Source organism: Corapipo altera, unplaced genomic scaffold (assembly GCF_003945725.1).
Source record: "Corapipo altera isolate COAL_440 unplaced genomic scaffold, ASM394572v1 101, whole genome shotgun sequence".
NCBI lineage: Eukaryota > Metazoa > Chordata > Aves > Passeriformes > Pipridae > Corapipo > Corapipo altera.
Window position 1 is genome coordinate 889,973 of NW_020884984.1, and position 72,089 is coordinate 962,061.

A 72,089-nucleotide genomic window follows, 5' to 3' on the forward strand; every position below is an offset into this window, starting at 1 on the left:
TTCTTCCATCCGTAGATTATTGGTAATGGTTTCTGGTTGGGAGCTGTGGTATAACTGAATGGTGTGTATGTTCTTGCTCAGGTGCACACACACATATAACACAATACTATATTGCATCTAGAGTTTTGGAATCATTTCCTTCTTTCTTCTGTTGTTGGGTCAGTCACTGACTCCTGATTCTTTTCTTACCAGTGAAGATGTGCTGCCTGGCCACTCTGATTTCACACCCATATCCTGCATATCAAAATGAAAAATTGGAAATTCAGAAATTGTTTTCCCTACAGTCATTTTCAGGCCTATGTAGTGCTAAGAGTGAAAGTACATTGCATATATTCACATATTGGACACATCCCTGTGCATCTGATTTTTAATCACTGTAGGAAATGCAGTTGGAATGGGATTTATGATGAGGCACATCATTTTCTCCAATGTTTGGATGAAAATCTGAAGCATTTGCCAAGTGTATGACTGACCCAGGGAGCATGGGGGGTTTCCCCAAATTTTTGTGTTCCTCCTTCTATTAATCTCTAGCTGCAGCTTGGTATAGCTTGTGTTTACAAAGTTGATGTTAGGTCCAGTTAAGGGAGAGATTATTACCTCTCATTTAACAGGAAGGAAATCCCTTTAAAACACATTCAACATCAAGAGAGAGTTTACAACTGCAAATCAAATCCGAAATCCGGATCCCCCAGGGCTTGCTGACCTGCACCCCCAGTGACTGGCCCCCAGAGTGGGTGTGCTGAAGGGAAGCTGGCCTGTGGCACCTCTGAGGTCTGTGACAGAAGTCATGACAGGAGTCACAAGGAATTCCATTTTCCAGGACTCCCGAGGGCCGTGTGTGTCAGGAACAAGTGATATTGGGAACACACGGCCCAACCACATCCTTCACGTGGGGCTGGAAGGTGATTAATGACCTGCATGGAAACTGCTGTGATTCAAGTGGTCTCAGCTGTCTCTGCTCTAAGGGTGGTGACACTGGAAATGATTTTATCTCTAAGTGTTCAGTCCAGGCTGCTCACAGCAATATCTACTGTACAACTGGTCACCAATGAACTTTGTCTGAAGAAGGTCATTTTCCGTGTTTAACGGGCACTTTTGAGCTTCTACAAGAAATGTTTTGCTGACTGGTTAATGCGTGTCCTGGTGAGGGAAATGGGCAGGGAGCTGCTGGATGTGTGCAGGACCACCAAATGACTTTCTCTGGACATGATTTACCTCTAGCATTTTTCTATTGGAAAAGCAGATGAGTGTAAGACACAAGACAGAGTAACAAGTCAGAAGCTGTAAAGCCTGTGGGAATGCTCCAGTACCCCACTCAGCACATCATCCCTGAAGATGTTATGATGGAGTGAACTAAGGAATGACAGTGCAACACAAGCAAACTGAAGTTCTTCAAAGGCAGGCACATACCAGCTGACTGCTTCTATTTTTGGGTTGTTAAATGTTTTTAGTAGCACTGAAGATCAAAACCCAAATTGTTCATTTATGGTGTAGCCCATTCTAATCAAAACTCCAGAGAGTGTTACAACCTACTTATGAACTCCCATTAGCAAGGTTTTGTTTTTAATAAATAAAGTCCCATAGAAACAGAAAGTATTTACAATTAGATCAAAATTCTGAATAGAATTCACAAGAGAAAATGCTATTTTTTGAGAAAATGTTTTCATATCCTCATAACAGTCATTTGTTCTAAATTAGTACACAGCAATTGTCCATTAAATGAACATTTTTCCCTTAAGACCTATTCTTGTAGAAAAGTATTTTAGGCAAAACTTGTTAACCATGATGTAACCATTTAGAATCAGAACATTTCAGTGATTAGTAATTCCCATAAAAAATTAACACTTTCCACGGCTTGAGGAAAACATGATGAATTACTATCAATATGTAAGAGAAGACAGAATGTAGGGAGAGCAATATATTTTATTAGAGCAGCTTATACAGTTGAAAGAAAAGTGTAGGTTTTGGGGCATTCAGTCCCTTCATCCTCACAAAGGATAACACCTGTTCCTGCAAAACTGTCTTCTCTTTCATCTTAGACTGTTGTGACTATGATTACATCACGAGCCTCCAAATATATGGGTTGTTGGACTGAATGGCTTAGACACTGTCACTGCTAAACTGCCACTTTCAAAAGTATTGCCCCTTGCAATAGCTGAATGAAGCTCTTTGGGTTAATGTGCTTCTGGGTTACACAGATTTGTTTCCTGTAACAAAGTGCTGAACTCAGTGTCACTGTCAGAGCACCTCTTCCACCCTCCTTTTCAAAGAATTTTTAATATAACTTATGAAAGACCATGCCCTAGAATTCTTTGTTTTTTCTTTGGAGCTGCTTCTGAACTTCCATATCTACTGAAGCCAGTGGGAAATTGGATTGTATGAGAAATGCAGGCTCAGAGTAACAGTTTTTGCTGTGTGTTACTATTACAGGAATTCAGTGTTGGAGCTGTGGTCCACCTCAGTGCCAGTTCCTCAGTGCCAGTTCCTCCTACAGGAGGGAATGACCTCTGCGATTTAATAGAGGTTCTCCCACCAAGTGAGAGATGGCAACTTTTCAAACGTCCAGTGGAAAATAACTTAAAGAAGAGAGAGAATAATTTCTTTTGAATTGTAACGGCCATAAATTAGTGGGCATGGAATTCCTGTCAGGATCCAGTGCTCAGCTGGCACAACTTGCTTGTCTTGAACTGTGCAGAGACCCTGCAATCCTGAGCATTAATGTGCAATGCTCCACCTGCTTCAGGGCAATCCTGTCTGAGTTACCTGAAAGGAGCTCTTTGCACACTCAGGAAGAACAAAGCTGTTCACTTTGGCCTCCCAGTGACTTCATGCCAGTGCAATGTCACCTGTGGGCTTCAAACCCTGAGGCTGAATGATCCAACTCCCCCATAACACTTAAAACTGACTATAGGCCCAGAGGTTACCTGAAATAAAGAGTAGGAAACTTTTCCAGGTGTAGAAGGCATGAGCTGAAGGGTTTATTTTAACATTTATCTCTCTCAGCTTCTTTATGGTATAATTTGCAGTGACTTATATTTTCAAGGTCTACATTGGGAGTAAAGCCAATTTATACTCCCTGAAGATCCTACTCACACAGACCCCTACATTACACCTTTGTCCACTTATGTATCCCCACTCAACTTGTCTCACTAAGTTTAAGGCACACTTTTTGCTACATAAATAAAATATGGACATGGGGAGGAAACCAAGGATATTCAATTGAAGACTGCTCCTTACTTTGATATGTAAGTCACAATTGGTGGCTTTTTTTCCCAAAATTCCCTCTTCTGGTTCGCCACTGTGGACCACCCCTGCTTGACTTTGGGGGTCACATTCTCAAACTATCAAATGTGGGCAAGCAAAATGTGAATCTAAGTGTAAGCAAATTTACCTACTGTTAAATTTATTCACTCTCCTGTGCTTTGCTCCAGTGGAATTCTCAGGTGATATTATAGGGCAACTTATATAAGAAAACTCACAATCTCAACAGCAGTGAACATCTCCCAGCATTCTTGTTGCAAGTGAAGTCAAACTCACGTTGCAGGGTTTCTGCTACAGCTGTATCTTTTCAAGAATTAATTCAAATCTTGCTTTTGTTCAGGAGGAGTCACGTTATTCCAACTTTCTATTATGTTTTTGACTATGTTGTTCAGTGATAGCAGATCAAATAATTTGGGAAGGTCTCAGGCCAAGAGTTTTTGTACCTACCTATTCCAAGTCGTAGTGCATATTCCTTAATTAATTCTTGAAATAGTATCTAGTTTTTGGGTTTGCCCACAAATGATGGGCCTAAGTCTTACTGCCACCAAGCCCTCTTTACAGCTCTGTTGGTGTCAAATAATGTCACGGAAGGCACAAACATTGTCACACCTGACACTTCTAACTTTTGCCTTTTAAACTCTCACAGGAAGTTGCACTAAGCTGTGACTCAATTTTACTTTGCTGCTGCCTTGGGAGCACAAAATCGACTGTAATATTAAAATGTTTCCCTAGAAATGTTCAAGGAGAAGGACTTTTATTTAGTTGAAAATTTAACTGCATGCTTAACCAACTTGAGTGAAGCATCAATCATACTGGACAAGCAATTTTAAGAAATAAGATAGTTAAAAAATTAATTCTGAAAATACTGCCAACAATTTCATGATATAGATATTTTTAATATTAAAACTAAATTGTAAATGTGTCTTTATAAACAATATGCATAAAATAGATCTACTATACTAAGCTCTCTCTTTTTAAATGCTGTTTCACAGTAATTTCTTAGGTATGCAAAGTTTTCTCTCAAAGAAATAGTGCAATCTGAAGAACATACATTATGTCAGCGGATTAGAACTACTCTGGTCGTTAATACAAGTCTTTATAGATTTCCTGTAGGAGTGGATGAAGGCTCATGTCTGTCTCAGTTTTCTTTATGATTTGCAAGAGCTGCACGTGTTCCGTTACAATCTGTCTGAGGTCCGTCATTTTCTGGAGCAATTTTGCAAAGAGCTGTGATGATTCTGGGTGGTTCAGCTTCAGCTGGAGCTCCAAAGCTTGCAACAGGTTGTCTTGGATGTCCTCAATGGGTTTCACATTCAACAACCCTGGGCGATCTGGGAAAAAAATCAGGAGTTTTGAGTTTGTGAAGAATATGGAAACATTGACCTCGTGTCTTAATTTCTTAATCATTTCTCAGTATATTAAGCCTTCACATATGGCACTTCCTGAGAACTGTTTGACAATCAGTTAATGTGTTCATTTGTCAGATTTTACTGGAATTTGCTCAAAGAAGTTTTAGGATTAGTCTCAGAAAGGATTCAAGCATTTTGCACAGCGCAGATACAGAGACAGGTTTATACTCCACTACAGTGCATTTTCCACAGTAAACTGGGAGTGTCTTTGGAAAGGAAGAGTGGGACACTGCTGGGGGATAAGCAGTCCCAGGATTCTGATACAGTATGTGTAATCAACATCCACTCTGATGGATTTGCATGCAGCTGCTTCCATTAAAGGTGTTTCCTGCTGAGGTGGGTGTGAACCCATACGTTTACAAGGGGCAGAAATTCCACTTCTGCAGTCGCAAGAACCTGGGATGCTCAAACACCACAGGTTCAGTTCTTCTCCACACCCCACTGCAGCTGCTATTAGGGAGTTTGGTTTTTGCATCAGCTCCTCGCTTAGGCACAGACTAGTAGATGTGGCTTGTGCAGAAAATGCCTTTTCTGGGCTCATGCCAACAGCCCAGTTGTGCTCCAGCTGGAGGAGCCTGGGCTGGATGTTTCCAGCCGCAGTCAGTACCTTGTGCTGCCACAGCCCAGAGGCCCAGGGCAGCCTTGGCACAGCTGCTACTTCAGCAAGAGGCAGAGTCTGTCTTTTTTAACCACTATTATCCTCATCATAATTAGCTGTTCTCTTATTTCTGTCTGTCCCCAAATACATTCTTAAGTGGCTGCAATTACTGTTTAACAGAATTTGTAACATTTGTTTTCTAACTTGAGGTAATAAATTATCTGATTCTACAGCAACGAAAGTTAACAAAATGTTCGATGTCTAAGCAATCAAAGTTGCTTCACATTGTTAAACCCTCACATATGACAATGACCACCATGAATTTGTTCCTGCTAAACTACTTTATACTGGTAACACATCCTGGTTGCAAGAATACTCCATGAAAAAGGAATCAATAATTTAAATAACATTTGCTGTGTAGCTATGAAACTAATTTGATGGGTTGATCAATAAATAGCAGTGCCTATATCTTGCCTTAAATTACCTCCCCAAAGCAATAATTTCATTTCAGAAAGGATAAGAGGTTGATCTCTATTAAAAACTTTAAAAATAGGGAGTTATTTCCTGTGTTTTTAGTAACCTTTCTGTGCATACAGTTCTACTAACTCAGCTTGACTCGTGCTGTACACTAGAAAAAAAGGCCAAGAGAAAACAAAGCTCTTTATAAATACATTGGGGTTTTACTTCACGGGGAAAAAACTGCAGTGTAAACTAAAAGGCAAAGTTGGCAGGAAAACAAATAAGTATACACAGCCATGAAAACAAAGGTCGCTGATTAGGAAGGGATCCTCAGTTCTCAAAGAGGTGGGCTCTGGTGATAGCTTTTCACAAACAGCAATGATGGTAACTTTGAATCTGGACCCCAGTATTTGTTTGCCAATGTGCTTGTCTTGCAGACATCACTTATTTATCCCACTCAACTGATAACACCATAAAATATGGTTCAGAAAGTCTTTAAGTAAGCATCTGCAAGCAGAAAGTTGTCTCCAAACAAATGGTTCCTTTTTATTAATTTCCTTTGGCAATATTTTCAAGCAATCTTTTTTTTTAGATGGAGAATTTTTGATCAGTGTTAGATATTTATTTTTGATTACCTGAATGCACTGCATGTGCTGCAGAATTTAGTTGCCTTCTTTATGTCTTTCCATAGCTCCCCAAATTTCAGAGCTTCAGAGCTGTTGATAATTTTGGGTTGTGATCGCTTTAAATTTGCCTCGTGTGTTGCAGCTGAACTCTGAACCAGCTGGGGCTGACTCCGTGTGCAGGGAGAGAAAAATCGGAAAGCACAAAGACTGTGGCCTTGATTTCCTCTGAGATTAATCTCCATTTGCCCTCTGCTTCTCTGTGGGAATTTTTAGGGTGTTTTTCAGAAGTGAATCCCCATTCGAACACTTCTCCCCAGTCAACTTTAGAGCCCAGGAGGCTGAGTCCAGAACTTACCAGGGAACCCCCAAATTTGAGTGCTCGAGGTCAACTGAAGTTCAGTGAGAGTGTACTCGCTAAAGTCCTTAAAATCCCTTGGAAAACCCAGTCTGGTGGTTTTATAATGACCCAGTGGAACCAGAGTCAGAAAAGATGACTATGGTAAAAGCCTACGAGATCATCAGATGTTATTTTTAAATAAGCCAATTCAAGAGGAAGGAAAATTCCCATTGAAGGAAAAGGGATTTTTCATGAATGAGAACTTCAGGATATGGACAGTATTTCTGGGGTGTTGACAGTTTGCAATACTTTCTCAGTAAAAATTTCTTGCAGAGGAAAATGCTATTTCTGTTCCAAGAAACATATCAGGAAAAAAGGAAAGAAGAGGCAAAAGCTTTAACATCCAGCTATTATGATATATTTCAAGCTGTTATGATGCATTTGGTTATGTACCAAAAGGTGTGTTTTGTGCTGTAGGGAGCTGCAGAAAGATGTGGCTTGTAGAAAAAAAATACAAAGGAAACGATTAACAGGAAACCTTGGGAAACATTCAGCCAGAGAATAGGAAGAAACAGAAATGGGAATGGGAAATTGGATGTGACACTGTGGTGGAGGCTTTTGAAGAGGCTGAATGAGATCAAAAACTGCTGTTTGAAAGCTCACAGAGAAAACTGCAAAGGGAACTGATGAGGGAAGGGAAAGACAAAAACAAGGAGTTTCTTATGATACAATGGAATTTGGTGACAGAAGCCCAAAGAGTTGAAATTATTCAGGTGAGAGATAACTAAAAGTGATTTGACACCTCTTTTAATCCTCCCTGATACACAAACTTCAGTGGTTTTTTGAAGTTTAGTGGTTTTTTATGAGCTGTTTGTTACCTGCCTTTTAACCATGTGCCAGGAGAGTACCATGTTTCCCTTTTTATTATTATGTTTCTTAATCCAGATTTTCTTTATGTTTTCATTCTTTGTCACACAGCTGCTTCATTTGGTTTGAAAATTCTGCAGGAAGCTGTTGTTCTGAGTAAGAAAATGTTCACAGGAACTGGGAAAGGCTGATTGCTCCAGAGTTCTGAGTACCACGGGTACCAGTTTGTGTAAATTACTGTTCTTTTCTATCTCAGGGGAAAATACTTTGTTTATTTACTCACAGATTTGGATGCTTCTTTCCTGTTTCCTAACAACAATTACATTATTTTTTCGTGCTCCTCACATATGAAATTACCATCTGCATGTCTTGACATTTTAATATCCTTGAACAAGTGCATTTTTCATTTAAATACACATACTAAAATCTTAATATGGTAAAACAGGCAAAGATATGACTGAGTGAACAACTGTGCTACTGCTTTTGCTGACGCAGACATGAGTCAGCAGTTTGAGACAGATATGAGCCAGCAGTTTGAGGTTTTTCTTCTGAGACTGTCACATCTTGTAGTCACCAGGATTTGGGTTCAATACCTACAGTGATTATCTGCAGTTCTTGGGCTGGTTATGAAGCATTTCATTGCTCTAACAAAGAGCAGGGTTTGTGTAGCAGTCAAATATGAACTATTTCTTGCTATTATTCAGTGATAAAACTGCAAATATTGCTAATCTCAGAATGCAGCTAAATTCTGGAATGCAGTGTTTGAACAAGCAGCAGGGATTTGAGGCTTAACATTTCCTGTAAAGAACACACTCAGAAACGAGAAAAGTGAATGCAGCAGCATCTCTGAATTCACATCCCAGCTTTATTGCACCCGGGTCTGTACAGGAATATCCTGCCACAAACACTGCTGTACCCAAACACTGTGGGATCCTAAACACTGCAGAATATAATACACCAAAGTTCATCATGACATGTAAACATGCTACAACATTCCCTTTGGAGCTTTTTCTGTATTTGACAACAACCTGTTTGAGTGAATTTGCTCTGTTTATAATTCTGGGTTATCCCAGTAAGGTTTGGAGTATTTTCTTTTCTGCCCAAACAGAGACATCCAACTTGTTCTCCTTAGGCCTTCTTCTTACGATATTCTTATTATTTTGACTCAGAGATACATACGTTTTTAAAGATGCCTCAGGTTCTTCAATATGTATAGCACAGCACTCACTGAGGATGTGTGGCACAGAGGAATCTCACGGGAAGGAAGAAGATGTCCTACAGCAAAGCTTTCCAGATCTCATTTAACTGAAGTGTATTTTGCAAAGTTACCACAACTAAAAGAATGTTGTAATAAGAGTTTGCCATTGCTATTAATGGCAGAAAGCATTTCTGTTGTACAAACAAGGTGCTCACAGAGTGTCTCTGCCTCATCAGCATTAAATTCAGAATACAAGAACTTGTTTGCCATTTTTGTTGTTTTATAGCACCAACAGCAAGAAGAACTCTTCAGCTTTGCAATAATGAGTTCAGAGTCACACTTGGAGTCATTGAGACAGTGATGCTGCACTGAGCAGCTCAGAGACAGTAAAATGAGCAACTGTGGAAGTACATTCATTCTGTTGCTATTGCAGTTTATTTGTCAGCCTCTTATTATTGTCATATGGGCTTTTTGCCTTTTTATGTCACAGGCAAATACAGCTGTTTTGATATCAAAAGGCTGAACTGTTTTATAGGGTGTGTGGCAAATTCCAAACACTTCACAATGAAAAGCTTTCTACATGTAATGTTCCAGCTGGAATTATCTTTGTCTTTCCCTTCTCTTCTTCTTTGTAGAGCTGCACAAGGGCCAGCACCCCTGAGCCAGCAGCACTTAAGAATGTCCCCAGGTAACAACAAATTCACTTACAATGACAGCACCTGCCTGGGTGTTTTCTGGTTTCACAAACTGGTTTTTTTTTAAATAAAGATATTTGCACACAGGATTTCTTGAAGGGACTTAAACATTGCAGTATTCCTGCAGCTAGTAAAGTCCTCAAGGTAATAAGAACTGGCTTTGAAATCCTGGTTTCAATTAAATCATCCTGATTCTATATTCATGTAGTTCTTACAGAAATATAGTTTTGCAAGGACAGAGCTCTTACAGAAACACAAGCATGTGAGACAGCTGAGAAATAGGACTTCAGTTCTATACTACATGAGATATTACAGTCCCACAGTTCAGATATATCTCATATCTGGCTGTAAAATTCATGATAAAAGCCATTCTATAATTGGCAACAAAGCTCAATTGTTTTCAAAATATAAGCTCAGTTTTTGCAAGTAGCCACCATGCTTTTTTGGAAAAAAACCCCCCAGTTCTAAATAAAGATAGTGAGATCTTTGTTATCCAGAAATTAAAGGATTTTCCTAGAAAGGACTGATTTTATATATGTATACAGATTTGCTTCAGAGACTTAAGAACTAGTGATCAAAAATCAGTAGTTCTTTACAGATCTCTGTTTACAAATGATTCTCAAAAAAAAAAAAAAAGACCGGTTGATAAATCCGGTTCCACACAGTCAATTACTTTATGTGGATCGTTGTCCTCCTGCATTCTAAATTGGAAGATTAGTCACATTATATCTGTTTCCCCTAATATAAACCAAGCACTGCTGAAGACATGGCTTTGCAGATTGCAAGTTCCCTTTTTTCAATTAGGAGTGAATTTTGAGAGGCCTTTTTCTCATCCATCAAATTTCAATATATTAAAAAATGCAAATTATTGGCATGTTTTGTGTAGTGCCCTAATGTGTTTGCGTAATTTCTCCTCCCCCATCAAAGTCAACAAAAAAATATACCAACAAGGTGTTTTGCCTTCCTGAATTAATGCAGAGTCCTCAGGGATCATCATGTTCAGAGGTTTGCACCAGGAAATGTCTTCTGGGAACTCTCCTTGTTTGAAGTGGAATTAGTCGAATAAACCATACTGTGATACCACATTTCTACTGAATGAAACACAATGCCAGGAGGAATTGTGTGATTTTAAATGAAGCTATACATAACAATGCACTCTCAGCAGCATGTTTGTTTTTAGAACAATAGCATGTGGTTGTGTTTGATTGCTTAAATGTAATTTAATAACAGAATCCTCTGCGTTGCTCTGCAGAGGAGCTGAATCCAGAACATTCAGCACATTCCTCCCGTTGATTTCTGCAGTTCCTTGTTAAGCCAAAATACACACAAATCAGTGGGGTAAAATTTTATTTATGCAACATCACTAACTTGATAGTGTTGGCCAAAGTAAGAGAGTTTGAAATGTAGGTCTGATATCTCAGATTCTCAGCAGAACGGTGTCTAAGCGAACTAAAGTCCCAAACCAGAATAGTGACATCAGCTCAGGAACAGAGAGAACACACTGACTGGCTGCAAAAAGCTGAAAATTCAGTGTCTTTTTCAGTGAAGTGTTGGAATGTGTGTAGTCTGATACCTGGGCTTTCAGATTCACAATTTGCTGAAAGCATAATATGTAAAGATAATACAAAAGGGGCAGCTGAGGAAACCTGAACAGAGCACATTAGGCAGACATACAATGCCAGTTTTCCTCAGGCATCAGGAGACCACCTTTTTCCTGAGAAATGCATTTTTTTCCCCCTCCCTTTTAAAGGAAAACATTATCTTGCATGAATGGAAAAAAAATAATAAAAAGCACCATAACAATCCTGCAAGCCCAATACCACACATATTTTGAAATTGTTCTGGAGTCAAAGCTATTTGTGTACAATTAGCCGGCCACACAATCTAATTGCAGGTTGGAAAAAAATCTCATGCAGAATTTTAGCTCTTGCCAGTGAAATTCCATTCTTCCTGTTTTCCCAAAGACAGGCCTGATTTTGTTTTCTACCTAAATGAACTGCTGATTCAGCAGGCACTTCTGGCTCCATCATTAATAGCAGGTCACTTACATTTTCACTTTCTGTCTGAAACTGAAAAAATGGCAAACAACTTTAAGAAAGTTGAAGATTACTAAAAAAACTATGTGTAAATAAACTCACTCCCACCCTGTAGTGCTGAGGACTTTCCTGTTTGGACAGGAATGAAAAGTGTCAATTATATCATATAAAATATCATATTAAAAAAGAGAGCACTTACCTCCACTTAGGATAATAACAGCTATAAATATTGCCAGGTCACTGTCATCTAATTCCAGTGCATTGAACTTCACAGCAAACTCAAACTTGGGCTCCATAAAGTCACAAAAAGGTTTTCTCAGGCTCTTCAGAAACTCCCGTGTCATGAATCCTTGTCCTTCAGATATAAGAACTCCATCTTTGTTCATCAGAGAAGCCAGGAGAGTGTATATGATCTCATGGACCCCATATTTCAGGAGAGTTACTTGATCATTCAGGTCGAGGTTGACAAAACCTGGAATGTTCTTGGCGAACTCGGTGATCTCCTGCACGGCCTCCACCGAGCGGAACTGGCAGCGCTGGAAGATGCGGATGGCGACCTCCTTGTTCTCCTCCTGCAGAGGGGACACGTGCTTGCACTTGATCTGGTCCTCTCCCATCATCAAAGAGTTCATGTCATAAATTACAAATGGCTAAAAACAGAAGGAAAAGGCAATTTACTTCACATGTCCTTTCTAGGAACACTTGGCTCCTGAGAAACAGGAGTGGCAAACAGGGGTTTAACTCATCAGCATCACTCAGGGATCTACAAGGGAGCTGCCAAGGCAAGTTGCCCCTAAATAGGGAAATTTTCCTAAATCTGTTAAAACACATTCCTCACAGTGTTAAAATGAAAGGCCTAATAGTTCCTAAAGACTTCTCACATGGTCTGTGAATCTATGTTAAAAAACCGCTTTGGACTTTGGCTGATATTTTTAAAAATAATTTTAAAAATTTGGAGGGGGGGGGTTTAAGGAACACTATTTTAAAATATTCATGATTTTTAGCTTTTTCTTTTTTTATTTGCTTTTTGTTTTACAAAATAATTCCAGAACTGGAAGTTTGGAATGCTTAACAAAACATAAAGTGATACTCCTTTTACCTGAATTATAATGGCTTCTATACAACAGAATTTGGTAAGTGCACAGGGATCTGTTTGATATACACTTCTGAGTATATAACTTCTTTTTTGTAAAAAGACAGATTTTGATTTTTTTTTTTTTTTTGATTACTTTTTTTAAATTATATTTTGATTCCTTCATATAGTACCATGTTGTTTTCAAGTTCTTCTAGGAAATACTACAAGTAATATCAACTTTCTGGTATTGACTATCTGATAAATGTAGTGTTTTGCTGTTAATTCCTTTAAAAACAACTAAGTTAGGATATATTTAAACTGACACAACTTGCCTATGGAAAAGAAAACACAAATAACATGATACAAACTACAGCAGCACAAATCAGAACACAAGCAGGAGTTTGACTGTGAAATAAATTCAACTGGAAAGAAGCGATTTTGAAAGTAGATTAGAAAAAGTAGTGCCAGAATATGTTCATTAGGATCTGGAAACAATCTGTTTTGGAATATGCCAAAGAAGCTCCTGGTTTTAAAGAATTGGTTAACTGAGGATTTCTCAAATTTATTTAAAGAATCTTTTCTTTACAGGATGAATGACCGACTAGTTCATTGCTGCACTGAACAAATATCCACTGATATAAGTAGGTTTGTTAACCTACTTGATTAGTTAATTAAAATACAAGGAATTAGAGACCAACAACTGGACTAGAGAAATGCTTTTTAAAATTTCTGATTACAGATTCTAATTCCTTATTCATATAGGTGTGCCTGTATGAATAAATCATGAATGAAAATCATTCCCATGGTTTTATATTCACTGTATATTGCAGAACAGATTCAAAAATAACCCAGCCCTTCCTATACATAGTCAGTGGTCCTTTCCCACAGAATTAGGTTCTAGAAACTCCTAAAATTTTATCCCTTTTTGACTAAACCAGTTTCGAAGTGCAGTCAGTGCACAGAGCTGTCTGTGAGCTGAAATTATTGTATCCCCAAGGGAGAATTTCAGCCTCCACAACTGCCAGTTAAATCTGTGTTCTGCTGCTCAGAGACAATGGAAGTGGCACTGCCCAGGGTTGCCACTGTCCCAAGGCTGCCACTGTCCCAGGGCTGCCACTGTCCCAGGGCACTCCGAGCTCAGTCCATGGCACTCACTTCAACTGGGGGAGCTGTGACATTATTTTTCCACTTGCACTAAGGATTTGAGTGTGAAACTGAGAAAATAAACACACCACACCAAGGAAAGCCAGGAGGACAAGGCATTTGTCAAGAGGTAATGACATTTTGGCAGCAGGAAAGTTTTACACATATAAAAATATACATATGTATATGCATGCATATATGACATAGGGGAATATCAAGACTGTAGAAGAGGCTTTTAAGATGCATGTTTTAGTAATAGTAGGGCGTTTCCTTCTGTCATTTCTAGGAGAGCACCAAGTAAAAGAAATCTAATCTGGCACAGTTTAAAAATTTTTCATAAAAAAGGAGAATGTAATTGATGGCATATTTATATTTTTTCACATGTATATATTTTCACATATATATAAACTCAAATATATATATCAAAATTCATATATATGTATAAAAATTCATGTAGAAAAATCATATAGAGGTATAAATTCACATATATATAAGTTTACATATATATAAACTCATATATATATACATTCATATATATATAAAAATTCACACACATATATGTAAATTCACATATATATAAAAATTCTCTCTCACACACACACACATATCTATATATCTATATCTATATCTATATCTATATCTATCTATCTATCTATGTAATTCACAGGCACAGATGTTTGTTAAGTACCCAGCACAGCAGAGCAGCAAAGCACACATTGATTGAGTTCTGTGACAACTTCACAGACCCTTACAGGACACAAGTAGGGTTTGTGGATGTGCTTGGGACCTCAGAAACAAACTTTCTGGAAATGTCTGGAAAATGGAAGATGAAAGCACTGTAGGTGCCCTGCCCAAACTTCTGTCACCTTCCACGGTGGGCAGCTGCAGAAAAAAGGATCAGGCCTGGTGATGTTTTTAGGATGAAGAGGAGGAAACAGGATATATAATTACACACCTCACTTCTATTCCTTTTCCCAATGCAGGTACATAGTTATTAAAAATTAAATTGCTGTATTAATTCTTTCCCAGTAATTGTGTTTCTGATACAGAGAGGGAACTGCAGAAAGCTATGGAAAAAGCAATGACCTCCAAGTGGGCTTAGCACAGCAGTTTCTGCAGAATAAATAAACCATGTAGTTCAAACTTTATGTATTCCATGTTGAAAGTTGTTTGAGACACACTCAAATTGTGTGTCTGCCATATCTAAAGTTTTTAAGGGAGGGGTGCAACCAATTTACAGGCAACATTGAAGTCAGTATTTTAACTGCTTTTAAAGAAAGGAAGAAAGCCTGAAATACCTCCAAATTCTTTCCTGTCTTTGAACTTGTTAAAGAAAATAAAATACAGTCTCTGTTGTAATCCTGACAATAAAATTTCTGACAATGATTCTAGAAAATATATCAAACTAGGAGTTATAAGTTTTGGAAAACTATTTTGCTCTTTCAGTATTAAAATAGTGACAAAATTTAAAACCTACCAAAATGATCAATTCTTATTTATCCTCCTTCTCACTGATACAGAAGAGTTTTATGCATTGCCATTGAAGTTTCCAAGGCAACCCACAAATACATATATCATTATTTCTTACTTTTCCAAGATTTTCTTGTACATTCTCCTAAAATTCAAATTGCACCAACACAGAACCACAATTTGACCTGAGACAACCCAGTTAAAAGCAGGAAGTCATCAGAGCATCATAAGAATGAACATCATAAGAATGAGCATCATAGCTCAGGCTGGTGATGGTGTTGGTGCTGGGAATCATTTGACACTTAGGAAAAGGAATATTCCTTTGGGTGCAGCTACTGCTGATAATACACTGTGATATGGATGTTTGAGTAGGACAGCAACCAATTCCTGACAGCTCGATGTCCACCTCAAACAGATAGTGTGGGAGATAACCTTTGGGGAAGGAGAAGGAAAGCGGGAAGAGAGGATCAGAGCATACAAAAAGGTTAAGATGACCTTCAAATTCTTGTACTGGTTTCAAGTATTTTATTAGGTGAACTTGGAGTTTTTTCAAATAATGTTTACTTATTCTATCTAAAAACATTTCCTGTGTTTCAGACACAGCTTGAAATATGTAACTGCCAACAGCGAAGTTGTTTTTTTTTATTTTTTTTTTAAAGACATGTGTTGTCAGCATGGTAAATCATTCACTCAAAAGAAAGGAAGACAAAAAAAGAGGGAACTAACTGATTTGTCTGTCGTCTTTCCTGTCAGGATCGCCCTCGCCTTGGCTTTGGTCAGGGGGAAGGACTTGATGTATGAGTCATACAGGTGCTTGGCCAGTGCTCGCAGATCGGCCGACTCGGGGTTTAACTGGTCGATGTCGCTGGAAATCTCTGCCAGGAGCTTCTCCTTCTCCGCCTGCGGCATCCGCCCGAACCTGATGGCTGAAGAACACAACAAGCGCTTACCGGGGTTGTGCCTGCCCCTCCAAAAGCACACCTGAGGAGCTTTTGCTGGCACCTTTTGTTGTGGGCTCTCGAAGCTTGTACTAAACCAGTGGTAGGGTAAGCGAGAAAGGAGGATCTTCTCCAGTAGTACAAGCAAACAAGCTGAAGAGCTTTAAAGAAATGTAAACAAACAAACCTCTAGGAGGAAATAATCTATGTGCCCAAACCTTGCTTGGAAATGCAAATCTATTGTCAGCTCACCTGACAGGGTTGGTGAAACCCCATGATTCTGCCTCCAATCTAAATAAAATCTAAAGAATATTTAAGATATTAAAATTCTGTTGGCTTAGGGTAGGAACCACTTTTCAGCTTTGTATTGTTCGGGGCAAATCACCATATGGATCTCAGATTCTTCATTTATTTAGAAACAAAGCCCTCACATGCTCACATGCCTTGCAGAAATAAATTCCTAAATAGTTCAGCAGAACCTAATGTAGCAAGTGCTAAAAAATGTTACCATAAGAATTATGGAATGAGAAAGTGGGTTGTGCAGGGAATAAAAAAAGCCAAAAAAGACTGAGTTCTTCATGGTACCTCTATGTATGTGAAGTGTTCAAAGAACACAAAATGGTTCTACCTCATCATGTGATCTCAAAATTGCTCAGTACTAACCCAGGGTAGACTCTAAATCTCCTGTTTTACACTCATGTACTCACTATCCAAGCCACTATTTATTCATATGGGGAATGAACTGGGTCATATTTCAGATGAGCCGTCAAGATCAAGACTGATTTATCACATGATATTTCGGTAAACAGAATTGATTTTATATTATGAAAACAAAATGGAACAAAAAAGTGTCAAAACAAACAAACAAACAAACAAACACACGGAAAGAAGAAATAAAAAGTTTGTATTTTGGCCTTAGGGGGAAATAGAAACATTATGAATATTTTTTCAGTGATTAGCGTCTTCCTTGAATAAAGCAAAAGTACTGTTAAGATCACACATATAAATGATTATATTAAGGGTGTTTATTTTGGAAAGGACTAACCACTTTTCTTCTATGAGTTTGCTTGCAATGTGCTCATGGGCAAAAATGACACCTTTGTTCAAGAATAAATAATTATGCCAGAAAACATACCCCCCTCTCCATTTTTCATACATTATGTTTATTGATCAGTTGTCTTATTTCATGGCTGTAGAAACAAGGTAGTTTATTTTTGTAACTGTACTACATTTCCCTTTCAGCAAACTCAGTCTCAAGATGTATGTGCTGCATATTTCAGATTTGCTTGGTTGTTCTTTATTGTTGGGTAATTGAACACCAGTAGTTAGGAGTCCTAAATCTCACTGGCATAGGACTCCTTTTCACCAAGGTTATCCCTACAAACAAGGGATAAAAAAAGGGGACACACGTTGTTTGAATATTAACTTAGCTCTAAAATAGCTTGTACATTCCCCAAGGCATTAAAATCATCAGGAATTAATTTTCATCTTTCCCCGCTTTTTTTTTTTCTTCTCCCTACTCCCCTTTTTAATCAGGTATCTCCTGGAACATTCTTAGTGATATGGCACAGTGTATATACCAGCTGTGCCCCTGATTACTGACACACAATTGTTCAATGTAGAGACTTTATTGAAAAGATCAGGGATTTCCAAAACAGAGATTGTTTTGTCATTAGAGAATAAATAAGCTCTACAACTGTATTCTTTTAAAGAACAGAAGCCAGACTGGTAACAAGCACTGTGCTACAAATTCAGACACTCAACTAGTGCCTGTTTTTTCAAGGAAGTTCACTGGAATTGAGGGAGATAACTCCTTTTTTAAAACTTATAGAAGTTTTCCACATTCATGTATCGATGTACTCTCACAAGCCAGCATCAAACAGTCTTAGTTCAAAGTGACAGCATAGTATGCACGCCATGTTTTCGAAATATGCCCCTTATCCTATAGCTGGATCCCTGTGCAGTCTCTTGTCTCCATGGAAATAATAAATAACAACCTACATTGAACCTATTTTTTAAATGCAAAATAGGATTGACTGAGGGTGTTCCAGAATCCCATTTCTGGTGCGCTTATCCCCAGCAAAGGGCATCAAATTACCTGTGCAAAGCAGCCAGGTGTTATAAGCCCCAGTGCTTCTAATATAAAATTATTTCTATTAATTTACAGATTGCATTGGAATTCATCATACTGCAAATACTTCATTTACTGTTAATAGTTTTAGAGTAGATACCTTCTTTCACTTGCCATTTATTTTTATTTCCTGATGGTGATACTTATTTTCCTGAAAAGTTCTTTGAGATGCCTGCTTGAAAAATATTATAAAACCTAAATATTGTTCATTAATGTGTTATTTTTCAGTACTCTTCCTTGTTGGAATCATGTCTCATTTTTGTTTCCATGTGTTTGAGACACTGTATAATTTTTATACATACAGTCAAAACCACATGAGAAATTAATGTTAAATCAGAGAATTGTCTTCACTGAGCTAAATTTTATGAATACAAACATATTTATGCATAATATACTAGGGATGTAAAGGCCAAAGAGGCAGAGAAAGACTATTTCAAATGACACATGATTAAAGCTGCATAGACATTTGGTATTTATTTCTGAGGAATACTTGGCATGGGGGTTCATGAGGCAAATTTTTCTACAAAGATAATATTCCTGGTTTATTTTTTAAAAAATTATGATTTTCAATTCCTTCTCTGTAAGTGGAAATGGAAAAATCAAGTGCCACAGTGGGGTTATCTCTTACTGCCCCAAACTTGGGGTGAAGTCTGTTACGCATCTTTATTTTTGGATGGATCTTATGTTTATTAGCAATCTGTCATTCCCACATGTCGTTGTTTCTTTCTAAATGAGTGGTTTTGGGGTGCATTAGTAGCAGTGGATCTTTTGTGACCCACTTTTAAACACTGTCCCTATTTCATGAACATGAGTGTTGGGAAGATTTCTGATCTAATTCATGAATGATGAGAGTAAAGGTTCCTAAAGAAAAGGTGATCAGGACTCAAAAGTATATTTTAAATATAACAATTCATTAACAACATGGAGAGTTGTAAATCAAGCATTCTTATCTTACAGTTTCATAGACATAGGACTTAAATTTTTTTAATGTTTAGAATATATTTTAAAATATTATATTAGTTGCAGCAGATTGTGTTCGATGTTTTATAGCATTGTGGGCAAAATGTGGGGCAAAATTCAGTTTTGTGAGACCAGCCTATAGGTTCCCTTTTGGAAAAATCATTGTCATTGCCATTTTCGAGGGACTGACACAAAAGTCAGGCACCAGGAGGTTTATGGAAGGAGTTTGGAAAGTGAGATTTTGGATGAGAAGAAAGAAGGAGGGACTGATGACAATGCTTACAAAGGTTAGGCTGGAAAAAGAGTTCAGAGGGTGGATAAGAACTCACAGCACTTCCGATGGTTGAGGAAAATTTCAAGGATGGGTGACATCCTTTCCTGCTTTGCCCTCCACCTCCCCTGTGTCCCTGGCCTCATCTTCTGTACCCTGGACCACTGATCCTCCTTTCTATTCATCTCCTCTCTCCTCCATCTGCCCTCAGCCACTGCCTTATTTCCCAGGAGCCTGGGAAGGGGATCAATCCGAAGCTGTAGGGATGGCAAGGGCAGGGACAAGCCCACGAGCTGCTGGAATCATGGCTTGCTGCTCCTGCTGCGAGGGTGGAAGGGCTTCAGGTGGCAGCTTCTTTCCCAGCAATACAAGATGCTGCAAGTTTGGGCATGTGCCTGCAGCTGGAACATGAGATCTCTGTCTTTCCTTGGGCAGTTATTTCTTTTACTTGCATTTGCAGTTCTCCAAATGTCAGTAATATAAAACCAATATGGTAAGACATTATATGCTACTTTACATCCTTCGGCTTTCTGTGGAAAAACTAGAATATTTATCCTTAATTACAGATTCTACTGCCTGGAGAAGTCACTGTGATTGCTTATAGACTACTCTGTAGGACACTCTATTCTTCTGATTGTCTAGATTGTTTTTGAGCATAAAGGAGTCCCCACACAGATCATAAATACAGTTTCTTACATTAGAAAACACAAGATAAAACCAAGGTGGGTACCTGTCTGAGCTTACTGGAGGCTTGTGCCCAGACTGAGCAATTCACTGCTCCCAGAACTGATGATAAAGACATATTGCCATGTGTTCTCTTTTTTCCATTACAGTACTTAGGTTTATAAAAATAAAGTCTTATAGTAGAAGAGAAAAAAAGTGAATGACATTCCTAAAACAAGAGAACCAAGCTTCTGCTTAGTGGTGCTTCAAAATACAATCTGAGCAACTCAGGGTTAAACACAGAGCAGCACTGTGGCTAGAGAAGGAAAGGAAAACAATATTCAAAGCATGAGAACACTACTGTCTGTTTTAACCTTTAGCCAAATTGTATGTAGCATTTATATGTGAAAAAATGTGGCTGTAGCTGCTCAGTGTCTCCTGGCATTCCCCATTTTTGCAAGTGCCCTGTTCATTTTGCAATAATATATCTACACAAAGACAGACATAGATTGGAACCTTCAGGCACAAATAATCCACATTCTGATTCCAAGCCTTTACAATTTCCATGTGATGTGATGAACTTTAATTTGTAGATATAACAGTAAGAAGTGTCTCAGTGTCATTGACAACATCCAATGTTGCATTTCTTTATGCTCCTCCATAAAGGCTTGTGTCTTCAAAGGTGAAATTCCACTCTTTGTTATAAATTTGTATATAAATTATGAAGGAATGAGGGCGTTTCATGCAATGTAATGTAACCAGAGTGGGCAAAAAACCCAAACAAGGCAAATGTAGAAGCCAATACTGGAATAGAAACACCAACGCCCTGTTAGGTGAACTCCCGGCTGGAGCAAAGAAAAATGTTCCTTTGAGCCCCGGGACAAGTGGCTTTGCCCTTTCCCGCTCCTCTCCATCCCTCCCTCCAGCTCCTGTAACCACAGGTCCCTTCAGTGCCACAGCTTCTGCCTTGGCAGTGGCTGAACAGGAAAGAATGGCAGGTGAAATGTTAATTTTAAAGCTATTCTTTATGTTACTAAGCCAGAGAGAATGGTCTTGGCCTTCCCCTTCTCAATGGAACTGCACATGGTTCCCATTGACACAACTGGAGCTGTGCTGCTGGGTTATGGGAGAATTTGGCATACACCTCGAAAACAATAATAATAAAACCTCCTGAATTACTATAAAAATACCCACAGTAGCATTTCAAAATTAGATTTATTTTTGAGTGTTACTGTTGCATCCCAGGAATTCGAAAACCATATTTTCTATTAGGAAAACATTTCCCATACCAATTTACATTCAGTGAATGTATTAACTTTGCAAACCACAGTTAAACTTTCCTCTTGGGGACAGTACACTCATTTTTTATATAGAAAGTAATGAAAGTTCTAAAAAAACCACAGAGAAATTATTTTCCCAGTCATGTTTGCAATTCTTTACCCTTAGAATTACATAAGTCTCTATGTTATGACAGTTAATTCCTGTTTTTACTCAGCTTTGCCAAAGCAAGGCAACAAAGAATCTTCATTGTATCTTTCTGTCCAAACATTCATAAGTATTTCCACATGAATTGCTCCGTTAATTTTAAAGTTCAGAAGGACTTTCTTACGAATTCTATGCAAGAGAGCAGTACCATGATATGCTTCATGTAATCTGCTTACCTATGGTAAAGGCAACCACAGAACCAGAGAGCACTGCAAACACCTTGCCTGTCTAAGACAAATTCTACTAGCAAATTCAAGTTGCTATTATTTCTGAAGTTTCAGCACATTCTGTAGTCCATTTTTTATTATTAAGTTTTCAGCTTACAGGAAAGACACATTGAGCTACAGCATGCAAAAAAATCTTGTGAGAAAACAAGACCATGAACTGAAAAATAACAATTACACTGGAAATATGATCAGAGAGAACTACCAATGGTGTAATGGAGCATAAAACCAATTAATATGTTACATTACATATTGCATCAAGAGAGGCGAATCTCCACCTCTCTGATTTTTATGTCGAAAGTCATCTCCAGTCACATGCAGTCTCCTAAACTCAGGGGCAATGTCTCTAACATATATTTCTGATCTGCCTGGTGTAAAGAAACTAAAGACTCCAGGTGCTAAAGCAGCACATTCAATAATCTTATTCATGTGCCATGTTATTTTTCAGATGAAACACCGTGATTTTAAAATATGCTTTGTGCACTTACCATTGTGTGACATTCCAACAGCGAGGCATTTCTGAAATCTGCAGTACTGACATTTATTTCTGCTTTTCTTATGGATACGGCAGTTAAGATCACATCTGTCATAAATTAGCTTTAATCTGATTGTCCTTCGAAAAAAGCCCTGCAGTAAACATAAAAACATGTTAAAGGATGCAAGGAACTGCCAGTGTCACCATCTCCCTTCTCTACACACACAGCGAACTGACCTTTGGGTCAGAGGGATTTCCAAAGGAAACAAAGCTCCTGTGACCATCCTGTCTGCTCCTGTGCTGATCTCATCCGGCATTTTCAACTGAGAGAGGGCTAAAATTCTCAGAAAGCTGATGAAGCTTATGGGAATCAATGGGGTTTAAAGGACACTGGGGATACAAGTTGGGAGCTGAGCAAGAAGAGTACAATGCCAAAGGAAGCAAAGCTCCATTTGCTCCACTGCTCATGGGACAATTTACTATGAAATAAACAGGACATTTTCAAAATTTAAAGTTCACTACCAATGTAGAAAATTTTTTATAAACCACAACAAACAAAAAATTCTGCCAACAGCAGTTTGATCTCTAGCAAATAAAAAAGGTTATGGGTTATTTCTCTTTTTACAGTCTAAAGGTGCTTTTTCAGATCACTCATAATCAATTAATAAAGTTTATCCAAAGTTATCATCATTTTTGTCTCACAGGGAATAATAAAAGCATAACGCCAACACTTACATAATTCACCGTAATTTAAGTAATCTACCTAATATTTTTGCTTTATGTGTGTTCCAAATTCAGTGTTACAAATTTTATTTAAGCTCTGGACTGGGTCTTTCCTATTAGTTATTTTCCTCAAGATACTGGAAATAGAGAACATGGGAGTTTCACATTAAACTCTAATGTTTTTCTTTGAACTTAATAAATTATCATGATTTCTTTCCCTGACATTTCTTTTCTCACTCTTGAGGACTGCAATTTTTACACCATCCACTTCTCCTTTGTGTGCTGTGAACGCTAAATATCATTGACATAAAAAAAAGTGGAGTTTTAAAGCAGAAAGCCACATTCTTTAATACCATTAGAATTCTCTAAATGTGTGAATTGGGTACAGAAACTCTAATCAATCAGAATAACAGAGCCTGAATTTTAAATTGCTCAGTGCTTTGGAGTCAGGCACAAGTTTGCTTTTGCTGCGTTCTGTGAATTCAGATTCTGCATGTGACCTCCAGGACAGCAGGAATGAAATATAATTGCATAATTGACAAAAGTGAAAGAAATGCACAAAAAAATTGAATAGATAGTAAGGTAGACAAGAAAAAGCAAGTTTCATTTAAAAAACACTTATGAAGTCATAAAGTATATGCAGAACAATTTCCTTAAAGACCTGAAACTTTGTTTTCTTAAAAGCACAGATCTGTGATTTTACTGAGTGATTATTCAGATGAAAAATAGTATCGAGTCTTCAGAAAAAGTGCCTTTGTGCCCCCCTTACCTTACAGCCCTCACAGGCATGAACCCCGTAGTGGAACCCCGAGGCCTTGTCCCCACACACACGGCACTCGATGGCCATGAGGGAGTTGGAAGACTCCTCGTGAGGTTTGTTGTACAGCTGAACCTTCTCTGCAAAATAGGGTGGGGAAGGAGGCTCCATTTTGATTGCACCTGTGCACAGAGAAGATTTACATGATAAACTCTAAGTATAATGAAATATGTGGAAGAAGCAGCAAGGAACAATCACCAGCAATCACAGTAGACACATCCAGATTCCCAGATCTCTCCATGACACAAAATGAGCAGCAGACAAAGGCTGCAAAGGGATGGAAGCTGCTGTTTCACTGGCAGTACATGGGCTGAAAAAGCTGGAAGGGGCAGATTCTGATGTAGAAAGTGTATTCCAGATCCAGTTTTCATCTCTGTAGTGTGGAGTGATTTGAAGACAGGGAAACTAAAAATTTATGTATGGAGAATACATATTTGAAAGGTTTTCCTCCTCTCAGTATCTAATCTGATTATATTCCTTTAAGGTGTTGAGAACTACTGCAGGGAGATGGGATGGAGTGTCGAACCTAGGCTAAAAAATATTTAAGCGTCTAATAGACCTATACATTGAATAATATATAATTGGATTATATATATATATAATCATATATATATATATATATATATATATGATAATATAATATTGGATATTTAAAGAAATTTAGCTCTCTCCTGGGGAACACTGTTTAATTTTAGAGATAATTTTAGAGATACATTTTCTCTTCTGAAAGTTTCTAATTAAGAGAACAATTTATAATATTGAACAAGCTCTTTAAATCAATCATTTCTGGCCACAGGAGAGAGCTGTGACATTTGACACCAGAACATTCCATCGGGCCTCGTCTCAGGAGTGATGTAACAGATACAGTATTACAACAAGGTAAATGTTTTTCTTTTTCCAGACTGGCTGCACTATATAAACTAGAAAGTTTTCTTTACTATGTAAACTGGGAAGAAAAAGAAAAGTGGAAAATTATCTATGTAAAGATCAGGGAGATTTATCCTACCTAAACTCTACTGCACCTTCTAGCTTGTTATTAAAGTGTTATGAATATTTCTAATTAAACAAAAGGAATACAAATTGTTACCTGAAAAAATGTACTCATAGATACATAGCACCTGCTTTGCTGTGCAACCAAAATGAAATACCACAATTTTCCCAGCAAGAATTCCCTGAAAGAGTTCCTGTACTGATTACTGCCAACAAAAGTAATGCCAGATCTAAGTAGGAGAAGTGGATCTTTAAAAATTTCCAGGCACAGCAACCTCACATTCCTACGTTGAACAGAAATGCAGTAACAACTTACTTAAGAATAGGTCCCTTCCTCTCTTTAAAGGAGAGTTCAGTGCCGGTTTTTCACCTTAACTGGAGGAAGAGCAGCGTGTTTCATAGTATGTTAATAATCCAGGAACACTGGTAACAGCTATACCAATGCTGTGACTCAGATGTAGCCAATATTTCTAGCCCATCAGTTTCTTAGGCCATTTGGAATTTAAAAGCTGCACACATTAATAATTAATATGCTGTGTATGCTGGGGCATTCCTTAACAGCCAGGAGATTTATTCTGCATCTTGTGCACAGAGCTTCAAAGGCCTGGTTACACACAAAGTACAGGAAAAGGACCGTATCAGAAACAAATGCAGGGGTTCATGCTTCTAATAAAATGTGTTTCATGTAATTTTGGATACTTGATACCTTGCCTAATCTCCAGGTGCTGCCCTGGAAGGGTGAAGGTCTGCCATAGGTATTCTGTCTTTTCTATCTGCCCTGCAAGGATATCTTGTGGACATCTCTGCTACCTTCCAGACAATGAAGCAGACTGACCATGAAGAAAATATTTTAAAAAAGTAAAAGCTTACTTTGGCAATCCTGGAGCTTGATATCATACTTATAATCAATGCTTGACTGCTCAGCTCTTGCCAGAGGAATATCTTCATAGTGTGGGGAAGAAATGCTTGAGAAGTCAACAGTGGTGAATGGCTTTATGTCAAAGGAATGGGTGTGATCATCCATGGCAGACAGATCCACAGGACTGATTCCAAAATTAATGGGCCAAAATGGCATTTCTGTGTCAACCATTGTAATCCCTGAAAACGAACAAACAAAGACATTTTAAAAGAAATTCATTATCTCTGTAATGTGTTCAGGCCCAACTGTCTCATGTCCAGAGGGTTGAGATGCAAACTCATATTCAGGTGTAGGTTTTAGGGGAGTGTTTAGGCCCCATCTACCCTTTGGCTTGTCATCAGATAACACCTTAGATGTATAATGACACTGCATGGCTGGCACTGGGCAGTTAATTCAGCTTTGAGGTTCTTAGGAAGGCTCTGACATCTCATGCCATAACAGCAAATGAGATAATTGGCAGCCAGGGCTCAGCCTTAGAACAGAAAGGCTGTCTTTGGTATAAAGAAATTAAAGCAGCATAAGTGGGGAAAAAAATCACTTTTTTTTTTTTTTTAATAGACAGATAACACCGACTTTAACTGCGTCTTTCAATAGCATGCACATGAATAGAATCCCAAGTCTTTCACAATTAATTTTTCAGTTTTGCAAATTCTAATCATCATTCTTCGCAAGTGCCTGAAAATCCTAGGGGTTTTTATATTAAGAAAAAAAAAGTATTTGGTGTTAAATAGTGGTGGTTTTCCTCCAAATAACAGAAATACTTGAAATCTTCGCTCATTCACATTTGTGAAAGGTTTTATCCCAATCTTAAACCCAGGGCTCAAGGAAATTTAATTCATGACTTTTCCAATTCCATATGTATTTATACAAATCTTGAAAGTAGTAAACAAATAAAAAGTTTCAATCTGCAAAAATCTTCTGCAAATGGAGTGAATTTAGATTGAGATATAAAATGTTTTACCAAGGCCTCTCTTCTGACAGATACCTGGACCGAAATCCTCGATTTAGACTTATTTTAAATATGAAAAAGTCTGTAAGTTACAGCAAGTGCAAAAGACTATTTTATGGCTCAGGTCTGTGTTTAATTTTCCATGATTTATAAAAAGAACATTCTAATCTAAAAATAGAATAGATGTTACAGAACTAAAATAGCTTGGTCAATTTGGTTGTTTAATTTGGACTTCAGACTCAATCAAGAAAGTAGCCTTTAACCTCCAGATAACAGAAACTTCGATTTGATCTGCTTTGAATCAAAGCTACTCTGTCCCACTGCCAAAACTGCTGTTGCAAAATGACTGCAGTGGAACAGACCTGCTCCATAATTTGGAGCTCATCCTTTGTTTTGACAGAGCTACTGGTGAGCAAAGGAGTGACTGTGCTCCCCCTCGGCTGTGCTGGAGTGCCAGGGAAGCAATGGCCAGCAGTGGCTACAGTTCCCTTAATATTTCCTCAGGAAGGTCACCATCGTTCTTCCACCTTTTGGGACTCCCAGCACATTTTAATTCTTCTACCTTGCACATTGACAAGAAAGGTTGCGAAAGATCTTTCTTATTCTTAAATTTCAGATGAGAAATTCTCACTGCAGTGGGGACAAAAGAGATGCTCCTGTATTCCCAGCCACTCCCCCTCCCAAAGGCTTCTGCATGGGATGTTATCTCGTGTTATCTTGTATGTTATTATCCTGTTCTGTATGTTCTCATGTTATCGTGGATGGGATATTATCTCATGTCATCCACAGTGAAAGCAAGATCTGTCTCCAAGTACACAACAGAATTTCTACCTATCACAAGTGACAATTATCTGGGGAAAGTACATGACAGGTTGTCAGAGTACCTCGGTATGTATTATCTTATTATATATTATCTTCCACACAGTCAATTTTTCTGTGAGCACGAAGTACAAGTCCCTGGCCATCAACTCTGGGAGCTGCCTTCCTTAAACAGATTTCCAAACAGAGCAACAACATAGAATAGATTCCTTAAGAGCCCATTTTTGTAATTACTAGACAAATCCTTAATACATATAAAAAGAAATATATAATCTAACATTTAAAGGGCTTATATTCCTTTAAGCAACTGACATCAAGGGTTATGTCCACTTTCTATCTGCTGCCTCAGGGGTGAAGAAGGATGGCTCCAGGCAGGTCCCCGTTACAGCCTGAGCACTTTGTCTCTTCAAGTTCAAAGGCTCCTTTGCCAAGCACTGTGAGCTGAACAAGTCAAGCCAGGCTGTGTTTCACCTCACACTCAGGGAATGACTGGGATGTTCTGAAGAAGGTGATGATGTTCAATGGGATTAATTCAATGAAAGTCCCGAATCATTCTAATACAGAAATTCCCTGTGAGCAGATACACTACAGCTCAGAAAGACTCAGCTAAGCAGGGAAGTCCAGAGATCTGGCTTGCTGGGCACAGGCCCCAAAAGCTAAGAGGTCACAGGAATTCCTTAGCAGGAATCCTCTGGCTTCATAGTCAGCACAGCTAAATTATTTCAGCAAAGTCTACCAATAACACCAGAGTGGCTTCACAGTAAAAGTATTTCTAGCCTGGAATCTGTGATGTTTTAGATTTGTATGAAGTTTTAGGAGCAACAAACTAAAGATAAAGAATTAAAAAGTAACTTGTCATTAACAATCCCTGAATAGGAGGGATTGTGTTTCATGCATGCTGGTTTTTCTCTATTAATTGTTGTTTTCTGTGTGTCTATCCACGTCAAACATGCATTGTACATACTGAGAGCAGAGGAAATGCAAATGCTGAGATTGCCCTGAAGAGAAACCCTGGCAATTGTGGCTGCATTGCTCAGCTTCACCAGGTCACAGAGTAATTCTGCTTTGTGCTCCTCCTACTTCTGCTCTAAGGTAATAAAATCTGGAGTCAACAGCCATTTACAAGTCTTTAGTCAAAAGCCTATAAACTCCATCCCTTCCAGAGGTTAATATCCCATGACTGGTAATATCAGTTCTTCTGAGCTTCAGGCAACTAAAAAGGCCTTGCTAAATCATTCTACTACAAAAAAAAAATCTACTTTTAGTTTTTAAAAATTCTTATGTTGCCTATATTATAATTTCATCTGAGATGTCCACAAAGGTACCTAGAGATGACACTAGACATACACCCAAGCGTATCTGAAGTCTTCTGTTAAAGTAAAATCAAATAAAGCAAATTAAAGAAATAAAATCTAATAAAGCAAATTCTGTGCTTTTCCAGCTGTTGGGATTCTATTTCTAGGACTTACTATGATGTCTGTTCAAGGAGGGGGTAAATGAATTTTTTCTTACCATATTTCATGACAACAAATGGACTAAATTTGACTTCCTCATCATGCACATATTTGCTTGGATAAAAAAAAAACAAAAAGAAATAAAACAACACTGGTGCACAGAAATACCAATTAATAGCAATCTTTTAAAGGTGCCAGTAAATTCAAGGTTGCTAAAGGCATCTCGAAGATGTCAGTGCAGTCGTTTCTGTACTATAAGAATATCAACGTACAAACTAATCACAAGAGAGATGTTTGGTGCTTCTTTCTCTATTTCTGGTTAACAAGTTGCACATTATAGCATTTCTTTAAACAACAAAACAGCTCGGCATCAATAATCCCAAATTGATATTGTTCATAAACATTTCTGAATTATGAGAATTTTCAGGTTTGCTCAGGTTTTGGGTACAAAACAGCAATCATTTCATTACAGTTTTTATGTTCAAATCTTCACTACGACTTAATCAAATTATGGATACCTTGCTCAGTTTAATAAAATTTGCTATTACAGTAGAAACAATGAATTTCACTTTCCAGATAGCAATACTAGAATAAAGAAAACCTTTTGTGCGCTATTCTTTCATTATTGAAAACCAGAAAGTGAAAAGTGTTCCTATGTTTAATAGTTAGTTTACAAATATTCCTATTTTGCATAAAGCTTTACTTGATTTTTGTCGTGTATTTTGTCTTTCTACCCAGCCCCCCCTTTCAAAACACCAACATTTCTCTCTGGGAAAAAATCAAAAACTAATTGTCTTCTCATGGCTTTAAAAAAAACCCCAAACCAACACCAAAAAACACAGTAAGTTTAATCAACAGACTACAGAATTCTTTCATAAAACTTGTATATGCTCCTGTGACATCTAAGTAAGAGACCAATAAGCTTCTCTCTGGTTTAAACGATTTTCATGTGCAAAGCTCATTCTCAGCCAGCAAAGGGCTGTGCAGAACAGCAGCAGGGACGTTACTCACAGGAAGTCAGATGGAGGAGCTTTACCATTTAATCCTCAAAAAAGACCAGAAGCAAAAGAGATAAAGCTGCTGAGATAACACTGAGATAGGAAACCAGCTGTCAGAACTCCTTTCACCTGCATGTAAACTCCTGCAGCCACTGCTGAGTGTTGTGTGCAAGGAAGGGAAAGAAGGCACATGGACTCCTCTGATGCAGGTCTGTTCTGACTGGCACTCACAATGACAGCTCACAGTTGATTATTCTGGTGCTGATTAGAGAAATATCATATCATTAAGTCACTTCATTCCCTAGCAATCTGAACTTGAATTGCTTTCCAGCTTCTAAGACAATTATTCACTGCATTTTTCATATTAGGAAAACATAAAATATAAGAGATTACCATGGCATGAAAAACATCTTGGATCACGAGCTCCTCTTTACCATAAACACTACCTGTGCTCAGTTAACCTGAAAGGCCTGTTACACTACATTCTAGACACGCTCTTTCCAGACAAAACTACCAAAATATGACCCTAGAGGTATTTAATGAAGCAATCAGAACACCCTAACCTCATAGGAGTTAGAGAAAATCAGAAGAAAAAATTGAATAGATAAAGCCTCTCAGTTGGGAACATTATTAAATTCAAGGCAATGATATAATTATATGACACGGATGGGTATAAATACAGACAAATATATATGTGATGTAAATACTGATTTTTTTTCTTTAACTAAAACATATTTAATGGAATAGTCTGAATTTCCTCTCATGTATAAATGTGTCAGTTTGTCAAGTAAACTCAAGGAAGTACTGTAGAACTTAATGGTATTTTTACTGATTAATTAAGGCCAGCTCAGACTTCTCTGATGCCCTACATAAGTTGGTTAAGATCACACAATCAGCCCTGGCTTTTAACAAAAATTTAGAAATAGTGAAGGGGCAGTGTGATATCCCTGTATATTCAATTCATCTATTAGGAGGAGCAATAAAATGCTTTATGTGTGCCTTGCAAAAACATCTACCCTAAGTGATGGCACCACACCCGCTGACTTAAAGACCTCCCTTGATATTCTAGATGAGAATGCTGCAGAAGGACTATGAGAATGGACAGTCTTGTGATAACACAGTTGCATTCCCCTTCCAAAAACAGTTCTTTCTTTACCTCTGACACAGAAATTCTGTGTGGCAACTGTCAAGTAGCTGAAGCCAACATTTTTGTCACTGCTGTTTTCAGGTCCTAAATGTGAGGCAGAGGGTCTGGTGATCCACTGCATTCACAGAGTGATTCACTGATGCCTCTGGGAGGTGGAGCTGGTCAGCAATTCCAGTAACACTTGGGAAAATGGTATCACCTGGTCCTACTCAGTGAACTTGGGACTATTTAGAAAAAATTGCACCATCTTACTGCATTTACTTTTTCCTGGTGAAAATTAAAAGGGAACTATTTAGACTTTTCTCTCAGTTCTCTACGTGTCCGAAGAAATAATAATATCTTCCCCCCTATCCCTTCCCATTCTCTGTGTTACCATTAAAATATCACTCTTCAGCAGGGGTTGTATTCATCTAAATATTTTTAATATTCCTGATTATGCCCGAGTACAAGGAACCTTTAGTCTTTAGGGGATACTTTCTTCAATAATGAAATATATCTTTTTCATTCACAGTATTTGTCATTATAATGGACTTCGTCTAATCGATAACATTTGCATGAAAAAAAGGTAATTTTGGTTTGGATAAACCGAAGTGTGTGAATCTTTTTTTGTATTTCAAACAATAACTCAAAGCTCTTGCCCATAGTCGTTTAATACATTCCTGGCCTGCAGGTTCCTAAATATTGCCCCACTCCCCACAGCAGGACGTGCACCTTTCTGTGTTCTGTTGCTGCAGAGTCAGCAGAGGGAGCACAGCATAACTAAGAAAACCCCTCTTTCCAAGAACTCCGCTGACACAATCAGTGATGCTCCTAAACAAACAAATAAGCAAAAAAAGTACATAAAAAGAGCCCTGTTGGCTGATACCCACAATTCTGTGTTTGACAAAATCAGAATGCTTCCAACCGCAGCAGCAAAAACAAAGTAAGGGCAAAAGACCTATAAAGACTTGCTCCAAAAATCCATTACAGAATTTTTATTGTTATAAAAGAAGCAGAGACATGAAGAATTTTTTTTCTTTCTATCCATGCATATATTCAAAACATTTTTACAATTCAGGGCAGAAATTGTTTCAATTATGTGACGATGAACAAACACACTGAACAGCAGTATATTCGTAGGACTTAAAATAGTTATGCAAATCAGTCATTTTCCAAGCAAATTACATAGTAGAAATCACTATTAAAGTGGGGAAAGGGCCCGGGATTACTTAGACAACTGATAGAGTAAGTATTGACAATTGTTTGTATTGTAAATTCAAATGGGTTTAAACCCTCAATGTTGCCTTTCAGTGCTCCCAGCCCAGGACTGTGTGTCGTGGCAGGAAGAAGAGCACTTCTCATTCGCTCTCCTGTGGGTACCACTGTCTCACTAGACCTTCTGGTTTGCTTTCCAAGCATGAATTTATAAAAAATATTTACAGGAATTAAAACTGAGCTCACCGCAGAACAAAAGAACCAAATTTCTCTGGATTTGTTTCAGAGAACTCTAAACTAAAGCTCTCTGCCTATAATTTACCTGTAAAAACAAAGAAAATACTCAGTGTCTCTAGTAAATGTTGAGGGTCAAAATCAGCTCCATAAGTGACTTAGTAAGTTCACAGATGACTGATAACATCACCTTTTAGCAGAGATGGTGTTAAAAGCACTGCTGACTTCAAGCACATCAAGATAATAGATGACATTTTCTCCTCTGTTCCTCAGGTCCAACTCTCAAGCCACCAAAAAGTGGCCCAAAAATCAACATTTCTGCTAGGAAAGACACCTGAAAATACCAAAAAATGCCACATAGAGAATATACTTTTGACAGAAAGGGAATAAACGTTCCATATGAAACCAGTTCAGTGGTTCTAGCCCAGGAGGGTTGGCCAGCTCTGTAAGCAGAGGAGGAGCAGGGCTGTGCCAGGGTGCAGCCAAGGGCACACCTCAGGGGTTAATCATTGAGTAGGAGGGGGATGAGCTTGAGAAAGTCTCCTTTTCCATCCACTGTACCAACCTGTAGAACCAGCACAGGGCCCAAATTCTGAGAGCAGAAAGAGAAGCAGCAAGTGCAATGTTCAAGGGGTCACAACAAACCAGGTACTCCCAGAAACAGCTTGAAACCTCCCCAGAGGATGCACATTTCTGTTCATCTCCACAGTCCCAGAGGAGCATTGAAGGCTGCATGGCTGAGAATCCAGGCAGTGCGCTGTGCAAGGACTGCAGAGACCAGTGACACCCACAGCCTTCAGGAAGCCAAATGAAAAATAAGGGAGGACTCAACCCATTCATCCTGTCAGCAAGGCTGCACAGTAAAACATCAGGAGAAACTGTATAAATCCAAATGCTTAAAAAGGCAAAACCCCCCCAACTCATAAATCAGTGGGAAAGATATTTTATCCCTATAACTGAATTATAACTACAGGCTGTGTTCATTAAAAACACAGGCCATAAAATTTACTACAATGTTTAAGAGGTAGTTGTTAATAGAAACAGGGGGGGAAAAGCCCATTCAGGGAATAATAGAGCTGTTTAATTTTAAATATATTTTCTATATTATGCCTAAGTAATTCACACAAAATAGTAAGTGGCCTGGGTTCTTATTTGAAATAGCAGCATTTTATACCCTTACAGCAACCTAAACCATTGCAAATATAAATGCAAATGAGAGACAAGCTCAAAAATGCCATGGGCTACTCAAATATACTACAAATTCTACCATCCCATTTCAAGTAGCTAATGTAGGGTTTGTTGCATTCTAATACTGGATAGATATTGATGAAACTTCAAGTTATTTCAGGATATAAAAGAACTGATTGCAAGGCTGTGCCCAGATAGCTTAAACAGGAATTGAGACTACTGGAGAATGGAAAATTTCTGTATAAGAAGCACTGATTTATATAACTGGAAAGTTCATAGAAAGATGGCTCAGATTTAAGAGGAACAGCCCTTCAAAATCATGGAAAGCATAACTACAAAATCCTGGAACTGACACCGTGTTGGGCTTCCTGTGGTAAAACCCTGACTACTATGGAATTAAAAGGGTTCTACTACTGGCACAGGACTGGCAGCACGTGGAGCTGAGGAGATCAGTTCTGCTCTGTTAAGTCAGATTCAAAGTTTGTGGGAAAGGATCCTCAAATTGTCCTTAGAAATACTTGAACAGAAAAACTGCACTTTCCTAGTTACAGGCAGCTGCAATCAGGCTTTGTGAGGCATCGTGGACTAAAACTGAAATTAATCCTGATTAAAGAGCTTCCAATGCTTTTTGCTCAAAAATGTCTTAAAAATACCTCCCACTCTTTGAAATAGAAATGATTGTCATTCCACTTCTTTGAAAAAAAAAAAAAAATCACCTCGAGAAGTATAAAAATCTGAAAAATAAGGTATCATCTGACTGGTAGCTTAAAATCAGAATAAATCTCTCCAGAATTCTAGTGGGCAAAGACTATCTATCGGCATTTACAACATGCCTACTTGCCTTAGCAGAACTTAAACCTGGCTCATGTTGGGCTTGAGGGATTTGAGGAAAGCAGAACCAAAGAGCACATTTCCAACTGGCGTTGGCAGTATTGTAAAACAAGCTCATTATATAAAATGTAGGCGTTGCTCTCTATGAATCATTGTGATTTAAAATAGGATCCTGATAGATAGGCAATGAATCACGGGGCATTTTGTAATCAGCAGAAGCTGGGTTCTTGGGAGAGCCCTTTGCCCCCTTTGGCAGAGCAGGACAGCTGAGGGGAAGGCTGCTCTTGGCGTGGAGGTGCCTCCGAACACTGAAGGAAGTAATTGATTTTAAAATAGATCAAAAATGCCGTGTGGGATACAAGATAGCAAAGCTTTATCAACTACAACAACACAACACAATTCAATTGACAAGAGTGTGCTTGACCCTAGGGCTCAACACACCTTTAATAACTGGCATTTACTATAGTGGGCAGATTTTGTATTGCTGGGGTCTAGCAGAAGTTGTACCCACTATAGGAAATTCATATCATTCAAAAGTGTTCAATTTGCCATCAAAAGTATTGTAAGAGCAAATTACCCATTCAGAAGTTTCATATGCAGACCTATGCATAACTTGTGACTGTGCTTTCAGAGGTCAAACTTGCTCTGAAGTCAACAGAAAGTTTTACAGCTTCAATAGAAGTTCAGTGGTTAGGCCACAGTTAAGCAAAACACTCATTTATATGCTTTATTTTGAATAGTGCATTAGTGCTAATGGTATTTAAACACTTGCTTGAAGCAAAGCATTTTTAAAAACTCAGTTCCTGGCTAAGGAAGATACGTAAGTGTGATTAAATTACACAGCGTACACATGCATACACACAAATAAATCAATGTATGTTGCAATAGAGATCCATAAGAAATTAGATTCTCATAAAATGCCATCTGCCCTGTTTAAAATCCCTGTTTCTCACTAAGCAGTGTGCCCAGAATTGCCACAGTAGAGCCCCAGCTGGGACGGAGCAGCAGTGGCACTGTGCAGCCAGGCCCTGCTGTGTGCTCCAGCAGGGACCAGCACTGGCTGAAGCTGTTCAGGATTCAGGGACAGCAGAAAGGCTGTTTAATAAGTTTATGCTGTGCTCACCCATGATGCATTATACCAACATTTGCCAGTTGTTCTGTGGCTTCATAAGCCTTTGTGAGATTATCAAAATTTCAGCAGTAACGTGGCAAAACATACACAAGAGATGTGTAAGTACTGCAACTATTTACCATACAGTCTTATGCTCCACTGCTTATCTGGTTTCATTAGGTCATTATCACCATGTCTCTTAAAGTATTTTAATACACTAATAATAGACTCCATTCTTTGAAAATGGTGCTTAGCCAATAATTATCAAGTAAGGTGCCAATTTAACAAGAAACTTTAGAACAGTTGTACTCCCTTATGAAATTCAGATCAGAACACCAAGTTCGTAATTCTTTTTGAAATGTTAATAACTTTAATAGCAAATGTATGTTATGTGCACAATATCCAGTTAATGTTTTTCTTCTAAAACATTGTAGGTGCAATAAATCTTACGCTAACACTGAAGAATTTTTATAACATTAATACTTAAATAACCACATTAAGCTTTCTCAATCCACTTTGCAGTAGTAAAGAATTTACGGATGCAGAATACTCTTGGTAAAAAGCTTGGGATTTTTTCCTCTCCTCAGACTCTGTCATGTCAGTGCTTTTTAATGTTCACAGGACAACTTCAGCATAGTTTCCAAGAGATGAGCTAATAAGACACACAACTGTAATAGGGTAAAATATATTCTTTAATATCCTAAAGGCAGTTCCCTGCCATGGCAGAATACTGAATACTCCCACAGGAAGAGGAGGAGGAGGAAAAAATGCCACATGAGTTTAAACTCATTCCTTGAATTAAATCCCACTTTTAAAGTTTTTCCTGGCAGTTGAACACATTGAAAAAAATTATCCATAAAATGCTTCTCTCATATCAGGATGAGTCGTTTTCAATCCCAAAGCTGTCGTCTTCAAAATACTAAAACTGTAAAATGCGTTTGGATGTGGTAAGACTATATGCAGGGCTCATATGATTTGAGTGAGTGCTATTTTTTGGCAAAATATTTTAATCTTTTGGACAATCACCAAGTTTTAAAAGCTAAAAAGCACCATGTTGCAAAACTCATTCATTAACATAAACATGCTTAGCACAATTTCTGCATTAAATACAGAGAATATCTCAGTTTAACAATAAATACACTTCCCTATATAGAACTAGATGTCATTTCTGATACATGCCAAGTACAAGACAATACTCTATCTGTGTGTACAGTCACTAAACTCTGTGACGTCAAGACAATTTGAACACATCAAAGCTCAAGAAAGCAGATAAATAGCACCAAAGAGGGTTTATCATTGAGCATTTTCCCCTTTTTAATGCCCCCTGAATTAATCAGAACAAAAATATGTTTGGATTTTGTGGGGAATGCAGTTTTTTAAAAATTAAAGTTTAATAAATTATTTGAATTTTTATTTATTGAAGGGTATTTTCATTAGCTGCTAAAATTCTTCTATCAGACCTTTCTAAGCTCAGAGGGTACCCCAGTGCTGCCCAATACAGAGCTGAAAGACATTACTCTTTACTCCACTGCAGTTGCTGCCATTGCTCTCGCAAGATAAACGGCAAGAGAAAAAGGAGTATCCCAATTTGATTCTATGTAACAGCAGCTTTCTGCCTGCCTACAGTAGGAGTACTCAGCTAAATCATTTAATAATAAAGACACGTGAACTTTTGTACACCTCTCATCTGTTGCACAAATGTATCTTTCATCTTTTAAGTGAGCAAAAAAAAAAATTAACCTTCTCAACTGTATGAGCTGCAAAGCACACAACCTGCTCAGCCACTTTGCAGCACCAGAGCAATCTCTTGTCATCTGACTGCTGCACTTTTGACCCTCCAAAAAATTCCCAGCTAAACCATGTTGACATGTTTTCACATGTGATTCGATAATTGTTGTTCTCAATAGTGCTGGATACTTATCACATGTTTAGATCAGTGTTCTTTGCATCTCATGTACTCCCATCTCTCGAAATATTAATTTTTCCACGTAGCTTTAAAACTCTCCTGTGGAGGTGACTTCAGGCTGCCTCCACAGGGAGTGTGGATTCAGGGCACAAGCAGGGTGAGCTTGCTTTTGTGACTGCAATTGCAACCCTGTGAGAAGTATTTAATGAACACCAGCACATTAATGTTGATTTGTGCTCTAAATTTAAGTACCTTGAACAGTTTCACTTCTGAATCTTCTACTGGGCTATAAGCATCAGGAGAATCTTCCCTGTTCTTGTTTTTTGGGGATCAGTATAAAACACAATCCAAAGTAACATTGTGCTCAGTGTTTCATTCCAGAAGGAAAACGAGTGGAAACTTTCTGATGAAAATCTCTGCAAGAGCTAGATATAAGATATTACTTTTAAAGCCTGTGCATGACTAAATAATAGCAACCTGAGAAAAAGAATACTAAAACATCAACTATAAAAGCTCAGCATTAAGTCAGCACAAACACACCTCCTTTCGTGTTATTGTATTTCTTACTTTCAACCAAAAATACGGGAATTTCGTCAGGATTTTTCTGGTTCACACACTTCAGAAAAACTTCTTGCAGGTTGGTGCTTAAAACTACAGGAAGTAGTGAACAAAAGGAAAAAAAAACCCAAAACAACCTCAGATACAGCACCCAGGATCTGAGTTACTGTGCAATAAGTGATACCAGACAGCCCTAGAACAGAACTGTATTGTCTTGTGTTCTAAACTAAATGAAATGGGTTAAAATAGCAAGTTTATGGGCTAACAGCTTCCCTAACCAGCTCTAACTAGGCCTGGATGTCAGTTTATACATCAGACAAATCTATTTTGAATTATGTCATTCCTACCATCTCATACTAATAAGCAAAACTCCCTCTACCACTGAGAAAGAAAATCCCCCAATACATGCACCCAATAAAGGATTATCAGCACAACATTATCTGATAATTAAGAAGGGCACATGCTCAGTTGTTACACAAGGTTATTGAACCCACCCTTAACAGTTTTCTGAGAAAAGGTCCCCCCCTATTTTACTGAGAATCTGACAAAAGTCTTTGGGAGCAGCACAGAATTTGATGGAGATAGTTCATTCTTTTCCAAATGTAATTTTCAAGGGAAAAAGAAACCAAACAAAAGATGCCATTTTCTTAAAAACACAGAAGTAACTTACTAAAAACACAATGGGAAAGTGCTGTCTGAACCTGAATGAGAAGATGAATATGCTACCTACAGCCTCTTTATGAGCAAAAATACACAAAATATTTTTGGGGAAAAAACCACAATTTCATCTTCTATTTAATTTCAAAATCATTAATGCCTTTCAAAAAGAACTTAAATATAACCTGTACAATGATATAGCAATGTAAATTACTCCAAAGTCCTGACCTTGTTACTGGGATACAAACCTACTGTATTTTCTAATAAATTATATGGCAAGGTTTGGATTTTACGATGTGCCTGAAAACTAAAAGGTAGAAATTTGTTTGATCTTACTTTCTAATGGGTTATTCTTCCTCTGTGTTATTAATATCCTATGAATACATCTGCTCTGACTTGGCCCTACTTTTGTCAACCTTTCTCTTTTGAAGTACAAGTTTTTCCAATTCATCAGTTGAAATTGTCTTGCTTTCCCCATGAAGAAATAATCATTTTGAGCTGCCAAGGTGTGGAAAATTATTTCCCACAGGTCACTTGTTCCTTCATGGAACTGTACAGCAGTCCTGTAAATGTCATTCCTCTCAAAAGCAGGGGATGTTTGTATTTAAGCAAAATTACCTGTCTGGCAATACACAGCACCCCTTTAGCATCCCATGGCTTTTGCTACTGTTCTTTGCCTCTGCAATAAACTAAACATTTCCAAAGTTGTGTTTGATGTTATTCTGCAGTTTGTAGTGTTGGTGACCTTTGGCCCAGAGTGCCCACGCACAGAATGTGTCACCCTTGTCAGACATGTGGGCAGCCCAAGGCAGCAGGGGTTTGATCTCCCAGTGATGTGTAACTGTCCAGAGCATTCTGGTAAAGGAAGATGGGAACTGGCATTGCTATTTTTGACAAGAAATGTTCGAGAGTTAAAATGACATTATTTTAGGACACAAGCAGAAAGTGGAGCATCCACAGCTAAGAACAATTTACTGTTAGGAGAAAGTTATTTACGTATAATTTCATAATTCTGCTACTTTTAACAGCTAGTCCTCAGCAGCCGTTTTTGTAAATGTGTTTCCAGCTGTAAAGAATCTACCAATGCTTTACTAAATCAGTAAAGACTCTGATTGCACTTTGTATTTAGCACACAAGTACTGTGGAGAGTATGAAGTGTCCATCAGATCTAAGCTAGAAAATCTTGGTGTGCCCCAGTCACCTCTGCTCCACTGGATTTGGGATTTGAGATCCCAGTTCATGTAAACTTGCCTGCTTTCTTTAAAAATCTGAACTGCCATTCCATTTCTGTCTTTGACAGAATTTTCTGCTTCCAAGTGAGGAGAAAAGGGTATAATCAAGTTCTAACACTGTTTCAGTAAGATTAATAATTATAGGGTTATGCAGCATTAATAATAGTGGGACAAGCAAAGCAGCTATGTTAAATTTTAACAGCCTTAAAAAGAAGGGAAGAAAGAGATTGAGAAAATTTCAGTTCCCTTCTCTATCACGTGTTCTTGTCATCGTCTTGGTTTTTTCTATATTAAAAATACTGTAAGAACTTCTGCAAGTAGAGGACAGCTAACAGCAAACCTTTCAGTTTCCTGTTGTAATAAATAGAGGAATATGCCACAATTCAAGACAAAAATGTACAGTTAAATACTTATATTTATAATACATTATTTATAATATAAAATATAATAGATAATATATAATATATATACTCTATAATATAATTATATATATACTCTATAATATAATTATGTAACTTCTTGTATTTTTTCTAGAACATTAATGGAATAAGATATTATACTGAAAACCATATTAATTAACTTTCTGAAAAATGTTATTTTGAATAACTATATGTAACTATGTTTCTTTGATCTAAATACGTGTCATCTTCACATACAAACCACAAATCACACACTGCAATACTCTGGGATACTTGATAACTTGATTGGTTTCTTTTTAAATCAGCTATTTATCTTCCACTGGAAGATAAATACCAACAGTTAACCTTGCAATAAATTATTGTTGTCATACCCCATTGTTCTTTTAAGGAGATTCCTTTTCTAGGCAAGCAAGTTTAGCGTGAGGAACTAAAAGTCATTGCTGTGACTTTTTGTAACCCCTCAAGCAGACGTGTGAACAACTGAACATGTCGCTCTGGTATGTACTGAGGACAAGCTACTGGCACTTTTTACTGTTCTAATTTTTTTTAACTTCTAAACAAGTTTCAACAGTTGCAAATTTCTATATGTTGATTTTGAAGCAAGATCACAACATGGTCAACCTCTTCAAAGATTCAGTTGTATTTAAAAAGACCCATATTAAAATACTATTGAGATTATGACAAAAAAAAACTCTAAAGGGACATCTGAATGTAGTGCTGAATGTCAGGATAAGACACTATTATGAGAAAACTGCCACTGAAACCTTTTGAATCATCTCTAATCCAAAAGATCAGGAGGGGTCTTCAGCAGCCGATGGTTTCCCACAGCCTGTGGTTCCTGTGCTTTGCAGAACAAAGGTGTGAACGTCTGTTTTAAGGCTTATCACTACACTCGGGACAAACTAACAAAGAAGTCTGCAGCAGTATATCACCACCAGTGATATACTAGGTGTAGAGGGATATGACAAGGATGAAACCAAGCACAACTATAATCTAATTCCATTTCACCCAGCAGAGACTGTGGATTTAGAGCCTGGTCTCACGGTCACTTTCTACTATCACTAGAGCTTCACAAAACAGGTTAAACACCAAACTATTTGCAAAAGCAGAATCTGGTATTCATTGGGCTCCGAGAAGACAGTGTTAATCTCATGCCATACCTTCCCAATGCAAAGGGTGGGCTGGTAAAACCTGTATGGAATGCTGTGTAAAACTAATACAATTCGACAGCGGTCTAAATCTAATTCCTAAACTGTTTCAGATGTAAATTGGTACTGGACTTAGTTTATTTTGGAAGTATGGAATATTTTTTACAGCTCCACATGTATATGGTCACTGAGTCAGACAAGATAATTTGGGGACAAATATTGTCTCCTTTAAAAATGACTGTAAAATTTGAATCAGTTTATTTAATTTACCTTTTGCAGGACAACAATGGCAGCATGTATTTTGAACAGGAATGCTGGACCTCTTGGTCAATATGAACTTAAACTCAAAATCTCTACCAAGACAAAAATACAGATCACACTAAGTAGGTATGTTCTGAGAAAATCACTGCTTTATAATCCTAGGTTAGGGGAAAAGTACAAACTATCGATACTGAGATCACAACAATACATAAACTGAGCAATAAATAGCTTCCTCCCAAGATTTCCATCTCAATGAAAGCAGAAAAGTTGCCCATTTCATGATGTTTGTCAGATACAAAGCCCATGGATTGTCAAGGGGTGCTGTGAATCACAGCGCTCAGCTGTGTCTTGATCTTACCAGTTGTATTTTTCTTTTACTATTTGCCCCCGCATGTTAAAACCACTGTTGTAAGCAGTTCAAAAATACATTGTTGGAAAATTGTTAATGCCCTAGTCATACAATATCATTTTGAAGCTCCCTGGGAATTTAGATTTGCACAGCTTATTAGGATATGACCTTTCCCTTGATTTTTTATTTTAAGATCAAGTTAAGATGAAATTTCCCCAGTGGGAGTTGCTGTGTTTCCTTCACAGATAAGGAAAAGAGAAATGGCAACTCTGTTTAGAGACAACTTTCATACATTTCTACAGTACGGACAACTTTGTGGTCTTGACAGACATCCAAGGCATTCCTAGAGATTGAGAAGAAAGGCACATGATATGATAACTAAAAAAACCTCAGGAACATAACCAAGGTATTTCCCTGAATCTTTCACCTTTTCTTTTTTCAACATCATCTGAGAGTCAGCTTTGGGGAATTTTAAGGTCTGTGGAGTCCCTGCATTCAGAGCATCAGGCTGTGAGACAAGGGCTTCTTTCTGGAATAGAGTCCTATTCCTTTGAGAGAGCAATCCCTACCTCTACAGCACTCCTTTTCTGCTCCACAACACAGACTTGCTCTCTCAAATTCACACACGTCCGCATTTCCATGCTTGTTATATTAGAGTAATTTTTCCTAGGATCTCAGGAAGCTGAGGAGGTTAAAAAATCGGTTCTCAGAATTCTCCTGTGTGGCAGGTATTGGAAATGGCTAACGAGGATAATATCTTGGGTTCCTTGGTGGGCAGTGAGAGGCTCCTCCTGAGGCTGATTCAGAGCAGCTTAAGAAGCTTCTTGCTCTAAACTATTCTCCATCTTCGTGATATGGGGTGATTACCACCTACCAATCACAGTGTTTAAATACTTAGGTATCATAAACACTTTTAATAGTTTAAGATGGGGATATTCCAACACTTCTTAGTCTTTATGACTAAGTCTATGTCAATGAAGCCCACAAAGATAATTAGTTAAATAAGTAGAAGCTGAATGATGTTGCTTATATTTTAAAATACTCAAATGGTCAAGATGGTAAAAACTAACAGCCGTTAATAAGTTTTTATTTAGGAGAGAATAATTTTCTCACTACAAGTAAAATCAGTAGGTCAATAAAGAGATCATCGAAAGGAATTAAATATTTTGGATATTCGGTGTAAAATTCTTACTCATAAGCCTTTGCAATGACATTTCTGCTCGACTAGAGATACCAAAAGAAGAAAAGGAATTGATGAAAATAAAACTAATTACTTTTTGTTAAACTTTTCCTATACGTAGTCTGCTGACTTGGTAGTTTGGGTAGGCATTATGCATTTAACATCTGTACAATGGTGCCATATGAAGAGTACAGTGTAGTGTAATTCAGCGTGATCATATTGGAAGGTCACAGCGATGACACGTCCAACAAAATTGTACAAAGATTCAAAGGACTCTTAAATAAGATTCTGCCACCTTTACGAGCTGCGTGGCTCTGCGGTTCCCGGGCTCTGTGGTTCCCGGAGCGATGCACCCCGTGTGCTGTGGCTCTGCGGTTCCCGGAGCGATGCACCCCGTGTGCTGTGGCTCTGCGGTTCCCGGAGCGATGCACACCGTGTGCTGTGGCTCTGCGGTTCCCGGAGCGATGCACACCGTGTGCTGTGGCTCTGCGGTTCCCGGAGCGATGCACACCCTGTGCTGTAACTCAGCCGTGCCAACAAAAGGGAGTTCTTTCAATTTTCCCCCAACAGCTGTTAACAGGGGGATCTCCCCGTGAGTTACATTTGCAGTTCCAGAAACAGCCCTTCCTCTTTCAGTGGCTGACAAGAGGCAGGGGTTTACTGCTCTACAGCAAGTGTTCGAGGCAGACCGCAGGAGTTAATTTGCCGTTGATCCGAGGCTAATCCATCTCTCCGGGGTAAGTACAAAGTCATTATCTACATCACCGGTCCAAGACCTCTATGACACTCATGTATCTACCACAGGAGTAAACAAATCCAAGCTGATACGATTTGCTGCCTATTGCTGCAGAGCACACTGATGTCATATACACTGAACCCTCCTGCAAACAAATATACCACGATTCTAGAAGAATCTTAATAATACAGAAAGGGAAAAATTACAAGCTGAAACAGTTTACAAACTTATGGGAGCACTACAAACTTAGGGGAAGAAATGTCTTGGCTGCCATCATTTCTAATAAAAGTGTATCAGCAGGTGTGTCTGACAAGTGATTCAACAGAAATTGTGTATCTTTTGCTCCGTGTGACACAGACTCTGCAGATGCAGAGTGTAGGCACTAAAAGTTTATTTACAGAGGGCAGGACTGAACATTTCATGCAAACACATTCTGACCATGATAAAGAGCTTTGTCTCCCATTAGTAATTTAAAGAATTGTGATTTGGTACTCCCAACACACCTATAATTGAATTCCTCAGTCATAAAATCACTGGTGCCAAACAAGTTCTGATATCTTTTATCGAGCCTCCTTTTTCTTGTCATTTGTTAACATATTTCTTATGGAGCTTTTCTTCTTTTTATAGATACATTTGCTTTAGTTATAAATTAACCCTGGAATTTACTCTCCCAGAGGCCACAAACTGCTTTTTTATTTTCTTGAAAAAGTTTCAGGCTATATGAACTTATGATTTTAAACCATTTTGAATAGCAGTTTGTGGTTTAGATACAGAGGAAGGAAATTTAAACGACTGACAAAGTAGTTAAAACTAAACTGGAAATGTTTAGATGCTTTTCTGGGCTTTCTGCTCTGGAAGCCATGATTAATTTACCAAAAAGGAACATATTTCCCTGTGGGATTTCTCGTGCTTCTGGTTCCCTGTAATAAAATATTAAGATACAGCCTCATTCTGAAAGGTCTTTCTAAGAAGTTCTATATTTCAGTGGCTCCTAAATTTGGCCAGCACATCCCAAAGGTATGTGGAATACTTGAAATTTGGAAAGATATTATAAAATATCAATATTTATTTAACAGATTGATTCAAATAATGCCCATTAAAAACCTAATTTTTCAGTTGATAATGTAATTCTAAAGAAACAAGGCTTATAATATTCACCGTTACCTCTTGTATCTTTGTTGGTCTCTTTCTCTTCATCCCAAGAGCTTTTGGAAACATTGGCTTTTTCCAGCCAGAACTGACTACAGTGTAGAGGAGTTTTAACACAATGTGCCAAAATTATTGTTGGTGTCACCACTGAGAGAGTTTGACCTCACCTTGTAAAACACATCAGCAAATCCAAACGAAAAATTCCAAAATTCCAAAAGGACATATCGATAAGCAACTAAGTTAATTGGATCTACTGTTCAAGGGACTGTTTGTATAAGGACAGAACAAGACTTTTTAACAAGCAGGATGATTCACACACTACTTCCTTTATTTGTCCTTCTGTGTTACTCCTACTTTGTTACAAACCATTTAAGTTTGTTTAAAAATTGGCTTTGATATTAACACACTGGATACCCATTTGTTAGGGCTAAATCCCTGTTTTAGCTAAGATTTTCCAAGGTGGAGCAATTTTGAAAAATATGCCTTCAAGATTCAGCAGACAGGAAATGCTCCTAGAGAACTTTGCATTTCTGGGTTACTCCTCAGTTGGGCCTGGCTGCGTCGTGTGCTGCCCACACCACGTGGAACAACGTGCTGCCTCCACAGGGCCATGGAGCTGTTTGAGCTGGAAGGGATCTCAAAGACTGTCTTGTTCCACCCCCTGCCACGGGCAGGGACACCTTTCACTGTCCCAGGTTGCTCCAAGCCCCGTCCAACCTGGCCTTGGACACTTCCAGGGCTGGGGCAGCCACAGCTTCTCTGGGTAACCTGTGCCAGGGCCTCTCCATCCTCACAGCCAACAATTTGTCCCTAATATCTAATCTAAACCTACCCACTTTTAGTTTAGCCAGTGTGAGGTAGGTTAAAAATGACACTGTTTTGTTTTAAAAAAATTCCTTTAAAAATTACTCTTTAATTAAGAATAACAGAAGGGATTGAGGAGCCTTGGGATATTTTTCCTATATAAATAAATGCCATGCAGTGCTTTCCCCCATCTCCAGTTTCCCATATTCAAGACAATGTCCTCCTCTCTATACTGTTTCTGAGGTTGCTGGTCAGTTATTTGAAATTAAAATATTAGAATTTTCATCTTCAATGGTGCTTTGGGTCTCTGAATTGTCATACTTTTATTAGGAAGTCTGTGTCTCATTCTCTTGAAAAATCTTATCACTTACTTTACATTTCTTCCCGAATGCTTCATCTGTTTAAATACCTATAAAGGTTCTTGATGTATCTTTTTTAAGCCTCAACAAAACATGGAATTTTCTGCTCCTTTAATTGAATCAATGATCACATGGCTGAAAGGATTTTAACAGTAAAAATATTTATCAACTTTTACAACAGAAATGGAGTTTAAAATAGTGGCTACACTGTCAAATATTTTAGATCTCAAATCTTCAAGTCTTAAAATCAGAGTCACAGAATATTCTGATTTGGAATGGACCCACAAGGATCATCGAGTTCATCTTTTGGGCCTTCTTTTTAATTAAAAGAACAATTAAAAATTTATGATTTATTTGTTGACACTATTTGGGGCAAATCAGTCAGTCTGACTTGGTCCTGATATTCATTTGTGATCCCACTCAAATCAGTGAGATGGTGAGCACAGGTCATACTGCACTGACGACCCTGAAGGCTCAGGACCATAAATTATACCCAAGTGTAACCATCTCCTCTCACACCTTGTGTACACATTTCATAACTTTGTTTGCCCTGCGCGCTTTCACTTGAGCCAAAAGGAATTTTCAGAGCAAACAAGTTGTAATGTATACTTTACAGGTGAGTTACAATGTTAGTTGTCTAAAGTTCTTGGAATGGACAGCAGGCCAGTAAAAATTTCAAAGTATTTTTCAGAGCAACAGTTTTATCGTATACAAGTATTTTACTAACATCTGCTCAGGACAGATGTATAAATAGAGAAAGATTTTTTCTACCACACTAACGCCTTCTTCCTTCACCAGCAGCTAGAAAAGAAATTAGGAGTATTTAAAAAGATTTTGGGCTTTTTGTTATTTGTCCTTTGATTTATTTACATGACAGCCAAATGACCAGAGAACATAGACTAAAATTACTGATATTTTTGTTTTCATAAAATTCCAACCTGTACTCTGCCAAATATACAACTTTCACTTCTTTCTTGTATGCCAGAAGTTCTCAAATTTAAAAAGATCTCCCCGTTATACATCATTAATCTTTTAGAGCTAAAAATTTATGAATGAAACATGAAGCACAGATCATCTTGCTCTGTAGGCAGGAAGAACCTTAAAAGAAAATAGTAACAAATCCGAGAGGCATTTAAGCCAATTCCGTTTCAGTTATATCAATGAACTGAGGAGCAGTAGGACTCTCACTCTGGCCATACCTGTTCCACTTATGATCAGACTCCTCCAGTTGTCAAAACTGGGTGGCAACATGTAAATGGCCTGTTGCAAATGGTCCATGGCCCATGCTGACCCCCAAAGTATTTCTGGGAAGTTATTGAATGGCTCTTAATTGGATAAGCTAAAACTGGACCAGGGACAATTCTAAGAACTTAACAATTTCCCCATCCACTTCCTGTGCCCAAGTTACAGCACTTTTTGATTTACTGGTTCAATTAGGCTTCTCTGAGACCAGGGAATATAATTACTCAGGGGTTTGTTCTGTTTTTCCTCGAATTCACACAGTTATTTAATTGTGAATAACCTTTCTTTCCTAAATATGGCCCCAGTTTCTGCCTGGCAAGACCTGTAGTGGGTACTCAGATTTTAGAAAGGGGAAGCATGGAGCTCTGACAGTGTTCAGCACTCATGTGCAAAAAACCCTGCAGAGATGGAAACCTCTAAGATACAAGTTCCATTCTTGACAAAGTCAGACGAAGCAAGTAAAATGATCAAATTCCTATAACTGATATCTAGCGGGGGCATTTACCCATCTATCTTTGTGTCTCATGAAAACAGAAGAAATACTTTGCTGCTTTGAGACTCCACAATATAAAGATGTCAATACTACAGCAAGCTGGACACTGCTAATTAATCTCATCTTCTGCTCTGAGAAAAATGAACAAGAGACTGGATACAATAAGCACCTCAAAATCACCCCTGGCTTCTAGGAGCTAAGATAATCCATATGCCCTAGGGATGTAGAGGAAAACTCACTGTTCAGCAGGTAGACTGCCCAGCACCAAAGGGCACATGGGAACATGTTCTCAATGAGGCTCCTGGAAGATGAAGGGAGGGAAATGTCCCCTGGGGGCTGTCAGGAACTCATCCCAGTGCAACACTCATCTCTGCAGGAGACTTTCCAATATTTTTTTCTCTGATTTAATTTCAGACATTCTTATTTAGAAGGTGTTTTCTTTGAGGAGCTATACAACAGTTTATATAGCCCTGGAATCAGAAAACAATGGCATTTAGTATTTAGCCTACACTGTCTTTCTTTAATTTCCATATTTGTGGCTGAATGGAGGCTCTATAACTCCTGCTTGTTTGAACTCCAGAGAATTCCTTTCCTCCACAGAGTGTCAGGTATAATTACTACATTAATTAGCCCTTCCTGGAGTAATTGTCAGCAAAGTGGCAACCATACCTGCATCGATTTCTTCTTCTTTCTTGCTTTTTTTGTGCTTTCCTTCAGGACAATTAGAGTGTCTCTCTGCTTTATCTCTCCTCTTACACTGTGTCTCTCACCTTATTCACCTCAAACCTTTTCCTCCCTTTATTCTTCCCTTCAAAATGCAAATTTGAGGAGGAAAGGAAGAAAGTCTTACTGTCTCACTGTTTTAATGTCTACTAATTTGTTGTGGTTTTGTTTTTTTAATTTAAGTGCATTTATTCTGACACTCTATGGAGACTTGCAGCATTTCATTAGTGCCAACAAAAGAATCACTCTCCTGTCTAAGGGTCAGCCTTCAGCAGAAATTGAAAATTGCCACATGCTGTCTAACATTGTGCTGTGCCTTCCTGTTGGTGTCTGGGGGAGGAGACAGGAATCTGCTGCCCAGCCTGCGTCAGAGAACGTGGTCACACTACAGTATATCAAATTTAGGGGATGCACAAGTTATTGTTATTCTAAACTTACCTCAGCTTCAGCAATATTCACTGCCTGTTCTCCTGTCCTCAGTGACAGGAAAGCTGTCACTTGTTGTTAGCATATCAGACAGTTCCTGTTCTCAAAGGAGTAATAAATAAGGCTAGATTTAAAAAACAGAGCAAACTTGGGCAGAAAAAGAACAATGAGTAGGAATGCCAAAATACAGTGAAAGACCACGTTATGGCATTGTCAGCATATCTTAAACCAAGAAAAGCTGAAAATCTCATAAGAGACCAGAGAGAAGAATTCAAAATCAAGAAGGTTCCAGCAGTAAACTTTAAACTTTGAAAAAGAAATTCAAACAGCTGTATTTTTAAAAGAATTTTCCTGGGTTTGAATACTTTCTTTGGCAAACATAAAAAGGGCTAAATTAATAAAGAGAAACAGCAGTTATAGCCAATCTTCCCACTGCCTTCTTTTGAAACTTCCGTTAATTAATTAATTTAATTAATTCATTTCCTTTCCTAATATTCACTCTGGACAGCTTTTTCCCTTTTTCCCAACTCACTTCTCTGCTGGGCCTCCAAAGTCCCACATTGGCCTTAGATCCCTGCCTTAATCCACCACTGCAATTAATCTAATCACGCTGCACACCAGTAGTCTCTATTAAGATTAAAGATAATCTCGCTATTTCACAAGATTAAAAAGCCAGAGCCAATCTTAACATTGCATATTACTCCACCTATTCTGCATAAATTTTGGGTTATTAATATTTTCATTTGTAAAGAAGCAGAACACTGTTGATAATATTGAAATCTTTGAAAAACAGAATTGATAAAATCTACAGAAAGCAGTTTTCTGGGTTTTTATTTGATCTCTCACCTACTTAGAATTGGCACCCTCATGACCCAGAAAAAGAATGGAAAGAAATGCACATGACTTCCACATCCTCAGTATTACATCATGAAGGATGAAGCAGCATATTATGTCCAGCTCAGAGCCGCTGTACTGCTTGCAACTCTTCCCTTGCATGAAAATGCCCTTAACAAAACTGTGACTCATTAAAAATTTGACAGATACGATCCCCCAGTGACCAGCACAATGAAAACAGTGATAGAGGCAGACTCATTCCATGAGGAGAGCTGCTCCTGTGAACTCTGGCATGAGCATGTGAACAGGTTTGTTACAGAAATTAAAACATGAAGGTACGTTTGTGGGAAAATATATCTTTAACATTCTATTTTTGGATTAAGATTTAAAATTTTCAAGAAGACACGTCTACAAGAAAGTATCTTTGTTGTAGGAAAAATGGGTTCTAGATACTGATGGGTTTTCCAGTACTTCAAGCACTGTCAAGAATTCCTGCCTACGCCAACTGTGCTGTAACGACTATTTCTTAATAAATCAGTAATCCTGATCTCAGAAAATAATTCCTCAAATGTCATTACCGGTGTCAAAATGTAGCTTGCATAACCTGATGTTTTATCCCATCTAACCAGGATAAAACCTAAGCCGGTGCAACGATTCCAAGTGTATATTTTATACAAGGGACTGGATTACTGCAAAAATCCCGACCCTAAACAAGATCTTGTGAACATAATAAATATCCGCCGCACCCAGTTTAATTGGTCAAGTTGTCCAGGCTGATCACGTGAGGCAGGCCCAGAGAACAAGGCTTTGGGCAGTGCCCAAAGGAAACTGTAAGAAACCCTCTTGGGTCTCCTATTCATGTGCCATAATGTTCTTCTCTGCATCACAAAAACAATTAACCAATTCAGGACGATTGGGAGCTCACAGCACAGCAAACACTCCAAGGGGTTTACAAAACACACCCGAGATCCATTGGCAAGGTAATCCTGGAGAGCAATGTGGAATTTGTTTCCAATAGCATTTCTTACACGCAAACATCTAAATAATTAAAAAAAAAAAAAAAGAAAAAGGCAAGATAGGAACTAATTAAGCTTCTAGGGGATTTTTGGAAATTATTTTGCATTACCTTAATAACGAAAAATACATTCAAGCCACTGCTAAAAACCTGAACCTTTCCAAGTAATTCTGGAATATTTGCTTTTTTCCTATTTTAAATTCAAGATGTGTCATAATAAACTTTTACAATACTGATTTTGAAACTTATTCTGTAGTTAATTATAACAACTCAGATGAGATCTTTACTAAATACTCTACTCCAGGCCAATTTAGCAATTCTGGCAATAGCTTTAGTGTAAATGTATAAAAAAAAAGCAGGAAAATAAACCTAGATGGTGCTTATTTCATTCAGAAAACTGCTTTAATGTGAAACCCTTTTGTTCCAAATAAAGCTCAACATTTCATCTTGTTTATCATCTCAAGCCATCTTCAGCAACAGCTGGAAAATTCTGAAAGTGAAAGCATATTTGCAGAATTTTTGTTTCCATGCTCTTTAATGATGTTCTAAGCAAAACTCAAAAAGTCTATACCTGTATATGGGTATCTTGCAATATGCACTCATCTATCAAACTCTATTTATGTAGACCATTACTACGGGATATTTAAAATAAATAAAACACCAGCCTACTTCTCTTAATATTTCTAATAATTTTAAAACTCAGATACACCAGCATGCCTTGGTGTACAAATCAGGCATCTCAGACATGCAGTTTAAGTGCAAATGATGGCATCTGGGAGTGACAATAGGGAAGAAATCCAGTAAAATGCAGTAAAATCCTGGTAGAACTTTAGGGTCTCAGTGAAGTAAATCCATCCACTCTCCTGGTTAACTTTAGCAGGGTCGGAGGAACGGCTGCATCGTTAGGGCAGTGCAAGAACCTTGTTTTAGACATGCTACAAGCTAGAAAGCAAATAGATAACATATATTTCCCTTACCCTGAAGGGAATGAGACTCTTGGAATGAGACTCTCAGAATGAGACCCTCAGCCAGTTGCCTCTTCAAAACTTCTCATGATTCCATTAAATATGGTCCCGAATAAGGTTAGAGAATACAGATAAACTCTGTGCAAATAACTTTTTGCCCTCATGTACTTCTGTACTTGCCTAACTATAGATTTCTCTGGGTGTGACTGAAAGTAAAATTTGGTTTCTTTTTTTTTTTTAACATTCATAGGTAGGATTAAAAATCAATTTAGCAATATACCACATAATAATATGCTTCTATTAAGCTTAAAAACTGAGATTCAGCACAAAATATTGTAGCTTAAATACCACTGTAGGGAACAGTAACTCCAAGGAAAACATATTCAAGATGAAAGGATAAAGTCTCAGTTTTATTTACTTTGTTTACTGTAGACATAAAAAGTCAGTACCTAAACCTATCATGAGGAAATATGTACATTATGAAAGGCAGTAAATAGACGTGGCTGCATTTTTCCACAAGCCCCCATATTAGATAGCACCACAAAGCACCAGGTTTAGGTAGTAAAACCTGTTTTTCTGACCACCCCTACTAGAAGATCTTGGTGTGAGTGTTAAAGCCTGTAATTAACATTTTTCTTTTCATAGTTCCTTTTTTTTTGGTGTAACAAAGTGACTCTTTTGGTAGCCTGACATATCTCTCAAGCCACCATGCCTGAGTACTTACTTCACAGCAATATTAAAATAATGCCCTAGCACAGACAGTGCAAATCTACATCAGCCTATTTGTATATAGATAGCAACCTAAGTTCAAAGCCTCTCAAACTTCAGAATTGCTGCTTCACAGCCACAAATAGTTACAGCAGTTACACAACATCTGTGTTCAATAAATCTAAACAAACACACAAGTACTATGGACTTATAATGCAATATTATAACATAAAATTCCACTTTATGCAATGCAGTGTAATCACATATTGTGTAAAAAGTTAAAGACGAGATCATAATTCTGGGCAGGACTACTTTGTGCAAATATGAAATCATCTGAAAAGAAAGGTTTTAACCCAGCAGAAAAACACAGGATACAATAAGAAAACCTCCATTGCTCTGACTTATCCTATATGAATATTCCATGACAGCTAAAAGTGTTTGGATGACAATAAACATATTTAGAATTTTATACATATGTATGGGTAAGTTAGAGGAATCGTAGATGGAAGTCTATAAAAAAGCACAGGATTCAGACAGAAGGGAATCTCAAATGTGCCTCAATCAGATCTGTGATAAAGAGGAAAGACTGGAGTCCCCATGGAGCTCATGAAATTCCAACAGTCCATAAAGCAGCACAAAGTACACTGTTTTCCTCCCATGACAGCTGTTGTAAGACCAAAACTAGAACCAGTGTCTAATTTGAAGGTCTGGAATTAACTAACACCAACTTCAGTGTCCATATCAAAATGGTAATATTTCATTTAAAGAAATGGATCACAAACACCAGTACTCCACACAAATATACTCCCCCTGTTACACTGGCATTTCTTATAAAATTTAAAGAAAAATAGGTAGGACTTTTGCTATAATATATATTCATGGCTATCTAATTTCAGGCCTTTAGTCTCACTGAGCAAACAGCAATTCCTTTCGAGTCAGACCCTGTATTTTCAGCATACTAAACACACACATGGGTAGTAATTCAGTAGCAATTGTGTGTAAGCAAACAGTGTATAGGACAAAATTTCTATCACTGAACGTAGATTGCAAACCTGACCCTACTGAAACAGCAGATCCACCACTGACCTCACAGAAGCTGGGATCTTTTTTCTATACTCTGTGCACCTTCCAATAAACTAACACTTTAGTGTGGAGTGTTCTGTATATTTTTCGACTGGGATATTAACCAATATTTATTATACTGTGTTATCAGAAGTTATATATAGCCTTTCAGTCCTGCTGAGATAAGTAGGAAGGCTTTCTATAACAGGTTAATACCCTCCCTACACACACACATGCCCTACAAGCGCGTCCATAACCACACACATACATTCACCTCAGCAGGCATGGCGCCCACTTGGGCCCGAACATACATTGACAAAGCTACGTAAGCTTTGTGTTTTTTAAATTGCTAATTATCAACCAGCAGAGTAGACTTTGGGATTCATAGACTTGAATTCCTAGACTTTGTCCTCAAAGTGCAGACTGCATGGCATGGAGGTGATCTGCTTAGTCATGAGGAAAGGGGGTGGCTGATGCAAGTCCACAAAGCATCCACCTGCTAGTCCATTCCAGAAATGCACTGCCCGGCTCCTGAGGTAGTGCCTTATCCTCCCCTTTCCAAGCAGGATATTTTCTCTATTTGCAGTGAAAGCCAGTGAAACTGCTAAGTAAGAAGAGCTCTATTTAAAGAATAGGATACTGCCTAGAAGTTGAGGAGTTTTTTGCTGTAAATGTGGAGATTTATTACACATATACATAAGTTAGTTTTCATAATTTTGTAAGAATCATTTACTGTTGTAAGCATAAATCACTGGAATTTTAAATTTAATTCTTTGCATCGATTGCATCCCGATATTGTGTGTCCATTGTAAATGTGTAACTATTTGCATTCTCATGTCATAGATCATATAGTATTAAGCATAAGGGCAATTATTACATTTGAGTGAGTAACAAGATGGCCCCAATCTTGACTAGGTTGTTGGGTACTACTGCAACACAGGTAATTAAAAATATCTATATAGTTCACATATCATGAATTTTAATTGGAGAATGATGTCATTGTTTAGTTCAATTCTATAGACTGGTTTATGAGAGGGCAAACAGGCCAAATAATGTAATGGAAGGTGTGGGTGGAGTGGGAGAAAAATGTGAACCTCATCAAATTGACTTAAGTTCTGCAAAAGTTTTCAGATATGAAGACTGAAAACCAGGCCTTGGTTTTTTTTTTTCTCCCACTCTAAATTTAAAGAACAAGAGTCTACGATAGATTTAATTCTACTTTTGCCTTGTGAGAAGAGCTGACAACTTTCAAGTGACAGGCAGAAGAGAATTCCTCGTTGCGGTAGAAGACCTGATGCTGAAGCAGAAACTCAGTCTTCCCTAGGGTTGCCACATGTATTTTCTCCTTATATATCTCCTTATACCTGCAAGATGTGGAGTACCCCAAGCCCCACTCACCACAGGTTCTAGTACTGGGGTGACAATTTGCTCATCACCAGCATTTTCTACATTGTCACTGGAACCTGAAAGCAGGTACAACTGAGAAAAGATGGACTAGTCTACATTTAAAAAAAAGCACAACTGAAAAAAAGTCCCAGACTTTCCTTTGTATAAAATAAAAAGGGGTGGGGGAAAAAGACAAAAGAAACGTAAAAGCTTTACCATTTAATGTAGGAATCAACTTACATTTCATATTCCTGAGAATCAAAATATCTGAAGACAAATCTTATGGCTCTTTCATTTTTCATTCTGCCTTGGAAAAATCTCCATAGGGAAAAAGATGGGGGCAAGGAGGAGATTTTTTCCCCAAGTACTCTGTACTAGTTAAATTAAATCCTGGAGAACAGACCTCTTAATGGGAAACCCCAACCTCTGTTTGTGTCATGGGTGTGTAGGACTTGAGTACAACCATGTTCTCTTACTTTGGACTGGTTCTAACTTCTTCTTTTGTTAGTTCAAAAAAGTTATCTGACACATAAAGAACATTTGGCATAAAGTACCTGAAAAATAGATCCCTGTTGCTAAAAAAAATACATCATTATGGAAACGATTGGAACGATGAGGACTCATCATCTAATAGCCTACATTTAATAAGCCTATCAGTGATTAAAAAAATAAACCAGTAGCAATAACTAATGGGAAGTATTGTATCCATGACTCCAAAAGAACCCAGCATGGAGACTTCATAATTGTATTATAATTTCTCATGAGAAATAAACTGCACTGGAAATTGTTTTACTGCATGACTTTGTTGGCCATGGGAATAAACCTTGTGACAAAGGATTGTAAAAGAAATGCAGATTCTGAATATCAAATACAGGCAACTAGAGATCCACAACTAGGCTACAAAAATGCCCAGTAAATATATCCAGTTCTATTCTGAACAGATTATATGTAAAAAAAAGGGCCTCAGAAATCCAGGTGAAACAACCAAGCGCCCTTTTCATTGTTTAGTCCGGCTTTGTACAAGACAGAGTTTTTATTCTACTTTTAAACTTTCCCTTGTTTTTACAATACATCTTTTCTCAAAATTCATTAGCCATTGCTATAAGCAGAAAATTTTACAGTAATTGAAGCTGCGCCTAAATTTATTTTATTGACTTAGAAATGGAGTTATGGTTGTGAAAAGAAGTTCACGAAAGAGTCAGATTTAGAAGCAGTGTTGATAGTGGGTGTTTTTATCGGTACCATAAGGAAGGTTAAAAGGCATAGCTTCAGTATTTTTCAATTAAGTTCTAATGTTTTGCCACCTTCTTTTGGTGAGAATTTTCTGAGAATTCATTATATGAAATATAAATGAGGAAAACAAGAATTATTTATATATTCTATGTTGTAATGGAAGTTGCATGGAATGCTGATGTTTAATATATTGTATTATCCAAGAATTTGACATTGAAGCATTTCTAAGAAACACACATTATCTTAAGGCTAATTACAAGTGTATAGTCTCTGAACCACTACCAGTTAGTGGGGTATTTTACAAAACTGATGTCTAAGAACATCAAAATTCAAAACTTGCCTGTGTAAAATACCATTAAATTATATTTCTGATTAGTTATCAAAGTCCATGCCAACTGTTTTTTCAACTCTCTCTCCCCCTGACAAGTCCATGCTTATATTGTGCCACGTCTTAACGCACTGCTAACAGCAATTCCTTACAATCTCGTAATTAAATCTCTAAGCAATTTCTGCAGCAATTTTTTTTGTGACAGCCAAAGAGAATAATGATGTCAAACACATGACTTCATGCAACTAATTCTGATATTAATGAGAGTACAACATTTGCAACTTCTTTTCAAAGGAGAGGGCTGAGTATCGTATGTCATAGTCACTTGGTGTACACTGGGAATTTTTAGTTAACTAGTAACAACTCATAGTAATCTTTTGAAAAGTAAATTACTTATTAAATTATAGACTAATTGGTACCAGAAAAAGAAAATTTTAATAGACATTTTTAAATGGAATCATGTGCCACATCAAAAGCTTATTCAGAGATGGGGCAGTGAGCCACAAATACAAGGCTATGTCAAAACCTAGTTATTTCCAGAAGAATTATAGTTGATCCATCTGATTTAAAGGAACTTAGACTCCACAGTACATGAAGAAATTGATAATTTCCTGAGCTTTCAATCAGAATAAATACCAGCCTTACATCACTAATATTAATAAATGCATCCCTGTTAAGTCAGCATTGTATTCTCGTGTGTACACAGTGCCTCAAAGTTACAACACCACAGGAACTTGCACTCTAGCTGCAGAATACCCTGGAGAGAAATGACACCAGGAAGATTACAAAATGCTCCTGTGAACCTGAGGCATGCCATCAAGACACAATACATTTCAACATAGCATCTTAGTTGTTGCAGGCTCAGAAAGGCTCCCCGACTTTCTGCGATTGAGAAATTTAAAATAAATAAATAAGTAAAAGGCTGTTCATTCATTAAGAGCAGGAGCCAGGTGAGCCCAGCACTGCCCTGTGGGTGCCTGTCCCCGAGGCCGCGGAGCCGCATCAGCTCCCCCTGCCCGGGGGAATCCCCCCTGCAGCCCCCGAGCATCCTCCCCGGGAGCGCCCGCGCCGGCCCCGGTACAGCACCATGGACACAGCGCCCACGCTCCCGCGGGCAGGAGGCTCCGGCAGAGGCACCTGGAGGCGGCCAGGGGTGCTCCGGGCCCCGCATCGCGCTCCCCTCCCGCACCGCCCCGCGGGCTCCGCAGCGGCCCCGCCGGCCCGCTCCCCCCGGGCCGGGCCGAGCGCCCCGTTGTCCTCCCGCTCCAGGAACAGCCTCGAACCCCGTCCCGCTCCCGCGGAGCCGCCGTCCAGCCCCGGCACCCCGAGCATCCCCGGCGGGCCGGGGCTCCGCGCTCTGCCCGCCTCGAGCCCGGCAGCCCCCCCGCCCCTCGGCGCCTCACGCCGCCCCCGCCCGCGGCTCCCTCAGCCCGGCGCTCTCCTCGGGCCCCCGCCGGCCCCTCACCTCGGGGGACGGTCCCCGCAGCCCGCACTGACCTGGCGCTGTCAAGTCTCAGCGGGAGAAACTGTTCCCTTCTAGTGGGATAAACTCCCCGGCTCGGCCCGTCCTCCCGGGCAGGGACCGCCTCCCCCCGCCGGCACCGCCTCCCGCCGGCCCCCGGCGGGCGCTGGGGGGAGCGGAGCGGGCCGAGGGGCCGAGGGAGCGGCGGGCGGCGGGGACGGGCCGGGGGCCGGGGAGATGGGAACGGGGGCGACCGCGACCACAGGGACGGGGACAAGCCGGGCAGCGGGTCCGTGAGGAGGAGAACGAGGGGGAGGAGGCGCCGCGGCTCCGTCCTTTCCCCTTCAGACCGTCCCTCCAGCCCAGCCGGTTCCCTCCGGGTCCGCGCCCGCCGAGCGGAATCACCCGCCTGTACCTGAGGGCAGAGCGCGGGCCCCGGAGTAGATCTGGAATTTGATCTCTGCTCCCTGTAATCTCCTGTAACTGAAAATTCAGTTTTTCCGCCTGCTGACTGCTTTCTCTTTTGCCTTCCCATTCTCCAGCCTCCTCCTCTCTGCGCTGTGTAGTTGGCTTGGTCACCTCACGTCAGGTTGTGTCCTGCTGTGACAGGGGTAAAGGCTTTTCCGAAAAGGTTTTTAGCAGTAACAGAGGTAAATCAAATTCCTCTTTTCCCCTCACTTTTTTTTTTGAAAGCTAGAGATTATCTCTTCCCCCTTCTCCCCCCTCCAGGAATGCAGAGACAAGAGGTATAGGCTGTGTTCGGTACCTCTACAGAAGCGGCAAGTCCCAACAAGCATGTCACCTCCTCTATCTCCGATTCTTTTAAAAAGAAGTTAGATGAGGAAAAAAAAGCATAAAATCAACAGGTTTTAGAGCGTCATCCCGTAACTCAAGATGCCCCAGGATACAACAGTTTGTCTTTTAAACCTCTTGATCCCTTGGACATCACTGGAAGATTGAAGGATTCTAAATTTGCCTCATTATGGTTCTTAGTCATCAAGCATTTTGAAAGAGAGTCTACATTTGCTTTATTATTTGTATACTGAAGGCAATTTATAGATTACAGTTGAACACGTCAAAATACCTGGACTACCTACAGATACTAACTTTGCCTACAGCCTTTTGTTTATGAGAACAACCTTTTTGTCTGTAGAGGCTTGAAGCCTTGTGTTAATTTTTGAGAATTATCTGTCTATTTGTATAGGCTTGAGGTGTTACCTCTGCTTTAACAGATCAAGGAATTTTTTTCTCAATTCATGCTTTTCCCCCCATCTGATTTTTTAGCCCTAGAAATGTGGAAATATTTTTTCGTAAGTGACTATTTTTTATTTGGTTGGGGTTTTTTTAAGTTGTTATTTTTAGTAATACCCTCATGCAGAATTAGAAGCCAGGTACTGAAAATAGTAGAACAAAACCTCAGAATTAACTCAAAATGTCATGGATGAACAAACAGGCAAATGTGGGTAAAATAATCTGAACATTAACAGAGGTTTTAAATACATAAATTATTAATATTTCTAGCCACATTAAAGCAATATCTGTAAAGTTTCAATAGGAAGTTAAAAGGAGAAGGATCTTAGCTGGACGCTCCACAGAGTTCTGATTTACTCTGATGAGAACACAATAATACTGATCTCTGTGTGAACTGCTGGACAATGTACCAACTGAGTTTAAATGTCTGGATAATAGAGGATCCCTCCCAAAAATCAAGGTTTTAACATGCAAATTTTTTAAAACTCCATGAAACTGGAACCATTCCAAAAATTGTCAGGTATTGATGAACATCCAACTGTGACTGTGCACTCAGACTTTGAGTAGAGACTTTTAATCAGTGCAGAAGTGAAGCAGAAATACAAAGTTTCGATTTTAATTAAATTGCATGGATGAGACAGGCATATCTAACTCAGCCCAGGGAAATCAGCCAAACACAACTTTCAGGAAAGTATTACAAATACCGTATCATTTTAACTCTGTTCTTAGCATTACATTCTTCTTAGCAAGTCCATCCTTTGAACAGAACTCATGAAATATAAAGCAGAAACAGTAATGTTGACTTATGTACAAGTTACTTAGATTTTGTAAACATACGTTTTAACAGAGTGAGACAGGAAAGGAAAAAAGTTACTTAGTCTGATTTCCTGCTTAACGTAGATTTTTAGGTAGGATTTGGTACCTCATTAAATGTTTCTTTTAGACAGACAGATAATCTTATTTTGAAGAATCAAGAGATGAAGAACCCATAAATTTTCTTCGGTAGTTAAAAGTATACCTTATTTATAATTTGAATTAATCAGTTTTTCCTTAACAAAGAGTGGTTTTTTTCCACACATGAAACACAGAAAACCAATAATTTCTCTATTGGGAAAGAAATAGAATAGGCTACGAATAAATTATCTATTCTATAATTAATTTTGGTGTCTTTATACTGTAATGAAATGGTCATAATAAAGAAATTACCAGTTTCTCATAAGCTTTTGTTTGCATTATTTGACTGCACAGTTCTTGATGATGCGAACTTTCTCCCTGACTTATCTGAGAGAATTCCTAGGTTTGGCTGGGACCTCTAAGTGTTATGAAACTAGGTTGAAATATCAGGCTCAGGCCTTCCTGAACCATGGACAATTCTTCCTGACATTCAAAGGGAAGCAGAAAAGAGCCTCTCAGCATCAGTTCTAGTTTTGAAATTAGGTCATAATTTGTCTTCACAGAAGATCAATTATACTTTGTTTTTCTTATTGGATATAAAAGCATTAGTTAGTTCTTTTCATGTGAAAGAACTGTATTTTATATTAATTTTAATAATTCAGTTTTTAATAGTAAGTCTCTTTGAAGCATTTATTGCATGTGAAAAAATATTATTTCTGCATACACTTATTACTGACTGACTGTACATTATTAATTTCAATTATTCAGAAAATTTGAAGCAGATTAAACTGAATCATATGGCAAAAATAATCTCACTGCAATGAGAAAGAGGGAAATCTTGTGGAATCTCAAGATGGATAAAGGTATTAGTAATGACCAAATAACCTCCCTTAAACAGTTTAATTTCGCTTTCCCATCTTAATGAATGAATTTCTGTGCAACAGTTTCTAAGGAATGCCAGGGAGGGTTTATGTTTAGAACAATGAATATATCAGAGACTCTCTGTGATGCTGTGATTTGTATGATTGGCACAAAAAGGGTAGAAATCTTATAAGGATATAGAGGTGAAAGATTTATACCTCTTCCCCTCTCTGCAAATGTACAAGTTCCAACTTCTACTTACTTTTGATATTTCCATTGTGTCTGTGCTTTCAGGCTCTGGGTGCATTATACGAGCTTAAAATCCCAAATCACACAGTGCATCCTGTCCCAGAATTTTGGATAGAAGGAAGAAGTAGCCAAACTTTTATCATCTAAAGGATAATCTCCTACACTAACAGAGTGACCATAAATCTACTGGTCAGAAGAACAAGTTCTGCTTGTGGAAATTGCCTTGGTTTAAAGTAATGGAGTTTAGGAAAGCTAAAAAACTACTGTATTGCTGCCTTTTCTAAAGTTACCCTGTGTACTTTCTCTTTTGTTATGTCATATTTTAATTCATATATCTGGTGTTCTTTTATTGATAAAAAGCATATCTTATTTGTCTTAGCATATCTTACCTCTGTCTTATTGACAGTTTTTGGTCTGGGAAGGCGTGTTTTTAAGAAGTAAGTCATAATATTGCACCACACTCCTATCTATCCTCGGCTTTCACATTCTGGATATAACATACTTCTACTTGAAGGAAGTCAGAAGTTTCAACTGCTAAGAGTAGCATTTTCTACAGATCTATGGCAAAACCTAGAGAATAAACTGCATTTCTTTAACTGATGGTAGAGGACTCCCCCTTGGTATGATTCCAAGCTTTTTGGAGATCTCACTCCAGTATTTTATGCCGCATTTCACACGCTGTGCCTCGGCTCCAGCAGCAGTGAGAGGACAAGGCATAATGCAGATTTTTCATAGATAACTGTAGAACGGGTCAAAACAAGAACCCGTTACAAACAAGCTTCCTTTGCCTGAACTTTGAGGCTTAGATAAAAAGAGAACAAAATCCAAATCATACCTGTTTTAAATTCGGTAAAGCCAAGATCACACCAGGCTGCCTACATCTAATTATAATGGTTTTTTCATGATCCTTATTCTCTCCCCAGTTCTTGACTTTTCTGATTTCATCCTCTCTTGAAGAGAATAACTTCCTCTCTAGGATGGTCTGGTTCTTCTCTAATTGCATATTATATTCGTATTCTGGTCCCATTCTGATCAAATGGGCCCAAATTGCATATCACACACAGTTAGCAGGCAAAATAATATATAGGAATAAAGAGCTCAAGCATATACTGCTGTCTGTCAGATTTGTTAATCCATCAGAAATTTATTTTGGAAGGAATCCTTTAAAGAAACCTAAAGTTTAGGGTAATTTTGAGTCTCATTTAAAAACAGTTTATCCTAATTTCTTGGGAGATTGTGTTAAAACAGATTTATGAATGTAACTTGCTCAACCCCAGAAATTCAGATTTCTGCAATTACACATGCTTAGACGTCTGAAATTAGTATCTGATGCAACCAAGACTTGGCGTTGTGCTAATCTAAGATGGGAAGGAGGTGGCTGGTCTTGTGGTTAAAGCATGGGACAGGCTGCTGAGAGGTCTCGCTTCTATTCCTGGTTGTGTCACTGACTTCCTGTGGGTCACTAAGTCACTTAACTCTGTCTCATTTTACTCATACAAAAAAATAGGAATAATAGTTACATTGCTAAAGCACTATGAGACTGAAGTCATCGGTGTCTATACAATTATTTTATGCTCATAAAAGGATTTTGTGTATAATTGTATCAGCAAATCACAACCCAAATCCCTAATTTATTTCCTTTCGTGTAATTTGCTTATTTTCTCACATAAGAATTCACCGATTCCAGTAAAGACTAAAAACTCAGAAATGCAAATTTTAACTTCCAGCATTTAGAGAACTTTGCTTCCAGGTTCTAATTAAACATTTGTTCATGAAGAGAATTAAGTTTTCTTTGTAAGAGTGTGAGAAAGGTAGTTTTGCGCTATTCACTCCCTCATAATTGTTAAAAAATAATTAATACTCCCCCTCCCATTGTTTCTTTTGGAGGACTGCGTGAAGATCTCTTGGTACTTCCATTTCCTATAACCTTTGTCCCGCTTTATAGTTTTTATACATTGTTGTGATGGAATTAATTTGAGCACTATTTTTAAAATCCCTGGTTTTTACATATTTTACCCGAATCTCCAGGGTGCTCCGATAGATGTAGGAAATACTGCTGGTCTGTTAAAGGATGATTCTGTAGAAAAACTGTTTACACTGCAGCTACTACATCCCAGCAACTCCTGGTATATTCCTTGCCTTAAGGACTAGTTCTCAGGATTTCTGTCACAGTGGCACGGATCTCATGGTCATGGTACCACAACTTTTATTTCTATTGCAGAGAATTTTTAAATCAATGTGGCTCTTTCAAATGTCTGGCAAATTAGGTTTATGTACTTAGATGCTTACACACATTTTAAATACTTTGTAATTATTTAGGACAGATGTAGATAGTAAAGACTGAGAGAGAATTAGATGACATTCAGACTATCCTATGGATTTAATTATAATGGTTTAAATACATTCATTAATCTTTAGAACCAATAGATTGAATGGCTTTCGATAACAAGATCAAAAACTGAAAAAGCAGTTCTTTGATTGTCTTCGTAATTAGTATATATTATTATAAAGCTAACTATTCTAAAATCATGTCATTTTTAGTCATGTTAGTTTTGAAAGAATCACCAGGAGTGCCATAACAATAAGGTGGGAGCATCCTTTTCTTACATCTCACAAGTTGTACTGCAGAGGCTTCTTTTCCCATGGATGTTGATACCACTGGGATAGGTCCAACCAAATACACACCAAACTGTCTTCTGACTTCCACACAGGCAGTGCTGGGAGACTCCCGACAGCAGCACAGTGAAAATGTGCATCAAGAGTTGTGCTATCAGGGCATAATATTTTCCAGTGCTGCTTTGTGTAAATGTACACAGATGCTAAACTCAGATGAGAGTTTCTACTGCGTAAGCAATACCTGCTTACTCTGAGATTAAATCTTCATCATAAAACGTGCTGCCAACACACAGGGAATTTTGCTGGGCAGAGAAGCAGTGACTTTAATCCTTGCTGATCCTCGAATTTTGTTTTGCGGAAGTGCAAGAAAGTAAAATATGCCAGGCAATGCAGCTTGAAATAGCTATTATATTAAAGTCATCACATTTTGTTCATGCAAATAGTTCCATTTCTTAGTCTGCTGCTCTTCTGAACTGACTCTTGTTAGTCTTTCAAATAAATCATTATTTTCATTTAAGATCTTAAGACACTTAAAAAATAAAGTTAATAACTGGTTGTTAGTCTGTGCTAACCATTAGAAGATGCCAGGTAACTTTAGCAGTGAATCAGGGGCTATTTTGGGAGAAAAATATTACAATAATTTGCAGGAAATAACCTTTTTGTTCCAAAACAGCTGTCATTGAACACTATTATATCTACAACAATTAAAATTATCTTTGGTAACTTTTAGTATTTGGCACTGCTCCATTATTGTTCAGTTAAATATTTTTCAAGTATGTTAGGACTTCTGCCCACTGTGTGCTTGAAACCCTTCGTTATCAATTAGAGAAGCTCTCGTTTTTGTCACATTGGAGTCTCTCAGGGCAGGATGTGTGATATCTTCTGCCAAGGTGCTTTGCCAGTCTGTAGAATGGAAACAGGACTTCTCCTGAGCACTGAGGGCTCAGTATTAGCATGATAAAATTTACCTTTTCATACGAAGTATTGAATGCCAGAAAAAAAAATAATAAAAAAGTCTGCTAGCTAACATATAAAGTGAATTAGGAAACGTGTAAACATCCTGGTGAATTTAAATAGCTGGTTGGATCAGAAATGGAGGAAAAATAACACTGGGTCAGGAACAAAACACAAAGTAACCAGAAACTTTGTATTTCTAATTTAGGTTATAAATACTCACTGCTAAAAAATTTGTTGTTACAAAATGTAGTTGATTAATAAAGGGCAGGTTTGGGGGGGGGGGGGGTTTAGTTGATGGCTTTAATATGCTTCAAATACTAATTAAAAATATTTCCACATTGCTGAGGTTTTTTATTTCCTCAGATTGTAACTAGATGACATACAACTAATATTTTTTGTGCTTTTCAAAATGAAATCTCTATTATTTATATTGTAATAGCACTCGTGATTCCTGTCTATGGCTTTGAGTGCTCAGCATTAGCAGAGCAGAACTGAAAGAACTCTTCAAAGATTCTATTTTACATATGCTACTTATGGTAATATTTTATTAATAGGCTATTTGCATACAAAAGAATGTTTACTTGTATTTCCATCAGTGTGAGTTAATATAGAAGCACCTTCAATGTGACATGTATCAGATGTCATCAAACTTATTTTTCTACATAAGATTTTACTCTGTGAACTTCATTATTAGTATTTTCTTACCCTCTGTATTGTTGTGGTAGCAAAATAATGCAATCTTGGGAATATACAGAAGACATCGTGTTGATTTGTGGTATTTGAGTTTTATATATAGTCATAAATAATAAAACATAGCAGTTTAGTACATTGTGGACTAGAACCTGGCAACCCACTGTTGTTTCAGTGAACTAAAGTAAATTTAATATAAACTCTCCTACTTTTATTTGAAAATTTCAGAGAGTTGAGTCTGATCACTCCTTTATGTGTTTGTTGGTCTCTGTGGACCTTTCATTGTTCTGTGTATAGTTCTTTGGTCCAGCAGTTGAACCTGAAGCCAAAGCTGTTGAACTGAAGCATAAAAATTAGGGGTAGAATGGTAGAACAGAAAATGTGATTAAATTGTGAAATTATAATTGAAATTTTTATTTCATTTATTCCTTCTCAAATAGGTATAGTTACAAAGTATCCACATATAAAAAACTCTTTGTGTTGAGTGCAACCCATTGCTGATTTTTTTTGCTCTAAATAGGAATTATAGGTAATTCAACTTATACATTACTGAAAAGCTAGATTTTTTTTAAGGATAACGTACAGATAAAAAAGTGTATCAGAAAGGAGGATTTTCTTATTGCAGCCCCTCTTCTTAGAGCGTAGCAGTTCAAACTAGGCCACAATGGAAGTCACTTTTTCAGTAGCAGCTGGTTTTCCATAATTTGTTGGTTTTCGATAATAATTTACACCCCTTCAAATGAGCACAGAGTGAGCAAAACATTACTTTAAATAGGAGTGAAAAAATTTTGTAGCTATTTCATCCAGGTAGATCACAAAAGTTACAACTCACTGGGGGGTAGCTCTGCTCTTTTGCTGCTAGAAACAGATGGAATTTTACTGAGGGAAGAGGGAAGTGGCAACACAGAAGATTTTGGGGAAAAATGGTTTGTTTATAGACCGTAACTTGGACAACTTTGTTCTTCAAGGACATTTTTTCAGGCAGCATAGAACAACAAATCTAAGTCACAGCGGTGTAGAATGGAGTGAAAGCATAACAACAAATGCCCAAGATGTGAAAAGCAAAGTTTCAAATTTACCATTCCATACCGTGATGCAGAGGAGGAGTTTTCGTTGTGACTGGGAGAAATAAAAGATAGCAAAATCACTTTTGTCTCTAGACATATGTCCAGAAGATTACTAAAAATTGGAAAAAAATATTACTGGTTTTAAGAATTTAGCCTATTCCTTGGAGTGAAGTTATTAAGCCTGTTAATCTCAGCTCAGAACAAGGAAAAGACTCAGGGTAATTGCTCTCACGTGGAACAGAATGCTCCTTCCATTCTGTATTTTCTGGTTCCAGTGTCCTGCTTACTCATCACACAGCTCCAGGCTCATTTAGTCTGCAGTTCTTTATTCATGAGTGTACCTTTTTTAATTTATCTAATTTTATTTTTTTTTTGGTTGGAAAAAACCTCAGCTCCATCGATACAGGTTTTTGCCTCAGCTTTTTTTTTTATGTAAAGTTCCCATTTTTTATATTATATGATGTGATCTGGCACAGTCTGATCCATTTACCAGCTCAGGTTTTTGAACACTCTCAAACATTTCTTTAAGTTAATGTTTATATTTTCGAGAAACAATTCTGGTAAAAATATGTGTATTTCTACTATTGGCATTTTTTTTAAACAGACAGCAGTATATCTTATTTCCCAGGGACATCAATTTCGTTGTCTAACTCTCTGAAACCACTTAAATTGTAAAAATAAAAAATGATTTCTAGTAGAAGGGAGAAATTAGGAATGTGGAACAGAAAATTAGCCGACCTGCTCTGAGATTTGGGGGTATGACAGCAAAGCCAACTGCTAAATTCACATCCTTTTAGAATGATTACCTAAATAATTTATATTCATGTTTCTTGAAGATCTGGTAAAGTTATATATAAGAGCATATTTGAGCATTTCTTTGGAAGTCTAAAACCCACTTTATAGGTATTTCTTCCTCTTGAGTATTGCTGACTTCCAGCTACACTTTCACTTCACACTTTCACACTGCACTGCTTTTCTATATCCCAATTATTTATTACCCTTGAGCTTCAATAATAACCACTGAGCTGATGCTGAAGCTCTTCCGAATGATCATTTAAATAAATTACAATACTTCCCCATAACTAATTTCAAATTAAAATATGACTCAATCCATAATAAAAGTAGAGAGTCACCCTGCACTTAAACCGGTCTTCTAAAATCCCTTCTAAGTGAGAAAGGACTAAAATGGTTTTTTAGTATCTTTGACTTGTTCAACCATCTTCTTTTAACTGTTGGGCTTCAGTTGGAGGAACATCATCATTCTGCCCACACCCCGAAACTTTTACAAATCATTCCTTTGCCCTTCTGTTTCCATTGGAAAGGCAGCCTCTGCTCTCTGTGGATGCACTGGGGGGTCTGTGCTGCTGTCAGAGCTGTGCTCACGTGTGACTGCCCCAGGAACTGGGGGGATGCCTGGTGCCACCTGAATTAGCATCTCCTTCGCTGTGCCGTGACACGGAGCTTCACCCACCGTCCAAAAAACGCAGGAGTGCCTTGGGATTCCTGAGGGCACGGTTGGGATCCCAGGGGTCTATGGGAGAGGGGGAACAGGGCAAGGAGGGGAGCTTTCTAATGGAGGTGATGAACTGTGTGCATGGCAGGGGTGGGGTCACACACAGGAGGAAAAGAAGCCTTTCTGAGATTTCTTGTAGTGAGGAGCAGATTTTCTGTGTTCTTCTGACCTCATTATTGCATTAACTGAAACACTGTCTTGGTTTTCTCTTTGTGCTCAAGGAAGCAAGGATCTAGGAGGGCTTTTTGATCTCTCCTGGGTACTTTGCAGCAAGGATTCCAGGTGTACCCCTCAAAACACATCTTTTAGAGAAAAGAATAAGAACCATTTGTCTCTTTCTCCTGCCTGTTCTGTCTCTGCTGTTTCAATTAGACACCTTTTCTGTTCTTAACATTGTGAAATGCTGCTAAAAGGGATTACAGACTAACACAAACCAGTTAAAAGAAATACTTTCTTAATCTAGAAGCGTATGCTTATTACGTAGGGCACAACAATAACAAGAACAAAAATCCCAAACATTAAATCAAAAGTAAAGTAACTGTCAGAATAATGGTCAAAAAGGCCTTCCAGAGTCTTTAGACTGAAAACATTAGTAAAATCATTAAGCAAAGTCAAAATTAAATTTAAGAAGGGCTTAATTTAAACTTTCTAGGTCTGCATTCTACTTGTATTTTAACAGAGATCTCTTAAGTTTCAAATTGCCCTCAGTAAAGCCTGAACTTTGAGTCCTAGAGATGTCTATGTACATGCTGCAGGTTTGCTTGAGCTGAGGGAAATGAATCTCTTTGAGTTCTGGATCTTTATGCCCTGCGTGAAGGGTGTGTCCTGTGAACATCCCATTTCTCTTAGTAAGCAACTGGCCAATCTAACATTGGAAAATGAAGTTCAGAGGAATAAATCCCCTAAAAATTGAGGAGACCAGTTGGTTGAAGGATAGTTATGCTGGCCAGCATGGTTTCAGAAAAGCCAGACTGAGGATGGGGAAAGCTCTCTTCTGGAGAGGACCTCTCCAAGACGTGTGTGCTTCCAGGTTTATTTCCCAACAAACCAAGTGCGTCTCAGACCACTCACATCAGACCTTTTGAAGAATAGTTTTTTTCAGCTGTAGAATGTCTAGTTTGTTTTTTAGTGTTTGTTTGGTTGATTTTTTGTTATTGTTTTCTTTTCTGGTGTGAATTTTTTAAGTCTGCTTTGAGCATTCTAAAAAAGAACTGCATTTCTTTCATATTAGATGTCGTGTAACCTATGATTAGAAAAACTGGCATTAGTGAGACACGTTGAAGAGAAACATAGACCTGACTTACCTACTACATGTTCCCTTAGGTGAACGTCTTTCACTGGTAGTTTACAGGCAGAAATGTTAAACATTAAAAATCGCTCAATTGTGTACGAGATTCTTAGAGGAGATAAATGACCCTGTAATAACTTGAACTCCTAAAGCAGATGTTAATTAGGCTGTGGGTAATTTTTAAAGCATTGCCATAGCAATAGTTTCCAGAATGTTCTCTGCTCAGAGCAGAGTTTGGGAAATTCCTTTTACAAAGGAATTGTAAGTTATTCCTGGAATATAAGTTAGCAAAGACTTTTCCATAAATTATTATTTTTTAATGTTATTTTAACTCTTTAAACCAGTGAGGTGATTTGACCTGTTTATGGACTTCCTTAAAGGATAGAGGTGAAGAATAGAGCTGCATTTTGATTCAATACAAAAGGTGAAGAAATTTTCTGTGTCACCAAAGGTCCTTCTCTGTCATTTTTAAAAGCAGCATTGTAGTACTAGCACATAATCCCACACATACTAACACATGTCCACTGCCACTACCATGGCAGAACTTTCATGGAGTGATTTGTGTGTGTCAATGACTGCAGGAATCACAACTTCAACTTATGTCTGACAGTAAGACGGGCAGAATTTAGTCTCTTGCTCCTTTTCTCATAACTTTGGGTAGGCTCTGAGAGGGTGCTTTGCCCCAGCTCTTTGTTTTGGTTAGGGGTGCACAGTCCATCATGAAAAACAGACATTCATGACCTGAACAACAAGAAGGTTGTCTCCAGTTTTGCTTCCCAACTCAGAAATGCTGTTTCAGACTCCTATGCAACTAGAGTTGTCTGGATGAAAGCTAGTAAGGAGACAGAAATATCCATTCCTATGAAAACCCAAACCATGCTTCTTGTACAGAAAAAAAGTGCCTTCAAAATGGAAACTGTGAGTGACAACTTTTGCTTGGACTTCTAAGCACATGGTCCCCAACCTATGAGAGTGAAGAAGGTGCTAGAAAGTGGCAAACTCATGAGGTGAGAGAAGCAGTTTCTATAAAGATATTCAGTTCTAAAAGATGTTCTTTGTGTTAATTTGTGCCTGAAAATGACCCTCAACCTTTCCTCCTTATAGACATCTTTTCCCTGACCCTTCTCCCTTTTTGTGGACACTGAGGTGCTCTTTTATCTTTTCTCCTTGGATAACTGTGTGCCAAGGATTTCTCTGCTGGTGGCTCATGATGAGGTGTTAAGACTGAGAAAAGGTCCTGACATCTTTTTGCACGGAAACTTCACGTTGTCAGAAAGGTTTTGAGGGAGGTAGGAATTTATTTTGGCCGTGTGTGCCAGAATGGCTTTAAAGACATGGAAAGCAGCTTCTTTGTGTTTGATTTCAACACCACCAAAGAATCCAATTAACAGTGATATGAGAAGTGATGGGATATTAGTAAAAACAGGTAATGTTTTCTGAATTACATAGCAATTTAAATGGGTTTCTACATTGCAAGGGCCATTGGAGGAGTATTGATACAACTTAAGTGTGTGGGAAGCTGCACTGGAAGAAAGCAAGGACAATTTACAGCCTTGTTATGACCTGAAAGCATCAGGGACTTGGACTGACCCATAGAAGGTAAAGGGAGAAGGTCAACTGATTGAGATTAAATCAGATAATAGCCTTTTCTGTCTGTAACATCCACAATACCTTTCTTTATGTGCCTGAATGCTGAAGATTGGTAGCATCAAGCAATTATTTTCCTTCATCTGGAGTTGCTTGGATGCATTCTTTCTACTATGCTAAGTAACCAGTAAAATCCTTGTAATCTTTCTCTTAACATTAGATTTATTATCTGGTGTTTCTTCCCCTGCACATTTCCTTTATTCCTTCCATAATCTAGAAGAAAGCACATCACTATCTCCATAGCTGTTCTCAGTATTTTATTCCCTATGCAACCCTACTTCTGCATTACAATTTATTTCTGAGAAATTCCATATTTAATCTCCACTTCCTAAATGTTTAGATTTACCACTTTCTGGTTCTTATCTAGTTTTATATAAATGTGAACCATTTGGCATGTCTGACATCACATATTCTGCCAAACAGCAGAGAAACTAATTGAAATACTCTGAGTATTTCATTTTCAACCCGTGGGCCAAATTCTCAGTTGTCATCAGCTCCGTTGTCGTAATCACGGAGCTCCACAACAGTACGTGGAAATCTGCTGACACAAATGGAGGCTACAGCCCACTATCTGTGATTGTTGTTTAGTTGCCTGATGGAAAGGAAATTTTTTGTACATCCTGATGCTGTTTTCTCCAGCAACGTGGCTTCTCAGTAATTGCCACCTTTGTCCTCCTCATTACAGAATGTGCTATATCGAGCAGCCGAGATGAACTGTTGTACCAT

General features: G+C 38.2%; 1 protein-coding gene across 3 annotated transcripts; it reads right to left on the reverse strand.

The window, feature by feature from the left end:
• Positions 1-1,905: 1,905 nt before the first annotated feature.
• Positions 1,906-58,474, reverse strand: PPARG (peroxisome proliferator activated receptor gamma). 3 transcript variants are annotated; one of them, XM_027666030.1, is made up of 8 exons: positions 58,366-58,401; positions 51,134-51,209; positions 25,722-25,949; positions 23,814-23,983; positions 22,335-22,473; positions 15,901-16,100; positions 11,686-12,136; positions 1,906-4,592 (listed from the first exon to the last, which is right to left on the reverse strand). In XM_027666030.1, the coding sequence occupies exons 2-8, from the start codon at positions 51,207-51,209 to the stop codon at positions 4,345-4,347; spliced, it is 1,512 nt and encodes a 503-aa protein (XP_027521831.1). In that variant the 5' UTR covers positions 58,366-58,401; the 3' UTR covers positions 1,906-4,344. The 3 variants fall into 3 exon arrangements, with proteins under 3 accessions (XP_027521831.1, XP_027521832.1, XP_027521833.1); XM_027666031.1 differs by lacking the exon at positions 51,134-51,209 and having other exon boundaries at positions 58,366-58,474; XM_027666032.1 differs by lacking the exon at positions 51,134-51,209 and having other exon boundaries at positions 58,334-58,455.
• Positions 58,475-72,089: the final 13,615 nt, after the last annotated feature.

Bases quoted from the DNA above. Each gene is read 5' to 3' on its own strand.
- PPARG (XM_027666030.1), bottom strand. From the start codon at position 51,209: ATGTTTGCGTGTAAGAAATGCTATTGGAAACAAATTCCACATTGCTCT. The intron at 25,950-51,133 runs GTGTGTTTTGTA...GTTCGTTTTCAG, and splicing joins ACCTTGCCAATGGATCTCGG to GGATTACAATGGTTGACACA. The intron at 23,984-25,721 runs GTAAGCTTTTAC...CTCTGTGCACAG, and splicing joins CAAGCTCCAGGATTGCCAAA to GTGCAATCAAAATGGAGCCT.